General features: G+C 37.1%; 2 pseudogenes; one reads left to right on the forward strand and one right to left on the reverse strand.

The window, feature by feature from the left end:
- Positions 1 to 25,698: 25,698 nt before the first annotated feature.
- LOC117074161 lies at positions 25,699 to 43,295 on the reverse strand (annotated as a pseudogene).
- LOC117074162 lies at positions 43,229 to 44,279 on the forward strand (annotated as a pseudogene).
- The last annotated feature ends 27,810 nt before the right edge of the window (positions 44,280 to 72,089 follow it).

A 72,089-nucleotide genomic window follows, 5' to 3' on the forward strand; every position in this document is an offset into this window, starting at 1 on the left:
TTCTTGACTTCTGTGCACTTACAGGCCTAATACCACATGGAAGTTGCCAAGGCTTGGGGCTTGCACCCTTAAAAGCATGGCCTGAGATCTGTGTTTGCCCTTTTTAGCCATGACTGGAGTGGCTGGGATGCAGAGCATCAAGTCCCTAGGCTGCACACCTCACCAGGACCCTTGACCTGTTCCAGGAAAACATTTTCTTTTTTCTCCAAGGCCTTCAGGCCTGTGATGAGAGGGGCTACCTTGAAGACCTCTGACATGCCCTGGAAACATTTTCCCCATTGTCTTGGGGATTAACCTTTGGACCCTAATTACTTACTTAAATTTCTACAGCCAGCTTGAATTTCTCCTCAGAAAATGGGATTCTCTTTTCTATCACATTGGCAGGCTAGAAAATTTTCAAACTTTTATGCTCTGTTTCCCTTTTAAAACTGAATGCCTTTAATAGTACCCAAGTCACCTTTTGAATGCTTTGCTGGTTAGAAATTTGTTTGACACATACACTAAATCATCTCTCTCAAGTTTAAAGTTTCACAAATCTCTAGGGCAGGGGAAAAATTCCGCCAGTCTCTCTGCTAAAACATAACAAGATCACATTTGCTGAATTTCCCAACAAATTCCTCATCTCTATCTGATACCACGTTAGGCTAGATTTCACTGTCCATTATCACTATTAGCATTGTGGGCAAAGCCATTCAACAAGTCTCTGGGAAGTTTCAAACTTTCCCATTTTCTTGTCTTCTTCTGAACCCCTCCAAACTGTTCCAACCTTTGCCTGCTACCCAGTTCCAAAGTCACTACCACATTTTCGGGTATCTACAGCAGCACCCTACTGTACTGGTAAATATTTACTGTATTAGTCCATTTTCATGCTGCTGATAATGACATACCCAAGACTGGGAGACTGGGCAATTTATAAAAGAAAGAGAGGTTTAATGGACTTATAGTTCCATTTGCCTGAGGAGGCCTCAAAATCATGGCAGAAGGCAAGGAGGAGCAAGTCACATCTTACATAGATAGCGGCAGGCAAAACGAGAGCTTGTGCAGGGAAGCTTGTTTTTAAAACCATCAGATCTCATGAGACGTATTTACTATCACAAGAACAGCATGGGAAAGACCTGCCATGATGATTCAGTTACCTCCCACTCAGTCCCTCCTACAACACATGGAAATTCAAGATGAGATTTGGGTGGGAACACAGCCAAACCATATTAGCTATCAAGTAGAAAAGTAAAAATGGCATCATTTGTCGTAGGTTATCAATATGCAATTGATTGATCTATCTTTTTTAGCAAATTTAAATATATGTGTAAATAAATAGATAATGCATTGGAAGGAGTAGATAAGAAGTGTTAAAAGTAGAAACAGCCACAGACAAGGGAAGAAAAAGTCATTAGTGGGGGTTACTAGATCAAAATATAATAAACATCTAATTCAAAGGCAATGGCAAAATTACTAGTATACTGTGTCTATTGTCTGGGTCATTAAAGTTGCTTATGGGTCACTAGAGATACTTTTATGTTCTGAATGGTGATAAATGATTTTCCAGTGCTCTTTGATATCTTGCCCTTTTTATAGAGGGTTGATTTTTTCTTTTCCTGACTTCTCTGTGTTCTCTAAAAATAAACACTACCACCTGAGCAACATGAGAATACCTGTGTCCCTTGAAATCTAAAAGCACAAATACAGAGGCATGATATGATTTATGATTACAATTATTACACAAATTATTCATTCAATGAATATGTATTGATTTCTCATTAGATGCCTAATATTGTATTTGTCTCTGGTGATAAGGGGTAAATTACAAAGCCTTTGCATCCAAAGAAGTTAATGCAACTATAGGAGAAAGACAATATGCAGGAATACATATAAATAAATAAAATACTCTTCTGGTAGTGTCAGAGGCATTTGAACCACAGCAACTCCATTTTGAGTGAAGAAAAGGAAAAGGAGGCTGAGATTTGCGGGGCTGCATTCCCAGAAAATTAGGCATTCCTAGCTTCTAGATGTTTATGGTTAAGGGAACAAATGAATAATGTGTACTAAGACCCAGACTGAGAGTGTTCAGATATCCTGATATCTAGAGAACAAAGTCATTCCAATTTTGCTTTAAAGAAAATAATAATATTGATTTTTGCAAAACATAGTAATTAAGAAAATGAATTCTTTTTTTTTTTTTTTGAGACGGAGTCTGGCTCTGACGCCCGGGCTGGAGTGTGGTGGCCGGATCTCAGCTCACTGCAAGCTCCGCCTCCCGGGTTTACGCCATTCTCCTGCCTCAGCCTCCCGAGTAGCTGGGACTACAGGCGCCCGCCACCTCGCCCGGCTAGTTTTTTTTTGTATTCTTTAGTAGAGACGGGATTCTTTATCACAAAACCTTATAGCAGAACACATCTCCTGTATATACAAACCTTGTACCTAGGGTGAATCTGTTGCTTCTCTTACTTTCAGGAACATACTACTCTGTCTATGGAGTAGCTGTCCTTTGACCACTTTACTTTCTTAATAAGCTTGCTTTTTCTTTGCACTGTGGACACTAAATTCTTTCTTGCATAAGATCAAAGAACCCTTTCTTGGGGTCCAGACTGGAAACACTTTCCAGTAACAGTAGGAGTGATGTTGGTGATGGCAAGGATAATGCACATTATCATGTAGTGAGAAAGTTCTTAAGCACTTTTATGTTATCAATACATTAATCTCCATTTTATCATAGGTGCAATGTGTTCAATGTACAGATGAGAAAATGAGACACTGATAAAACTTTAAAAAAAATAAATAAACATGGTAAGGGAATTTTCAGTGAATGCTGGAATATCCACTGATATACAATTGTGTGAAAGAGAAAAAAGCAATAAAAATAAAAATAAAAAAAGACTAGTGAATAAAAAGAAGAATGTAAGAGGATAGGTCCCACAGTTATGCAGTGATAGATTATGTAAAACTTTTTAGGCCATGATAAGAGGTTTAATTTTATACTAAAGTCAGTGGGAAGTTATAAATGCATTTAGAACTAGGACTACTGTGATTAAACTTAAAAAAAAAAATCAATCTGCACTGCTTTGTGGAAAATAGAGCTTAAAGGTATCAAATTGGAAGCAAGAAAATCAGTTAAATATTATGGTAGTGCTACCAATCCATGGTGTGGGTAGGTGGCAAAAATAAATAAATAAATAAATATATAAATGGAAGTAATCAAATTCAGAATGTATTTTGAAGACAGTCTTAAAGGTACTGAAAGTTGACCAACCTGAGCCTTTTATATAAGGGGCTACAGTTCAGACATGCACAATTGGCTGTAATTACACCATCCAGAGCTAAAAAGACTAAAGAGACTTCTGAAAAGGCATGGCAATCCTTAGAAAATATCATGCCCCTTTTATAACTGCATCTGCTAAGGGATTAGAATGTAGGCTGAAGCTGCTGGAAGCTAAATATACAATATAAAGAAAGAACCTGCCTGAGAATGGAGCACGAAGGAAATTAGCATCAAGACAGAGAGAGACACTGTGGTGCAATTTTTTTTTTTTTGACTAACTGAATCCAACTCTATGTGAAATCAATTCTGCTTTTCAGATGTTTTAAATGGGTTAGAACAGGGATTTTTGTCACTTGCAAGTGAAATCTTCCACACTATTTTGTAGCAGGTTAGAAAATACTGATAATTTATGATCTAGCTTCTATTATTAAACAAATGAAGTAAGTGGTATAAACTTGCTATGCCAAAGTTTCCTTCTGTGTAAAATGGGAATGATGATACTATCAACATCCTATGGTTGGTTTAAGAACTAAAGGGTATAATATGCCCTTCAATCCATAACTGGCACAAAGACAGGAGAGTACAAAATGACAATGAGTCTTATTTCTCCTTTCATGTTTTAATCATTAGCCTACATAGAACAACAACTCAATTTTGGGGAGTTACTTTGTATATTCCTGACTCTATGCCTTTATTATGCTCTACCTAACAGCATTACTTCATGCAAGAAACATTTAATATGCTTATGTGTATTGAGTATTGCATATTGTTAAGCATACAAAAATGAAAATATGTAATTCTTGCTCTTGACATATCCAAATTAAGTTGAAATGCATTATGAAATTTATTGAATAGTATTTGTATAAGTGTGTGTGTGTGTACGTGTGTATGTGTAAATTATAAATGTCAATAAAAAGGAAGAACGAACAAATATAACATGAAAGCAAAGCAGAGGAAAATGAGGGACTGGGCAATGAAAGGGAGGGGAGTGGATGGAGAGTGAAGTTGAGGTACCCAGATTTCTTGAATTCGCCCTGATTATCTCTATTCCTCTTGTGCAACTATTAAAATACTTTTGGCAACAATTATGCCATAAACCATTTGTTAAAATTTATCCTAATAATTATGAAGACAAAAATATACTTACATGTTACAAAGAAGGAAGAAGGCAACTGTGAGGAATTTGGGAGGCCGAGGCAGGTGGATCACGAGGTCAGGAGATCGAGGCCATCCTGGCTAACACAGTGAAACCCTGTCTCTCCTAAAAAACATACAAGAAATTAGCCGGGTGTGGTGGTGGGCGCCTGTAGTCCCAGCTACTCAGGAGGCTGAGGCAAGAGAATGGTGTGAACCCAGGAGGCGGAGCTTACAGTGAGCCAAGGTGGTGCCACTGCACTCCAGCCTGGGCGACAGAGCAAGACTTCCGTCTCAAAACAACAACAACAACAAAATATATATATATATATATATAAAAATCTCCCATTTGCTATTTTATTGGTCAACATCCATCATCCTGTGATTGTGCATAATGATTTACATATTATGAAATAGTAAATAGTTCTTCTTTTTCTGTGCATATTTTTGTAATTTTTTAGATTGATCCTTAATTTGGATGTCCAAAAGCCATAGATGTAATAGAAGAATAGAACAAATTTGTACATTTTGTCAATAAAAACTTTATCTTCACCCCCAGACTTTAGACACCTATATGAAGCTTCCAGGGATTGCTTTTGCCAGTTTCTCTTCCTGAAATACTCTCCCTTGAATATTTGAAATGGTCACTCACTCTCCTAAAATATTTCTCCTCATAGATAATTTCATCATCATAACCTTCTCAAAAATGGCACCATCTGGCAATATCTGATCCTTTATCTCACTTTATTTTCTTGTAGAGCTGTTATCAAAACCTCTTTACTGACTTGTTTTCTCTCTCCTAATATGTAAGACACTTGAAAAAAGACATTTTGATTTTTTTCCACAATTTTAACACCAAAGTTCAAACACCATATTCTCATTAGATACTTGAGCCATCTGTGGGCAACATAGCTGCCAGGAAAAAAAATGATGAATAAAAATAAAGTAAAAATAATCCTTAAAATATTTTATTTTGAGACAGTTGTGGATTCACATGCAGTTTTAAGAAATAATTGAAAAGAAAATTTTAAGCTAAACACCAGATAACCCAAATGTTTTCCCATTTTATAAGGTAGTCAGTTTTCATAGTCAGCTAGTCTCTTCACCCTTTAAAACTACTGGAAAAAGAGCATTATCATTCAATCAAGCTGAATCTACTGTTTATTTGTTCTTATGTCACATTCCCCACCCTTCATGTGTTTGCTCAATCAAATCAACTTAACACAATTGTAGAAAAAATAAATCACACTCCAGATCATAAACAGAAAAATGAAGAATATCTTCTATTCTTGCACATTTACATGGACATATTTTGCAAAGATACAAAGAAAATGGTCCAGGTGAGGTGGTTCATGCTTGTAATCCCAGCACTTTGGGATGCCAAGGTGGGCGGATCACTTGAGGTCAGGAGTTTGAGACCAACCTGGTCACCATGGTGAAACCTCATCTCTACTAAAAATACAAAAATTAGCCTGATGTGGTGGCATGCACATGTAATCCTAGCTACTCAGGAGGCCCAGGCAGGATAATTGCTTGAACTCTGGAGGTGGAGGTTGCCATGAGCAGAGATCGCGCCATTGCATGCCAGTCAGGGGGACAGAGCAAGACTCCACCTCAAATTAATTAATTAATTAATTAATAAAGCCACGAATGTTACATGATGTCAGTTCATTTTCAGATTTCTTTCTCAGTAGATGACTATCATAGACATTTTATTACAGTGAAAAGAACAGAAAAAGAAATGACTTATAGACATAGAAGATACATAGTATTTTTCACCAAAACTCTCAAAATATACATTATAAGGATATAATTTGTTTAAAACAAAACCTTATTGCCTAATGATTCAATTAGATTATTTTTGGAATCATTCATTTATTGACTCATTAAATATCCATGCAACATGTTTATATTGAACACTTAGAATGTGCCAAGCACTATATAGGGGTTGTATGCTTCAGAGAACAAAATATCTTGTTTTCATGAATTCTAAGCTCTAACTGGAGAATACACACACACACACACGTGTGTGTGTATACTCACAGAAAAAGCAATAAAATATGCAGTCTAGTGGTGATACATCTATGCAGGAAAATAAAGCAGTGAAGAGAGTAGAGAAGCATAGGGCACTGGGGAGTGAGCAGCTGTAATTTTAAATAGTAAAGTAGAATGGCTAGAGAAAGCCTCCTTTGAAGTGATTTTTGTTTAAAGACCTGAAGGAAGTAATCAGAGAATCACATTCTGTCCTTGGGAAAAAAACTGGCCAAGCAGTTGGAACAGAAAGAACAATGAACATGAGGCAGTTATGTGCCTACTATGAAAAGGCAGAGTGGGTAGAGAAGCAGGAGGCTTGGTCAGAGAGGAAATGGGAGCTACATAATTCAGGGCTTTGAAAGCCAGTGTGACACCTTCGGCTTTTGCCCTGAATGTGATGAAAGGGACCTGTATATTTTGAGCAGGGAGTATCATCCTTTTACTTTTGCTTCTTTGGATCACTCTAGCTGCCAATAGAGAGGCAAGGGCAAAAGCAAGACCATTAGAAGTTTTAAATTGCAAAATATTCTTAATCCATTACCAATCTGTAAGAGTTGAGAAATGAAAATATAAAAGCTTCCCACTCATATATATAGAGAGAAAGAACAGTTAATATCTCCGAAGGCTTTCAATAAGTATTAAGTAGCTGAAAAAATTTCCCTGGAAGAAAGCTCCTGGCTGCCCCTTCATCATTGCCCTAACTCATTCACTATACAAAACTTCACACACACTCTCCTTATCTATGTGTAAAACACTGATATTTCTTTCTCTCCATTGTGTTCACCTTTTTGGTTTAAGGAAATGTAAGTGTTAAGCTTCAGTTATCCTTTTTTCATCTTTTAAGGCTTTGTGCATTAAGCATAACCCATACTTTGAATCACACATCAAAACAATTAATGTACAGTACTGAATTATAGAGTTGAATATAAAAAGGAACTTCATCTCCACTTGATGTACAATATATGTGAAATTTCCATTTGAATTAATGGAATTCACACACAGGCTCTGTGAAGAAATAGTTTTTAGGAGCTTTTAGAAGATTTATCAGAATATGTGTATAGCTCAATTTTTTCCATATATCTATTGACTTTTTTTTGCTTAATTGGTTAATAAGAGTGCTTAAAAATTGACCTGACCACAAAACTCTTAATATTTTAATATAAAACAGAGTATCTTCAAAATCGTATCTGTAAGACTAATTGCTAAATGGCTGACTTATGCATACATGAATTCTGTTCCTGTGAAATTATTTTTCTAATCTCCCACTTAGTGATCACCATCCTCAAATGCTTACTTTTTCTAATGCTGTTTAATTTCAATGCCCTCTTTCTAATGCCAGCCAATTTTAGATGGTTGTCTGCATATAAGGAAACTTACCAGCTATTATGGAGCCATAAAAAGTGATAGAGAATCCCTACCCTGAAGGAATTTGTAATTGGTTATTTTAATGCAAATTTGAGTATAATAACTGTTATACTCAAGGTGTGAGTTTAGAATTTTTTCTATACCAGATAACAACTGAACTAGACCAGAAGAAAGAATAAGAGTTCAATAATCAGAGATGAGATACACTAATCACCTGCACCTTAAAGATAACCTATCACTTTTGTGGCTTTGTTTGAAATAGTTTTTAAACAATCACTAGCATTTTTATATTTGTAATTCTGAAAACACCTCAGCATAAACCAATATTATGTATTTAACATATATTTTTGGAATGCTAAGTATATACCAGGTGCTACTTAAGAATATAACATATATCCACTCATTAAATACTTACAACGATTTTCTGAAGTAGGTACTATCTTTATCCAACTTTACAAATTAGTATCTTGTACACTTATTCCCCTACAGTCCTTTATTTCACACAGCAGCAAGCCACTCAGAGCACACACCTCCCTGCTCTAAACTCTCCAATAGATGCCCAAACTACCTAAAGAAAGATCAGAATTTCTCATTGAAGTCTATAAAATATTACATAATCTGGCCCCTGTCTAATTCTCTGTCTGTTAGTTTCTTCTACAATTCTCTCTATCACCGTTCCCCAGCCACACAGGCCTTCTTCTGGTTCCTGCATACAGTTAACCGATCTCATTCCCCTCTTAGGTTTTGTGTTTATTCTTTCCTCTGCTTGCAATGTTGTGTCCACAAATCATCCTATAGCTTGTTTTTCTTTCTCATAACCAAGATCTTAATAAAATATCAAATTACCAGAGAGACACAGCTCACATATTCTAAGTATTTGTCACTTTCTATTTTACTATTTTTCTATTTTACTCTCCTACATCAAATTCTTTATGCTCTTAACAAAATAAGTGTTTTCCATTTCAATTTTTGTTTCTAAGATCCTAGTCTGCGTCCCCTACTTTTGAGATTTAAGCTTATCGAAGGCAGAGAGACCTTGTTTATTTTACAACACAGAATTCTTACGGCTATAAAAGCACTATGGCCAAAAGTACTCTTGGTAAATAGCTGCTCAATGAATAAATGGTTACATAAAGTAACTTCACATCTATTTTTAAAACTTTAGGCTTCTATACAACTTTTCATACTTCCCAATCCATGCTCTTAATTGGAAAATGTTCAAATTAGCAGACAACGCATCTGCCAGTGACTTAATCTTAAATTTCCAAGCTTTCAGAACTGTGAGAGATATAAAATTTGGTTGTTTGTAAGCCATCCAGCCTATAGTACTTAGTTATAGATGCCTGAACAAATTGAGACAAAGAGCTAAAGTATTCTCTAATAGAACATAGTCAAATAAACTGAACTGATGGTATTTTAGCACATTCCATCTGGTTTTTGAGCTAATAATCTAGATGACCCTGATATACCTTTTTTATGTGTAAATATTTACTATTGAGGTTTCCCATAATTATTTGCTTTTATATTTGGCCTTCGTATTGTAGGGAAAGAGCCTTAAATATAAAGCATGTCATTGGGTGGAGGTGATATATATCGCCACACCGAGGGCATTACCAGGAGGGGTTTCCCGTCATATCTCCCTTACTTTCCTATTAGGGCCTACGAGGTCATATGTTTCAGATGGAATAGCTTCCAGAGGGAGGACAGCTATAAAGCTACATCTGGCTTTATACTAGGAAGAAATATAAGCCTACATTTTGTTGTGTGTCTGTAATCTGTAAGTTAATTTTTTTTTTTTTTTTTTTTTTGAGACGGAGTCTCGCTCTGTCTCCCGGGCTGGAGTGCTGTGGCCGGATCTCAACTCACTGCAAGCTCCGCCTCCCGGGTTCACGCCATTCTCCTGCCTCAGCCTCCCGAGTAGCTGGGACTACAGGCGCCGCCACCTCGCCCGGCTAGTTTTTGTATTTTTAGTAGAGACGGGGTTTCACCGTGTTAGCCAGGATGGTCTCGATCTTCTGACCTCGTGATCCACCCGTCTCGGCCTCCCAAAGTGCTGGGATTACAGGCTTGAGCCACCGCGCCCGGCCTGTAAGTTAATTTTTCATAAAAACGCAGCATAGTCTAGTTTATCTGAATAACATGAGCAAATTATAGTTTTGAAAACTATGCAAGTATTTTCTAAAATTTGTAATGTCTGTCTAATAAAACTGCATGACAATATAAAGACTATAGTTTTTGAAAATATGTTATTATTTTCTGAAAACTATGTAATGCCTGCCTAATAGAGTCACATATGAGTGGACAAATTAATTAGCAAGCAATGTGATACATTTCCATTCCTTCCACTCACAGTCTCTTGGCCAAAATTGGTGACAAGGGAACAACCTACTTGCAAGTAAAATATAAGGAGCACACTGAATATGTGATGGTGAGCTCTCACTGTCTAAACCAGCGTGTTATATTTTCAGAGGAGATACTACGACACGAACATTGACCCTAATCATATTTAAGTAGGTATAAAAGATTCAAGTATAAATTCTAAAATATTTTTTAAATTAGCTGCTACAAAAAGGATTTCAGGTAATAATCCACTTTGATTTTTTTCTAGCTAGAAATTATCCTTAGACCAACAGATATTTTAACTCTCAGAAATAAAAATACACAAGACCCGGATAATGAATGAAATGTTAACATATATACTTAAGTTATACCTTTGCTGCTAGAACTCACTGGAAATTTGCAGTGCAATGGTATTTATAATTACACAGTAGCCATTATAAAGTCAACTTGCCATGGAATCTACACATCTAAAAATGTAATTCTCTGAATGTAATGATTACTAAATGAAGGGATTCTAAATTGTCATGCCTTGTTGAAATGACGTTTATACCAATGTAAATCAGTTTATCTAAATTTTGGTATTTTTGTGGCTATTTAATATATATTATGTGGCTACAATGTGCAGGTCTTAAAAACTGAACATTCTAAACTTCTTTGATGGTATTGCAGATTCCTTTTGTTAAAATTAAGAAATTGTTCAAGGGAGTTAGACAAGTTAGAAGACATTTAAAAAGAATATACATGATTCAGCACTATGGCATTTATTCTTCCATTTTCAAAATAATTATTTTCGAGAACAATTTTTAAAAATAGTTATCAGTCAGTCAGAGGTAAGACAATACGCCTTTCTTGTTCTGACTCTAGTCAGGCTCCTCTAAGACCTCTAGACCTGGACCTTTGTGTCAGTCATTGTAATGCCTACATTTCTTAATTTTGGTAAGGAATTTACTAAGTTGGTTTAGGGAGAATCTCTCATCCTTCATATATGATCCTCTAAATATCTGATCAAGTTCCACAACCTCACATTTCCCCACGTGATATCTGATCACCCTGATTTAAGTTCAGCAAGAATCCTGTTAGGTCTTTATAACCAGAATCTCCCCCAATGCCTGATATTTCTTCTTAGTAATTTTTCCATCCGCTGATCCACACCCTGATTCTTGGCTATAAATCCTCACTTGCCCATCCTATATTGGGAATTCATCCCAACTCTATACTGAGATCTCTTTCCCTCCACTGCAATAGTTCCTGAATAAAATCTGTTGTTTGTTTGTTTGTTTGTTTAATTTGTTTGTTTCTTTGTTTGTTTCTTAACTGTCCAACTGTGGTTTCCTTCAACAGTTAGCAACCATAAATACAGAAATCCTTTCACCCATAAAAAATGATAATTAAAATGCCAAGTGGGTAATATAAAAATAAGTGCTAATTTGGTGAATTAAAGCTAATTTATTTAGATACAAGAAGCTAAATATGAAATTGTAGCAGTAGAGAAAATAATTGTTTTTCAGGACACAGAGTGTACAACATCAATATAAATGTGGAGATAAAACAGAAATGATATATTCAGGTGAACATTAAAGGACTGATTTAGCTGATACTGCAGTTTTCATAATAGGCACAATCCTATTAGTTTTAATACAAGTTACAATGTATTGAGCGTACTGTTCTCAGTGCTTTGCAGGTGCTTTGTCTTTTAATCCTTATAAGCACTTTATGAGGTAGGGACTATTGTTATCCCCATTTTAGATGTAATTTTAAAAAGTAAAACTCACACCAAAATGGAAAATAAAACATGAATGCTTATAAACCAAGTACCTTGTGAAAGTCAGGATTGGGAGGAGGCCTGGAGAGAAAAAGAAACCATGGTTTTAGGAGGCAAGCGTGTGCAGAGGCGATGCATGCCAATAGAGTTATAACTTCTGTGATCAAATCCCTTTCAAAACCTCTCATTATTAGCTGGTCTAGCTTGCTTAAGTCAGTTCTTTTTAAATAATCAGTGTTCACCTGTTGTTTTTCATCTCGTTATTTAATCTTATTTCCTGTAACCACACTTCCCTGTGGCCCTAGTGGTGGTAACAGCCTCTTTGTTACTACCAGCAAGATAGTCATATCCTTCGGTATTTCAAAGAATGTTTCAATAGTTTTCCTGCACCCTAAAAATAGTTTTATAAATAGCCCCTCTGTAGTCTGGTAGGGAGACCACGTTAAGGTTAGGAAGAGGGACATCCCATTTCCTGAGACTTTGGACAATATTCTACAGTGTGCCAGGAAAGTTCCAAATTTTACCTCATTCAACCATAGGCCATATTGAGTCTAGGCCTTAATTAACTAACACAGCACATGAATTACTCCTCTCCAAGGTGTTCAATGCAATTCACTAAATTTTAAATACTGTTGCAAGAAATGTGTCCCATTAAGCCTTCTACTTTGTCCAACTTGCTCAATCATTCTTCTGCTCTCCACATATGCACCACATGCTCCTGCAGAAATGGCTTTGTGAGACTTTATCTTTTCTCAATGGTTGTCTCCTCTTACAGGCCTTTACATCTTATGAGAGATGGTGCTGGGGTGAACCTCTTTAATGACTTGCAGCAATAAGAATGTCAATGGTAGTTCTGAGGTAACTAAGCTTCAACTTTTTAGGCAATTTCTCCAGATGAAGTTACAGAAAGACTTCCATGCAGAGGAGGAACTGGCTTCTTCAAAAAAGGGAAGGAAGTCTGCTTCCAGTGGCAAGTGAGGTTTAGGGAAACTTGGAAATTTGAAATTCTTGGCCTTATCTATACCTGCCAAAATGTCCTTGTGTTCTAAGATCCTATTTATTCCTTACCAGTGTGCTTACTTTAACATAAGAGTTGTAGAGTGTGAAATATTTGACAATCTATGTATCTCTTAATCTTAGATTCAGTCTGAAACTCCCAATTATTACAGGAGACAAGGGACATTTAAAAATTTCCATGGAAGTGCTTAATTGTATGTCAATCACTTTTAATTTCTCTTTTCTTCATATGAAAGAAACACCTTTCTAAGAAGCCAGATGACTCTATAAATGTAATAAATACTATTTCTAACACAATAGTGGCATAGTCACTTGCACTCTCAGTATATTGATCTGAACCTATACCATATTCCATACAACCAGTTGATTGATTAGTCATGATCATATTGCTTACCATGGATATCTCGTGTTCCATTTCCCCCCAGCTTGGTGGTTATCTCTGAGCTCCTTTAATAGGTGAACCGCCCAATCCAAGAATTCTATTGGGAGGGTTTGTTTCCTAGAGACAATTTCAGTACCAAGTACTGTATTAAATGAGTTAAATCACAGATCAGATGCATTCTGTCAAATTAGGATAATTTGAGGGTTTAATGAAGTATGAGCAGAAAATAGAGAAAACATAGAAAATTATGCAGCATACTGAGATTAAAAACTATAGAATTACAAACACTCAAGACCCAAAATGTTTAGGAAAGGAAGCACTATCCAAAACTTGAAAAACAATAATAATATAAAAGTGTTGTACTGGGAGGCAGAGATTACAATGAGCCAAGATCACACCAGTGCACTCCAGCCTGGGAGAGAGAGCGAGACCCCATCTCACAAAAAAAAAAAAAAAAAAAAAAAAAAAAAAAAAAAAAAAAGAAAAGAAAAGAAAAAGAAAAAAAGGTTATCCTGAGAACAGGAGAGGCCTTCATTTAATGAGCACCTACAGCTGGATATGACCCCAGTGGGAGTAGAAATAATAAGTACCCATAATTACTCTACTTGTTCCCTCTCTTTTCCCTCTGGGTCTTCCAACTGGCTAAACCAAAAGAAAAACAGAATTCCATTGTATATGTACACTACATCTTAAAAAAATCCATTTGGCCACAAAAGAAGAATGAAATCATACCATTTACAGCAACGTGGATGGAACTGGAGGTCATTATTTTAAATTAAATGGGCCAGGAACAGAATGACAAGAATCATATGTTCTCACTCATATGTGGGAGCTAAAAAATTTGTTCACATGGATGTAGAGTGGAAAAATAGAGAACAGAGACTAGGAAGAGTGAGTAAGGAGAAGTGGGAGGATGAAGAGAAGTTTCTTAATGAGTACAAACATACAATTCAATAGAAGGAATAAATCCTCTGTTTGATAGCAGAGTAGGGTGACTGTAGTTGACAAAATTGTATTGTACTTGAGTGATGGACACCTTAAGTACTCTGACTTGATCACTATCCATTATATACATGTAGCAAGATTCCACATGTACCATGTATTTGTACAAATATACAGTGGAAAAGAGAAAGAAAAAAAAAGGAAGATTGGGCACAGAACAAATTGGAAAAGCATGGAAAGCCAATCTGGAGGGGCAAGTGAGTGATATCTCACAAATAATACATATGATGACCTTTCTCTCCTTAATATCTCTGCTCAGGTATCTAACGGGTTTTTCAAGCTTATCAGGCCGAAGCCTAAAATCTGCCCCTCCTGGGTTCTTTCTAAACCAGAAAAAATATCCTCATTGACTCATGTGTTTAGACAAGCAAACTCAATGTCATCTTTGACTCTTCAAACTAGCAAATATTGTATCAGCAAAATATACTCAATCTACCATTTGAATGCAGAAATACAGGCTGACTCTGACTAGTTCGTGCTTTCTCTGCTGTGACTACTGTAGTCAAAATGACCACTGAAATAACCTTCTTGATATTCTTTCTGCTTTCAACCTTAAACATTTGTAGAATATTTTATAATTACTGTAATCCTATAAAAATAGGTCATTTCATCTTTCCCATGTTTAAAACATTAAGAAGACTTCCCATTGTGTTTAAAATAAAATCCAAAGTCCATTTTATGGCTGATAAGGCTCTAAAATCTATAAAATTTAGATATCTTTATATCCATATTTTCTATATCTTTTTGTCTCAGGCGTTCTACTTCAGTCACCCTGACCTGCTTCAATTTCCTTGACCACTACCAAGCAAATTCTTGCTACAGGGCCCTTGCCAATCCTCTACCTGGAATTCTTTCATTCCACGTATTCAAAGGCTTTCTAAATTCATATGTATCTCTGCCGAAATATCACTTTCTCAGAGAGCTCATCCCGAATTACCCTATATAAAAGTATATGTACGTATATGTGTATGTGTATATATGTCAATAGATACTAAGATAGTATGATGTGGCCAAATGATCTCAATAGTGATTCTCAAATGTTTATTTGTTTATTACAATGTAATTAAGTTATAAAATATAGATTTATAAAAATACTTTAATTGAAACATGTAAATATAAAGCACATCCTTCTCTTACAGCAAATTTTAAAACTATTAACATAAATGAAGGTGTGTATAGACTATAAGGTACTGACAGATTGAAAAGAACTTTATAAAACATATTTTACTTATATCCTAAAGACTTTTTCTTTAATACTAACTCACCCCTAATTTTGAGGTGGAATTTCAGCCATTTCTGTTTCTTTAAAACTTTATTAGTAGCTAAAATTTACACTGGAGCGGAGGTGGAAGGACTTGTTCAATGGCATTAAATTATGTCCAGTATTTTTCTTTGGCTAAATGCTTCCTATGACATCTTAAAGTTATGTGAGAACATTAAAGAGAGAACCTTGCTTTATGCTCTCAACTTTCCTGTTTTAGGGTTTACAGCTTGTTTGTTTTGACATGCAGAAAATAAACAAAAGGAAATACAATAATAATTCTGCATATCATTATTTACAGGAGTACATATTGTGACTTAACTTTCTAGATGTTTTAAAAATATGTATACTCTCAATTACTATGAACTTTGATTCTGCATATAAATTCTATCATAAAATATGTAATACCTAGAGAAGGTTTTCTGAGACATATACTTTTACAATTGGTCAGGAGCGGTGGGTCACGCCTGTAATCCCAGCACTTTGTGGGGTCAAGGAGGGCGGCTCCCCTGAGGTCAGGAGTTTGAGACCAGCCTGGCCAACATGTTGAAACCCTGTCTCTACTAAAAATACAAAAATTATCTGGGCTTGGTGGCAGGCACCTGTAGTCCCAGCTACTCAGGAGGCCGAGGCTGGAAAAATCACTTGAACACAGGAGGTGGAGGTTGCAGTGAGCCGAGATTGTGCCACTGCACCCCAGCCTGGGTGACAGAGCGATACTCCATCTCAAAAAAAATAATAATAATACAATTTAGGAATCTGTCAGTTCAAGACTGCTTTAGAAATAAAATATGTTCTAAAAAATCTCTTTTTTGTGAGCATGCATTGTTTTAAAATAAAGGGGGGATGGCAAATTATATATAATCGAGATTTCTTAAAACAGAAGCTTTAATTTGTTTCATCATAGTTGCAAACTTACTTTTCCTATGTAGTGATCATTAGAGAAAATAATGGCATTTTTCTCAGTGGAAAATTAATTTCCGAATTTAGAAACTAGGTGTAATTTGACATTTTACTAACATCGTTGCTATTTACATGACGGTGATATAGATATTGAATTATATTTTACCCTGAAGGCAGCAAATGGAAACTAACAGTTTCAGGTAAAAAGTTAGCGGAAGCTCGCAGTTTCACAGATGCCCATGTCTTCTTTCTCTTGCTCTCATTATGGGACAACAAATATCAAGTAGAACTGAGATTTTGCCTGAGTGGTCGTGGTGCCTCAGCCTTGACTTGTTAATGTGAAAGACGCTTCAGTTCAGAGACTTTTCTACATTACATTGTGTGCTATTTGGTGCTCTGACTCACAATTTCTTTTTGTAAGAGTGAAAAAAAGGCAGTTGTACTTACAGTTCCCATCATCTCTAATTTCACAAGCCTTCATAGTATTTACTTTGTTCCTCACTAGATGAAATATCAGGACTCCATACTATTTACAAAGACAAAAATAGAAATGTAGACAGGTGAATTCAGAAAGAGGTTGATTTAGCAAAAATTTGCAATGGGAGATAATTCAAATAGAAAACAATATTCTTACCTCTGTTCCTTTAGTGATTTGCAAACAAGTTGGGAGACTTGAAAGACCTGTTACCTATGTAAAAAGCAATTTTCACATGACTATTTTATTCATTAACTGCCTCACTTCTGGTTGTTTCCTTTTGTAGATGAAACAGAAAATATTCTCTTAGATTGATAGGTTTATAGGTTTCTTTTTATTTTCAAACCTGAAATGTATTTAAAAGAAAACTTTCAAATTATAAATTTTAATGCTTAGAATGTATTTAATGTAGTATATAAGAACCTCTTATGTATAATGTTCATAATATTCTTCAAATTTAAACTTTTTAACATTGCATTCATTGCACTTGTCAAAAACTATTTTGCCTAAAATCTTAATGGGTTTTAATTTTTAAGTTAATATTTGATAGAGTTTGGATATTTGTCCCTGCTCACATCTCATGTTGAATTGTAATTCCCAATGCTGGAGGTGGGGCCTGGTTGTGAAGCAGGATTTTTCCCTGACCCCTACGTGGGACTCCAATAGGGTGCCTTTGTTGCTCAGCCCACTGCTCTCAATTTCTTGTAGGAGGCAGCATATAAGCAAGGACTGGAGTGCTGGAGTGCTGGAATCAGCTGGCTGCTTCAGTGCCAGCGTGATCAAGCTCCACTCATTCAGATCTGCTGCATTCCACCCTTCTCAGGAGGGAGCACACAGGTGAGTGGATGCAGTAGCCATAGCAAGTGCTTTTGAGTGCTGGTGGGAGTGAACTCCACACAGGCCCTGAGGCAGTGTCCAGGCAGGGTGCCTGAGACTCACAAAGCCCTGGGGTTCATGTTACAGTGCTCTCTCAGCTCTGCCACCCACGGATGGCTTAAGTGTTTACACCATTTCCAAGAGGCAGCTGTCCTTCACCAGCAAGGGCAAAGAGACAGCATAACAGCCTTTTGTATTTGTACTCATGGCTCCTGAGCTCTTGTGCGGTGTCCAGGAAAAATGAGGTCATAAGCACGAATTAAAGAATGATAAACGCAGAATATTTTGTTGCCTCTGAAAGTGGCTCTCAGTGGGTAGAAGAGCTAAAACAGGGATGAGATAGGTAAATAATCTTCACCTGGAGTCTGGCCATCTCAGGCCAGATTTGTCTCTGAAGTTACGCCATCAAGCTGTTCCTCTGAAGTCAAGCTGCTCCTCTAAAGTCAGCTGCTTCTCTGAGACATCCAGCCATAGTCTCTGACATCCAGCTGCTTCTCTCCTCTCTGTTGGCTGACTCTGGGGTCTTTATAGGCACAGAATGGGGGTGGGATGGGCCATGAGTAGTTTAGAGAAAGGCAACATTCTAGCTGGAAAACAGGGATAGAATTTCTCACTTTGGGCCACGGTTTCAGGCCTTTCTGCTTGACAGTGGGGTTGTGTCAGGGACTTGCCCTTTTCTGCCTAAAATTTCTCTGCCCTCTGTCCCTATCATTTTCCCACTCTGAAGAGGCACATCCAACTGCCATTAGAATATGGATAATGAATGATCTTAGCTACTTTCTGCTGACAGGGAGGCATTGTTTTGGGGAGAATGACATTCAGATTTCTTCCAGAAGTCTACCTAAGAGTCCCTGGCAAAAGAGAGCCATCATTTGAGGCTCCAGTTGTCTGACTCTTTGGAGTTTGATGGCCTCTAGGCAAGAAGAAACAAGCTTTACAAGTTTCAGTATGCATGGGTTAAATATGTGTATTGCACAATAAGGGGTTAAAAAGAGAGACTGTAGTACGAAAGATTTTAGAAAGAAGAAATGAAATATGATAATCGTTCTGAAAATGACATAGAACAGAACAAAGGTAAGAACAGCAAGCATAGACAAGACTATAAAGAGGAAACTCATGGGAAGTTAATTATTAATACTTCCTTTTGTGATTTTTAGCTTGAGGTCCCTGATGTCTTCACATTGGTACTTTGGGTGTTCTTCCGGGTTGACAGAGGTAACTCTGTCAGCTTCCCAGGCCTTTATTCAGTTACGATAAATCCAACAATCTATTATAGTGACTTTCACTGCCATAAGAGTAGAAGGAAGTAGAGTATAAGGTCCCTCCCAATCTGGACTTATAGAGGGAGAAAGGGAAGAAAGTACCTTTACCATTACTAGGTCTCCTGGGTTAAATGGAGGTGGCCCTAGTTCAAGGGATTGGGCCTTTGGCAGTTGTTTCAGTTCCTGTTGGAAATGGGCCAAATAAGTTATATATTTAATAAAATCAGAGGTTTCTTGATCTAACAATAAGTCATTTTGGAGAGGCCATCCATACATTATTTCAAAGGGACTCAAACCTATCTTTAAGGGTTGTTTCTAATATGTAGTCAGGCTATGGGGAGAAGGGTTGTCCAGGGGAGATGAGACTCCTGAGACAGTTTTCTGATGTGCTTTTTGATAATATCATCTGTGTTTTCTACCCTTCCTGAGGATTGTGGTCTCCAAGCTCAATGACAATGATACTGTATCCTTAGTGCTTTTGAGCCCCCCCCTGGGTGACAGCCACCTTGAAAGAGAGACCATTAATGCTCTGGAGGTACTTAGGGGGTGCAAAGCAAGGGCTCATCTCATTAATTAGTACCTTTATCACCTCAGAGGATTTCTCTGTCTGACATGGAAATGCTTCTACCCTGGTAGTGAAAGTATTCATCCATACTTAGAGGTACTGGATGTCCCTTGCCTTTGGCATATGGGTAAAATCCTCTTGCCAGTCTTTCACTGAGTAGCCTCCTGTCCTTTCAGTTCTGGGGAAAGAAGCTGTCACTTAAGAGGATTATTTTTAAGGCAAATCTTATAAGCATTAACTACCTGTTTAACCATTTGTATCAGGTTTTTTACCTGCGGACAATCTCTGGGCCACTTGATAGGTTTTATTTTTACCTGGGTAGAAGACCTGATGAAGGCTTTTAAGAACTTTCTATTGCTTGGTAGTCAGTAGATGAAGCTTGCTGTCTTCCGATTATAGCCATCCTAAGGACTGAAAGATGTATCCTCAAGAGGTGGCCCATTCTGTTTCCTCAGGAGAATTTTGAGGTTTTATTTCTCTTACGGGGCCCTCCCAGGTCAGCAGGGCTTTGAGTGGATCAGAAATCTGGGATCTTCTCATTGTTGATTTAGCTACTTGGTTCACCAATCTATTTCCCTCAGCTGCTTCATCCATCCTTTTTTGATGGCCTTTACAATGTATTACTGCCATTTCCTGTGGAAAGAAAACCAAGGATAATAATCAATTAATTTCCTGATGGTATTTAATGAGAAATCCATTAGCTGTAAGGAAGTTTCTTTCTTTCCAAAGAGTGGCATGGACATAGAGGACTAGGAAAGCGTACTCAGAATCAATTTAAATGTTAACTGCTTTCCCTTTGCTTAATTCAAGCACCCTTGTGAGGGCAATTTGCTCGGCTAGTTAAGCATTTGTACCTGAGGAGAGAGATATGCTCTCAACAATATCATTTATAGTAACTATCACATACCCTGCTTTGTGGATCCCTTGTTCTACGAAAGACCTTCTGTGTGTAAAGAGAATCCAGTCTGGGTTCTCTAGGGGGGTTTCCTGGAGGCCCTCTCTGACCCCATAGGTTTGTACTACTACTGGTTCACTGTAACGTTCAAGCTCCCCACTTTCCTCTGGGAGGAAGGTGGCTGGATTAAAGAAGAGACAGGTTCTTAATTGGACTGAAGATCCCTCTAATAGCAGAGCTTGATACTTGAGGAGGTAGCTGTCCATTAGCCAGAGACCACCCTCTAAGAAGACAGCAGTCCTGCCACATTATGTGTGGTTCAGGTGGGTTCCTCATGATGCCTGGGCAATCCTTCCTAAAATGCTCTGGCTTACCGCATCTGTAGCAGTGAATAGGTGCACCTTGGGAATTGTGAAGTTTGTGGGCTTGCATGATGGCCATTAAAGCCTTTGCCTCTTTCCTGTATTGCCTTTTTCTCTTCTGGGCCTCCTTATTTCTATTATAAAAGACCAAGGTGACCACTTTCAGCAGGTACTGTAAAATACTGTCTGGTCCCAGGGCCTATTTCTGCAGGTTCTTCCTGATATCAGGGGCTACCTGCATAATAAATTCATCCTTTAGGATAAGTTGTCACTCTACTGAATCAGGAGATAGAAAGGTGTGTTTTACTAAGGCCCCTCTCAGCCTTTCCAGGAAGGCAGTGGGGTTCTCATCCAATCCCTGGTCTATTATGGATAGCTTGGTATATTTGAGAGGGTTAGTTCTAATCCTACATAATCCCTCCATTATGCACTCCTGAAAGTGTCTCCTCTTCCATTCTCCCATCTCATCACTGGGATCCCATTTAAGGTCATCCAGGTGTACTGTTTCTCTTCCAGTTGGATAAAATTCAGGCCCTTTCTTGACACTATATGTAATACAAATCTCATCCCCAAATCTCTCTGCCACCTGCAGGGTGGCCTGCTTCTCGGTGTTAGTCAGGATTTGATTCAAAAGTAACGTAACATTTTTCCAGGAGATTTCAATACTTGGGTTAAATTCTGGAATGCCTCTATATATCTGTCAAGATCATCTGAAAACTTGTCAAGATCCCCCTTAATTTGCCTTAAGTCCTGTAGAGAGAATGGGACCTGGACCTTACTGGAGCCAAGTTCACCAGGCACCTGTTGGAGGGGTAAGAGTAAGACTGGGGCTTGTCTTCGGTGAGGATTTCTAGGAGTGGGCAAGTGAGAGAGAGAAACTGGATAGGGAGGACAGGGTGGACCTGGAGGGGCAGGACCAGAGGGAGTTGGCTCCCCTGCTGGAGGTGCCACTCAGTTTCATTTCTTTAGTTTCTTGGAATTGTCCCTTGCAGCCTCTCCTGAGGTGGCAAACAGGAGGGCTGGATCAATCCTACACTGTGAGCAAAGGTCTGGACTACCCTTCAAGGTAAAGAAATGCTGCACATATGGGGCCTCAGACCATTTGCCCTCAGGTTTACAGAAAACGTCTAACTGCAGGATGCTATCAAACTTAATGGTTCCTTCCTGAGGCCAAGACACTCCTTCCTGCAGATCATTATTTGGCCAAATCTTTTTACAAAGGGCTAAAGGCATTTTTTTTTTCTTTAGAGTCTGAGGGCCAAAGGAGTCCCAGTGATCCAGGATACACTCCAGATGAATATAGACTGAAGATGATGAAGACAGTTGATTGCCCATTCTGAAAGAAAGGGAATCATGTCCCTTCCCTCTTTCAGCAAAAACTTGGGATGTGAGGAGAAAGAAAATGGGCTTCCCATTTATCTCTTTTGTCTTTTTTTTCCCCGAGCCCTGGTACTCTTAGATGGATGCCAACCAAGGGTGCCATTGTGGCCTGCACCCGTGAAGCAGGGAGGGTCTAGAGAATAGGAATTATCCACACTCACCTACACCTCTATGTTCCCTACTGTTGGCAATGTTTGGGTTCCCTGGCCATTATCTATGCCATGAAACATGGCCTCCTTCCATGAAGTGAGACCTTCATTGCCAGGAATTAGTCCCGCCCATTTACATTGTGCCTGTTGCCTGGATCCCTCAGATCTGACTTTCCTTTTTAGGGCTTCAACCCAAAGTTTAGAAATGAATTTGGACCAAAATTGTTTCTCAGGGAGTACATAGATTGATTGAGATTAAGTCCCAGTGGGGCCTTGCCAAATTGCAGCTCTTAGCCAGTGGGGCCATTCCTCCACTGCTTCCCTATTATAAGCAGAATGCTGAAGTAGGGAAAAAAGCCCCTTTGCATAAAAAACATAAAATTAAAAACAAACAAACAAAAAAACAGTTTAAGTGGGGGGAAAAATCACTTGCTCTATGAAAATGGGTTCCTTTAATTACTGTATCATTCCTCTGGCTCAAACCAAGCTGGATCCCTTGGTCAGGGGAGAAAAGACTTTATGAGCCCATAGGAGGAGGGGACAGTGTGCAAGAAACACTGGCCAACTGCATGGAGCCCCTGGCCCCCAGTATTTCCCTGGGGCCCTGGTGGCAACCGCAGTTCTCTCCTGCCCCATATAGCTGTTAGGCACTTGCAGGCTGCAGAACCTTCCAAACACCCCAGCTGGGATGGGAGGGGGTGAGCAGGAAAGCTGCTGTGCACCACACATGCTTGCAGCTGTCGGGGTTGGGGTGGTGGTCCTACATCTAAGGACAAATGGAAATCTTATTGTTCTGAATTGCATATCTGGTGGCTGGGCCAAACACTCATTCTAATTAGTAATATTTTTTCAGTCTGTAGCAAAACGCTTATCATTATAGGAGAAGAAATAGAAGCCATTTCAAACTGTGAAAGAAGAAAGAGAAGGATATCATAGAAAAGTCTGGGGGTCGTGACTGACACTCTAATGGGCAGTCAGGGACAGGGCCAGTCTAGGGGCCTTCTGGCAGCACCAAGGAGTGGCCTCATCCAGATGCTTGTAGTTGCCCCAGGACTTTATTCTGGTCCCACACAATGGCTAGGCATCTGTGTAGGGAAACAGAGCCAAAATTCCTTCTACCCAAAGAAAGAGATAGGTGGCAGGGTTGTAACTTGTCCTCTGCAAATGGCACAGCTCAGGGAAAAGTCTGAGGACAAGAAGTCTTGAAAAAGTGTGAAGAGTCTGATCCAGCAGATCCACATTTACTCACCCTTCTTACAAATTCCAGATGAGCTCCCTTATGAAGCAGGATATTTCCCTGACCCCTTCATGGGACTTGCAACAAGGGTGCCTCAGTTAGTCAGTCTGCCACTCTCAATGCCTCATGGGAGTGAGTACATGAGTGAATGAGGTGGAAAGTGGAGTGCATGAGCTCGAGAATCACCCAGACACTTCAGCGCTGGTGGGATCAAACTCCGTTCACTCAGACCTGGTGCATTACACTGCTCACAGGAGGGAGCACACAGGGGAGTGGGTGCAGTAGCTGGAGAGAGTGGTTTTTGGTACTGGCAGGGGTAAACTCCATGCAGTCCCCAAGGTAGCATCCAGGCAGGGTGCTGGAGACTTCTGAAGCCCCAGGGCACATGTTACAGTGTTCTTTTAGCTCTGTTGTCTGTGGAAGGCTTAAGTGATAACAGCTCAGTGAGTCCTCCACCCTCTCACATGAGGCAGCTGCCCTTGGCCAGTCAGAGCAAAAGGTCAGTGTGACAGCCTTTTGCATCCACACTTGTGGTTCCTGAGCTCTTGTCCAGTATCCAGGAATAATGAGATTACATGAATAAATTGAAGGATGCTAAATGCAGAGGATTTTATTGACGATGAAAGTGGCTCTCAGCCAGAAGAGGATCTAAAAAGGGGATTGGGTAGGTAGGTAATTTTCCCCTGGAGTTTAACCCTCTCCAGCCAGATTACTCTCCACAGTTACACTGTCAAACTGTCCCTCTAAAGTCAAGCCACAAGTACATTTTATGCTTCTCTCAACATCCAGCCATAGTCTCTGACATTCTCCTGATTCTCTCCTTTCTTCTGGCTGAGGGTAGGGTCTTTATAAGCACAGGATGGGGGAAGGTGTGGGCCATGGATAGTTCAGGAAAAGGCAACATTTGTGTAGAAAAACAGGGACAAAATTTCTCACTTTGGGCCACAGTATCCGGTCTTTTGTCTTGAGGGTAGGGTTTTGTCCTTTTTTGCCCAGAATTTCTTTGCTCCCAAGCTTATCACTTCGAGGTGATTGGATCATGGGTGTGAATCTCTCAGGAATGGCTTGGGCCATCCCCTTGGTGATAAGTGAGCTCTTACTCTGAGCTCACAGAAGATTTGGTGGTTTAAAAATGCGCGGCACCTCCTCACTCACTCTCTCTCTTTTGCTGTCTCTCTTTTGCTTGCTCATGCTTCGTCTATGTGAACTGCCTGCTCCTGCTTTGTCTTCCAACTTGATTGTAAGCTTCCTGAGACCTCCCTGCAACCTGGTGCCAGAACCATGAGCCAATTAAATCTCTATTTTTTAAAATAAATTACTCACTGTCAGGTATTTCTTTATAGCAATGAAAGAAAGGCCTAATAAAATAATGTTAATAATCTGAGTCACCCATATTTTTTGGTAAATTGGTTAAAAGACTGTATAGTTTTAGAAAGTAATAATTCAGTGTTTTTTATACTATAATCTCATAGTGTCTGTTTAAACATCAGACCATCCTTTAAACTAGTCTTCTGAAAGTCCTTTTTTGCAGCTATTTCAGTAGTTGTTCATATTTATTACTTGTATATGAAATAACAGAATGATATTTAAATGATACTCTGGGCCATGAATGCATTTCTCAGAAAGTTTTTTTTTGTTGAAATTTAACATAGTCAAATTACATTGATTAAATTATTTATGGTAAAAATTCCATCTACCACTAGGAAAAACTTAACTCTGCATTTTTCCAAGTGTAGTTATTTCCCAAATAAATACAATATGGCAAAAAACTGTGCATTTTGTGGGTCAACATATATGCTATGTCTTCTACAGCTGTTGTCTTCTGAATTACTTTAGGATGAACCATCCTGTTTCATACATAAATATCTAAAATATGTATATTTTTTCTCTGAATACGTGATTAGTTTCTTTCTAGTCAAAGGAGATTTCCCCCATGATCAAATTCAATCATCTTTCTATATTTTGGAATTCTGCTTGAAATATGCTTATTTTTATTTATGAAAAATGTGCCAGAATATCTGCAAGTGCAATTTTGTAACACTTATTGTAGCATATTTTCCAATTTAAAATCGAGTTTACAGCTAGAAATAGCAGAACAAATGAAAGAAATATCATTATGAATTTTTAAATGCTGTGAATTCAATAGCATGGCTAAGAAAACTAATAACAGTGCTTTGGCAATATTTTTATTTTAAGATCATAGTAAGAGTGGACAGAACATGTTTAATAAATGAAACTGATATAAATCTAGAATATATCATTTTAAAGGTTTTTCACTCAGCACACAAGAGTTCATATTTAAAAAAACATTTAAAACTGAATTTGGATAAACTGCACATATTGATATGGTCCCATGGTCTTTCATTTTTAGATGTTTTCAATGCTGTGCCAGTTATTGATTTATTGTCTCTAATGTATAAATTTCCCCTTTTTACCTGCTCTGTGAAAATAAATCAACCTTTCTAAACATTTTTCTGTTAACATTTTACACTGAAGCTTTGTCAATAAGCAGTGGTGAAGAAACATTGAAGAATATGAAGTTTTGTTTTCTGCTCTTCTTGCGTTCATTTGGTATGTCCCTGCACTGTACCTGGCTTTTCCGGGCACTAGGCTCCTATAGTGCCCACAGCTTCACCACTGCCTGCCTCCTGCTATGCATGGAGGCCAGCAGCATTTAGCAACCAGTTGCTCTCTTCTGGTACCACTTTTGGCTGGTTTTGTAGAAAACTGCCCCTGGTGAGACACACCCCCATGAATTACTTTCGCCACACCTTGGAGAATATTTTTCTGGCAAGTCCACTATAGCCATTTCTCTGCTCTTCAGTGAGTCACAGCTGTGTACCCTCCAAGGATATCTTGTAAGACACATATGTGTCTTTGGAGAAGGGGGTGTTATTTCTTGTATGTCCTATCTCAGCCAGGGAGTAATAATTCTTATTTTGAACCTTTTTTCTATAGTCAGTTAATTTACTAGAGATTCTAAGGTATGTTAGCTTATGCAGGTGGATGTATCTCCATTCACAAATTGTTTGGTTGACTGAAACTTGGACTCAGCCGTAGACTCAAGTTAATGAGACTGAATTGCTAGATCATCTGTGGCATAATTCAGAGCAGGAGATGTAAAGGATTAGGGAGGTAGAGCAAATGAACTGAATTTATTACCCAATTTTCTTTTGCAGTTTTGATATTTTTATTGGAACAAATCACTATAACCACTGTTTTAAGTTTCTTGTGCTTTAAATTTACCAAAAACTTTGTGACTGGAAACTTCATACATGTATCATTTTACAGTTCTGGCAATCAGAAATCCAAAATAAACCTTAGTAAGCTAACATCAAGGTATTTGAAGTGCTCAGGTCTTCCTACAAATTTTAGTGGAGAATTTGTTTTGTTAGTTTTTCAGCTTTTAGTGGTCACTTATACTTCTTGGTTTGTGGTCTCTTTCCATGTTCAAAGCTAGTAGTATTGAAGCTTCTCTCCTAATTGAATTCTACATCTGACAGCACATCTTTTCTTTATGATTCTGACCCTTCTTCCTCTCTCATACAAATACCTTTGTGTTTATATTGGGAGTCACTGGATAATTCAGGATAATCTTCCATTGTGAAGATCCTTAATTTAATGAATGTACAATGTCTCTTTTGCCATGTAAGGTAACATGCTCATAGGTTCCGACATTAAGACATGGGCATCTTAGGGAGACTGTATTTAGTTTATCACACTCTCTGTTACTGGTATGAAGCTGTTGATCTAATTCCTTCTTCTCCATACTAATCTGCAAGTGGTTTGCTTTTACCTGGCAGGCCCAACAGTGTAGTTCTAGAATGTTGTTTCAGGGCTTTTCCAATTCTTTTCCCTGTCATAATATAGTCAATAGGGAGATTGATCATCTTGACAATTCGAAAAACATCTAAGTGGTCTACTAAGCTAATGACATTCTACTGATTAAACCTGATAAGGAGGAAGTCACAAGTACATTTTATGGAAAATTAAGTGGAAAATGTACCCAACACAGTTTCATAAACCTGCCTTCCCAGTGTAGATTTTGTTATTTCAGTGGTCTGGAGCATGTCAAGATAGCTTCTCCAAAGAGAGATGCAAGTTGTCATACCTCTCATTATCTACTATGAGCAAAGTATGTAATACTTAGTAGTCTATTTTGGAATTTTCAAGTATTGTTTACTACATTTTAGTGTGCTACTTTGGCTCATCTACAGAATTGTACACAAGATGGCCATTTATAAGTGAGTACGAGAGCAAAAGAAGATGACTCCACAGCAAATTCAGATTCAGTCTGTAGTATAAGGCATTATAATACTGGGGCCTTGTAATTCAACAGATTTATTAATATTTACAATGTATGCAGCATATAGGAATGCTATATGAGTCTCTAGTGAGCAGAAATAGAAAAATTGCAGAGAAAATCTACAGGATTTTGAATAAAATCTGTGCCATGTTTAGCATATGATACTATTCTCTTTCTGAGAAACAGAATCTGACTTGCTACTGGGTCTTGGTAGAGAATGAAAGCCGAACCATGGTGGAACCTCAGATGATCAACGTACCTTAGCTTTGTGTCACTTTTCACAACATTAGGCATGATCAGGAATTCATTTCAGAGCAAATAAATGCTGAAATAAACTTGTATTCGTGTAATGAATTTGTTTTATCACATATTTCATCACCTGAAGAAGCTGGTCTACTTGAAAGATACACTGGCATATTGAAGACTCATTTTGACACCGGTTGAGAGAGAGATGCCTAAAAGGATAAAATGTATTCAGAATACAATATGTTTTAAATAAAAATTCCTTATATAGTATGGTTTTCCACACAGCCAGAATGCTTGAGTCTGAAAAAAATAAATGTGAAAATGGGAATACCTCCTACCATAATATACCTAAAAACCTACCCAATTGCAGAATAATTGTTTCCTACATGGTAAGCTTGAGCTCAGTTTTTTTGGAGATATTAATTCTCAAAGTGGAATGAATCTAGAAAGAAAACTGAATTAATGGTTTCACTAAATTGAAAGAGGAGACTACCTCCTGGACTTTTGGGGCTCCCTATGCCATTAAACTAACGGGAAAAAAGGAAGATTAATCTACTGGATGGAGTAATTCCCTCTAAGTTTTAAGTGAAAATGTATTCCTTCTACATAATGAAGTCAAAGTAGACTATATGTACATCCCAAGAGATTCTCTGGTGCACTTTCCAAGTATATTCACGCCCAACTGTAAACATTGATAGAAAATCACAGCAATCAGAAAAAACAAACAAACAAACAAACAAAAAACATCCTGAGGGGTTCAGACTTTCTGAGAATGAAGATTTAGGTTAGTACAGAAAATAATCTTGACCAGAGGAGGTGAACTCAAGGGCAGGGAAATGCTGAAATGGTAGTTAAAGAATGAAGCCGTAGATGTCACTTAAGGCCTTGAGAACAATTACAGAAATCAAGATTGGTAACTTTGGATGTTTTCTATTTTTTTCATTACATATGTGTATTTATTTGTATATATTAATCATCGTTTCCTTTATTCTTTACATTTTCATTTTTTATACAGCAGCAGAATGTCTGCATTAGAAACCTCCACATGAAGGGCTTTCCTCAACACCATGTGGCAAATTCTAGAGGAATGATTTTTAGGAAATTTCAGCAGTGCATCTCTACAGTGACTATTCTGTCATTCAGCAAGCAGTAGCCTTGACATCTCCAAGATGAATCTTCAGTCTTATATCTTTGAACTGCAGGCAAAGGCTCTCCTGTAGCTCAATCCTATGGGAAATGACTATGACTGTTACTTCAATAATTTTTCGAAGTATGCTTACTTCTTACTAACCAACTTATTATAACTTCGACTCTTGTTGTAGTTAACAGTTTTTTTTACAGTAAACTGTTCAAATACTGCATGGTTACTATCTCTGGATTGGTCATATATTGATATATATAATAAATTACATTGGTTCTATAATATTAAACTGATCTTAAATGGTCTGGTGTTAACCTCACTTGATTATTTTGCATGTATTTATTATACTATTCAATTTTCTAAATTTATGTTACCTATTTTTGCATCTACATTTATTTTGGATATTGGTTGGGGTTTTTAATCAATCAATGTTAGTTAACACACGTTATGTCTACCACATTGGCTTACAAATAAAAGAGCACTCATAAATTAAGTAAAAAAGTCCAAGAATTATCACGTTCACATGACTTAAGCAAACCTTTAATAAGTAAGCTGGCTTTAAAATTATTGATAAAATAAAAACGAAATATCCTCAGAATTATCAGCATACATTTTTGTCTGGGTGTTATATTTGTCTTTGCTAGATATTTTGAGATATCAGTGTTTGTCACAGAAAGTTTTGGAATCATAAATCTAGTCACAACAAAATAATTTTTGAGTGAATTTTTTGATAAGTAAAACTGATTTAATATTGTTGGCTTAATGAAAACTGCTGAATATTCTGGTGAAATAATTTCACTGGTGAAAATGTCCATGTAGTAAACCTTAATTTTCACAGAAAATAAACTGGATAACAAGAAAACACGTAAATATTCTAGATAAACTCTTAAAAATATGAATGTATAAGCACTGTAGGTGAAGCTTTTGTGCTTTTTAAAATATTCTTATTAAAAGGTTAAGTCATTTCTAATTCAGAAAACATTGGAAACGTGTTCTAAAAACTGTGGAATTCTTCTCATTCATAAAATGCTAATACCTGGTAGGCAGCTTAGAATTCCTTGCTTCCTTAGTTTTCACTAAAACTTACTTCCTTGGTTTTCACTAAAATTTAAGGTTACTAAGATAAGAATCATAGTTTATATATATATATGTATGTGTATATATATATATATATAATATACCTAAAGATGTGTTATTAGTGAGACAAAGAATATTTTCTAATTCAGGAGTTATATTAAAGTTAATTTAAATTATAGACTTTAAAAGGCTATTTATGAAACATAGTAGTAAGAAACTTGTAAGTAGGGGAGAGATATGTGACAAAAGTAATGTATATGAAAATGTATTTTTAGTAAGAAAAGTTATAAAAAAAGATAATTTTGTATGAGAAAAGATGTAATATGGTTAATTTTTTGGCCTAGGATAAAATGACTGGTTATTTAAAGAAGAAGGAGAAAATCTGGGATTGAATGGAAAGTCGAGACATGTTGTAGATAGTCTGTGTAAGTCATATGTAGTTTTTCCTGTTTCTCTGTGTATCTATCTTCAAGCACATATGGAGAAAACAGAAAGTTGAAAAAGTTTAGATAACAAAACATTATTTAAAATCTGATAGACAACTGGAGAAATTTCATTGAACTTTTCATAGTTAAAGCTCTTAGTCTTGATTAAGTTAAAATAAGAAATATTGTAAGGAAATGTACTTGCAGTTTAGCAATTCTTTTTTAATATAGTTAAGCATGAAGCCAGATTTAGTGTGGAGCCAAATCTCACATACATGCTTGCACTACTTCATATTATGTTTGCTGTTTTGCATGGATAGTTCTAGCACTGTAGTAATTACTGGTCACGTGCCTAGAGGGAACTTCTTGATTGCATGGGATGTGTGGTAATATTGGTGCACTTAAGAACACTGAATTGTGTATTAGGAATAAAATACTAATCATGTGACTTTTAGGCTCTAAGAAACATTTCAGCCTCCAAGGTAAACTGAGTTGGAAACATTTAGAGTTAGTTTCTTGTTTATTTGTTTTTGCTTCTGATTTTCATTTCTTTGCTCTTTTTTCTTCTTTGGGTTTGTGACTTGTGTAAGCATAAATATAAGACCATTGATGATTTTTATTTTCTAGTGGAAGAATTTTATTTGGTTCTGTGAAGAGTTACTTTGTTTCCTGTGGATTTCTAGCAAGTCATCATTTGCTTTATTTATTTATTTATTTTTTGAGACAAAGTCTCACTCTCTCACCAAGGCTGGAATACAATAGCATGATCTTGGCTGACTGCAACCTCTGCCTCCTGGGTACAAGTGATTTGCCTGCTAGAGTCTCCCAAGTAGCTGGGGTTACAGGCACCTGCCACAACATCCAGCTAATTTTTGTATTTTTAGTACAGATGGGGTTTCACAACGTTGTCCACGCTGGTCTCTTACTCCTGACCTCAGGTGATCCACCTGCCTCAGCTTACCAAAGTACTGGGATTACAGGCATGAGCCACCGAGCCCAGCCCATTTGTTCTATTCATCTAAAATTCCTAGGCTACCTTTGTTGGGCCTGCAGAAATTGATGGAGCACATCAACCACTTGGAATTTGGCTGGTTTTGTTTGCTTCTGATTATCTAGAGAGCTATGAGAGCTTTAAGCTTACTGGCCAACAAAAACAACAACAACAAATACATAAAAGACTTTTAAATAAGTTCTGAACAGAAATAGTACATTACTTTTTATTTGAAAAAGTAGATGAGAACAAAAATGTTTAAATGATGTTTATTTCGTAGGCAATTCAATTCAATTAATAACAGATCTTTTCCTGTAGGTAATGAAAAAAATCTGTGATATGGGTGCAAAGTTTTAATGTTCAGGAGATTGGCCTTGTCATTTAGAAAATATATTGATTGGAGTTTTTCTCAAACTTATTAAGTTGTGTTGACCATTATTAAAAAAAGTGACATTCACTTGAATGAAGTAGTAATAAAAATGTGAGACTTTCTAGTGAATTTTGATCCCAACCATTTTATTACTTATGGGCCTTCATGTGTATACTCAAAAACAAAATATGTGCAAGTATTGCACTGGTTTGAAGATTTTGGTGGTAAAAGTTAGCAAATCAGTTGTCAGTACTGTATCTAGAAACCAATCTTGGAAGTATGCAATGATGCTCTTTTTAAATAGTTGAAAATAAATTATTTTGGTTTTTTCTTACTTTTTCCTTGTTTTGTTGTGTAGTATTTAAGTGAAAGAAGATAATTTATTATTATTTCACTTACCAGGTTTTAATGATGGAGAGAAAAAAGTGAGTTGTCTTACTTTGATATGCTTGACATGGGATCTATGACATTTTTTATGCTTTTGATCACAATTCTGTCATTAGAATGCTAGTAATTAGATGCATGCAGTGAATAACCTAACTACTTTTATACAGTAGTTTGAAATTCTGCAGGTGCTAACTCCTAAACACCAAATAACAGTGTTTCAATTTGTAACACATCAGAGGAAATGACAGGACTTTCAGTAGTTAAAATATCTTTTTAACTAATTTTGTCCTGTTAAGTTACAGGACTTTGACTCCTGGGTCTGAAAAAGGCACTGAGTCCTGCTAAATTTTGAGCATTGACATCAGTTGAAGCATCATCGTTGGATTTGAGAGAAAGGAACAATCAAAATCAACTGCTTTTGCGAGACACAGGGCCATAAATTAAAACTATTCAATTCCTCTAGGACCAGGAACTATTGGGGAAGAGGTGGGTGAGTGATATTGTAAGGGCTGATTTTGAGAGATAAGATTAGTTCAGAGTTTTTTTTTATAAATTAATGTTAAAAATACACTGATGCAAGGCCAACCTCTGGGCCCAGGTGTTGGGATAACAAGTCTTTCTTGGAGCATTAATCCACTTTTTACTTAAAAATTGGAAAAGATTCTAAAATGCTATGGAAATCTTACTTTGCAGCCAAACTGATTAAAATTAGATAGATTTGTTTATAAGGTTATATTGAAATTGCTTTAATATTAGCAACACATCATACAAAGGTAAGCTTTAGTTTTCTCTTTTTAGAAAAGTGTAATACTAACAGACAAAATAATTTGTTTATCTTTGAGAAAACTGCAGGGAGAAAATGGAGGGGGAACAGACAGATTTAGTTGGCCTCATGCTGTCTTAAGTTTTAAGTCTTATTGTTTGGGAAACTGAGTTTGCTCTGTACAAAGAGTAAACATTTTTGTTTTATCATTTTGGCTAATGAATGGCTATTTTATAATGACTTATGATCCTGCTTTGTGCCATCAAGTATCTTCAAACTTGACAGATTTTCCAACAGCAAACTTTTAAGTTCTAACTTCAGTCTTTTTGTCCTCAAAATAACTTTTTTTGATATTAGTTTCTTTGAAGTCAGAGAGAGAAACATAGTAGTAGGTTTATTAGGATTATTTGTTATGTTAGTATTAGGCAGGATGCATTGTCAAACATGAGGTGGTGCTTAGCTTCCTTTGGGTTATATTTATATAGATGTGTTGTTAATATGTGTTCCAGGATTGTATGAGATTAGTAAAATTTTAATATGTTTTGATATTTATGTTGTCGGTAATAATTATGATTATGTCAAATTGTTATATGTTGCAAAAAAACCCCACATTTTCTTGTCAACTGTGTCTTTAACTATGGTTGTTTAAAGACTTTTGTCATCTACAATTGATGGTTTGCTTTGATCTTTCTAAAAAAAAAAAGTGACTTATAATCAGCTACAGTCCAAGCCTGCTTCCTTGGAAGAGTTCATGAAAAGTACTCTTGAATGCAAGTTTCTGATAACTTTGGAGATTTTTCCATTGGATTAGAGTGAAAACTTTCAAGGCACTAATTGAAAGGCTGATGTGTTTGTGAAGATTGCTAACCCAATATGAAACAAAGCAAGAGTTGATTGCATGGGCTAAACTAATGGAGGACAGAAATAATTTTTATGGCTTTTGTTGTTTGAAATATTGCTGATTCTTTTTCTTTTGTTTTTCAAAATTGGGAGAATCTTTTTCTTTTGGGCTATTTATAGCCTTGGAATATACTTTAAGTGTATTGTGTATACTTTTGTAAGCATAATTTGAGTCATATTTCTCTTTCTTTGACCAATTTCTCCAGAATTTGTAAACTATTTATGAAACTTCCTAATTCATGGCATTGTGTTTGTTTGCATACAGTTAATAACCACAAGTTTTCTTTTGTAACTGGACACATTTGAAGGAACTGACTATTTTCTCAGAGCTCTGACCAAAATGACCTTGTGAGATGTTTCAGTTAAGCCAGTTAGGGAGAGTCTATATGGACAATGATTCCTGTCACATTTTTTGTGCGTAATCAAGCCAAGTACCTGGGACTAAAGCTAATTTTTCAAGTAGATTGGTCCCTCATTGATTTGCCTTTGGTGGAAGCGGTGGACTGAAGAGAGAACTATTGTATGTCAGAAGAAAACTCTATATTAGATTCACCTTTGATTCCTGGGTGGCTACATGGTCAACCATGGTATGGAGCTGCTGACAGCACCCCTCCTCAACATGAAGCGGCCAGAAGGATTGACAACTGGATTCCTCATGATTGAGGAATTGATAAATAGAAAGGGAGGACTGAAACCAGCCCAAGAGTCCCATAAACAGTTGTTGTTGGATAGACATAGAAATTGATCTCTGGTGTTTCTGTAACAACCCCAAAGAGTGAAAAAAGAAAATGTGGTACATATATACCATGGAATATTATACAGCCATAAAAAGGAATGAGTTCATATCTTTTACAGGGACATGAATAGAGCTGGAAGTCATTATCCTCAGCAAACTAATGCAGGAACAGAAAACCAAGCACTGCATGTTCTCACTTTTAAGTGTAAGCTGAATGATTAAAACATATGAATACATGGTGGGGAGGCTGTTAGAGGAGGCTGGAAGAGGGAAGGAGACCATCAGGAAGAATAGCTAATGGATGCTGGGCTTAATACATAGGGAATGAGTTGATCTGTGCAGAAAACCACCATGGCACATGTTTACCTACATAATAAACCTGCACATCCTGTACGTGTACCCTGGAAGTTAGAATAAAATTTAGACAAAAAAGATAAAGAAACATTTAATATTGCTTTCAAGTTACACATATAATTTTTTCTTTCTTTTTTTTTTTTTTTTTTTGAGACCGAGATCTCCCTCTGTCACCCAGGCTGGAATGTAGTGGTATGGTCTCGGCTCACTGAAACCTCTGCCTCCTGGGTTCAAGTGATTCTTCTGCCTCAGCCTCCCAAGTAGCTGGGATTACAGGCACCTGCCACCATGTCTGGCTAATTTTGTTGTATTTTTAGTAGAAACGTGTTTTCATCATATTGGTTAGGTTGGTCTTGAACCCTTGACCTCAAGCAATCCATCAGTCTTGGCCTTTCAAAGTGCTGGAATTACAGGCACATAATTTATTACTATAATTATTATTCATAAATTATTATTGGCTTTTACAAATTGAAAATAAAACATCAAAAGATAAAGCAATAAGGGTCTAAAATATACATTTGTGGTATATAAAAAAATGAAAAGTAATTAAATAGACCTTCAATGCATATTAATTACATGCAATTTAAAGTAGTTTGTAGTTAATAATAAGCATAAAATATGTAACAGAAGAGATTAACTATTTAAATACAATCAATGATTAATATTGTATTTATTTTATATTGCCATACCTTTTATTATAATACAACTTTACTTAGATTATAATTGTAATGAAAGTATGCTATTACATTCAACACATATCATTACCTCTCATGGCTAATAACTTATTCTATAATCAGAAACATTTTAGGGTATTGTTCAGATTTCCATGTCTATGCATATTGACATTGTTAAAATAAAAACAACTTCTCAGATTAATAGTTTACCTTTAGTAGTGACAGATATATTTGAGGTTGACTTTAAGTTTCACTGTTCAACTCAAATTGTCTATCAGAAATTTGCTAATTTAATTCTGAATAAATAAAATAATTATTAGCATTTTTGTGAATAATCATAAAATAAAGTATTTTAGCTAAATTAAACTTAAGTCAAAAATGTAAGCTTCTTTATATCAACAAATATACAGGTTTCAAAAATGGTATAGATTGGGATGTACCTCATATAATAAAATGTTAATATTCAATTTAAGAAATATTAGTTTTATAAATAAAATTTTATTTTAACACAGTCTCACTCATATCGATCGTATGTCTACAGCTGATTTCACACTACAACAACAGTTACCATATTGCTTGCAAAGCTTAAAGTATTTTCTGTTCGGCCCTTTAAAGAAATTTTCTTAGGTTCTGGCCTAGAGCAATGCTTGGCCAAATAATTTACTTGGCAGCTCCCAAGTTGTTAATATTTATTTCATTTTCTTTCATTTGCTCAACCAATTCTCACTGTGCCTCTAATATCTGGGTTTCATAGTTTGTAATTGGGTAGCCCAGTGTCTGACTTTGGATTTACTTATATCTGTGAACATCAGCAGGGTTATGGGCCTTACTAGGTCTCATTAAAGCTGATTAATGGTAAGCCTACTAAATAAGCAGACACAGATAAAATCCTTGGTGTGTGATTTGTAGTTTGTCTGGGAATGTAGTTCATGAAAACTGAAGAAAATTCAATAACACAGAGGTGAAATATTTCAATAGTAATGGCAATATACATAAGAAAGGCAGATTGTTTTCTTTACCATAGCTGCCTTCTCTTATCATTAGTTTTGCAGAGAATATAATAAAAAATGAAAGCATTTTATGTGAGTTTTTATTTGACCTTTCAAAAGAAGTATGAGAAAGCTGTATTTTTTAAAGGTATGTTGATCAGAATAAGCTAAATTTTGCTTTGATCACAAATGGCTCCCAATTCTCTTACAATTAGCTTGTAAGAACTAATGTGTGTCACTTAAATTAACTGTTCATTGAGGGTCAGCTTTTGCTCTATACCACATTGCCTTAATTCCATATCTGTAATAGGAAGAGCAGCTCATATCTAGAATATTGTTGGTGTTGTGGAAAAAGAAACATGGCAAACCAATGAGTTCTTAAAACATCAGCTCTGAAGTAACCAAAAAAGTTATCTGGCCACTCCTAGGTTCAAGAGCATAAGGAAGTAAAATCCTCCTGCAGGTAGAGACACTAACAAGTCTGCGATAATTTCTTTTTCAGGGACAGAAAGCAAATACTGAAATGTTTTGATCAGTAATTTTAAAACACTTTGTTTGGCATATAATCTTGGATTCTTAGTAGATACATGTGTGTATAGGATTCTGTAAATATGTGGGTAACAATATGATAGCAAATCTAATTGGGGGTGGGAGAGGGATATAAGAAACAATGAACAAATCACCTAGGTCAGAATATGGTTGCTTCTAATAACAGGTTTTTGAAAAAAGTCAGAATAACTTGCAAATAGTTATATAGAATAACTTGCACATAGTTATATAGAATAACTTGCAAATGTTATGGTAAACAAAAGAGAGAGATTCAAAGAAAATTCTGAGCTCAAAAGTTAACATTTTAAATGTATGATATGCTATCACTGTCTTTCAACTCTAATGTCTCAAATTATTTGGATTTTTGATAATACTATATCAAATATTAAAAATGATCAGATTCTTTAAATTTTATGGATGAACAAAAAATATGGCCTTGGTATATAATTTAAACTCTTTTCTCCAACTTTCTCCTTGGAGAAATTAAATTTCAGCATATTGAGGGAATCACAATTGCAATTCTGAAACAGCAAGTTTTCGAAGATATTTTTGTCAGAGAGTGGGTGCCCTTGTATCTCTTAGCAGCAGGCTAAAATAAATGGCCATACAAAATATATAACCTGTCTTTCTTTTCTTGAAACTGAATCCAGGAAGATATCATTGGATCTCTTCAAAAGAAACTCAAATAGAACATTTGCTGAATGTGATCATTAGAGGAGAGGCAAATTCTCTTGAGTTTCAAATATATATAAAAAAGATTCCATGAGTTGAACTTTAGTGTAGCTGCTAAACTCCAGGGATAATGAATATATGCTACAAAGTTTCAGAGGGGAAATTTGAAGATTTTTAAAAGAAAAAAAAGAATCATACAATCATTGAATCTATCACTAATGACACAATGTAAAAAACTGTAAAAGACAATCTATAGATACTTGAGGGGAAGAAAACAAAACTGTAATGTCAGAATCTTGCACTCATCAGAAATAACATACATCTGTTGAAAGGAGCAAAGAAAGACATTTCAATGAGCTTTATGTCAGGATGGGATGAGTTTATCATCAGATCTTCCCTAAAAGCAATGATCAAACTAGATATATTTAAATATATATATATATATATATATATATATATAGAGAGAGAGAGAGAGAGAGAGAGAGAGAGAGAGAGAGAAATCCAAGCAGCTCTGGTAAAGATATACAAAGACATACAACAAATTTAAAAATATTTATACATGAAAACTACTAAATCTTGGTCCAAAATAATGTGAGAGTATGGCATTCTTATCTGAGTCTTCCTTCATTCCCTTAAGTCAGCCTCAGTTACTCAGTTATTCTACCAAAGAGCAGTCATGAAAAATAAAACACCTCATCACTAAAGAGAGCCCATAGTGACCCTGGATCTCCAGATTCAGAGAGGAATATATTGTGAGATTTACAGTAACATAAGCAAGTTTAGAGAAAGTGAATGACAAAGGCCAGCAGATCCATTAGCCAGAGGTTGTGATTATGTATGAGAAACAATGGACCAGATTTAAAGTTTGGCAGATTAGCCAACAATTTAAAAGAAAGATCCAAGAAATGAATAACCCTAAGGGGTTATAATAAACACACCATACATTCCTATGGTTGACTGTAAGGCTATGCATTTGTAGGAGAAACTAAAGTGGGCCTCATCTATCCATACATTCCTGGCTAACTGTGGGAATGTGCCCAACTTCAGAAAAGATACAAGATGGTCAGCCAAAGTGAGAGTGAAACATACTTGTGAAACACCTTGAATCCATTATTTCAACACACACATGACCACTAGTAAAGGGTGGTAGCCTTTAGACTCAAGATGTATAAGTACAACTTTTGCCTAATGATGACATGAACACTAAGCTATATAAACACAGAAGCAATCCCTAGGGACTCAGGCTTAAAAATTTAGATTTAAATTCCAAAAATTGATTAGAAATATCTGTGAACTAATGTCATGAGATTGCTCAGATTTAATCCAGGCAAGGTGCTAACCAATAACAACAACAAAAAAGAGCAACAAAACAACCCTTGGAAGAAAACTTAGAATTCACTAAAAATATAGTATCGAAAATGACAATTTTTCAATGAAAAGTTAAGAGACAACAGTACACACGACACACACACCAGTATGTTGCAGGAAGTCAGGGACCCCAAACAGAGGGACCAGCTGAAGCCATGGCAGAAGAACATAAATTGTGCAGATTTCATGGACATTTACTGGTTCCCCCAATTAATACTTTTATAATTTCTTATGCCTGTCTTTACTGCACTCTCTGAACATAAATTGTGAAGATTTTGTGGACATTTATCACTTCCCTAATCAATACCCTTGTAATTTCCCATGTCTGTCTTTAATCTCTTAATCCCGTCATCTTCGTAAGCTAAGGATGTATGTCTCCTCAGGACTCTGTGATGATTGCGTTAACTGCACAAATTGTTCATAAAGCATGTGTGTTAAACAATATGAAATCTGGGCACCTTAAAAAAAGAACAGGATAGCAGTGATGTTCAGGGAACAAGGGAGATAACTATTAGGTCTGACTGCCTGAGAACTGGGTGGAACAGAGTCGTATTTCTCTTCTTACAAAAGTGAATAGGAGAAATATCACTGAATTCTTTTTCTCAGCAAGAAACAGACCTGTAAAAGAGAATGCATTCCCAGGGGCAGGTCTCTAAAATAGCCGCTCTGGGAATGTCTGTCTTATATGCTTGCAGATAAGGGATGAAATAAGCCCCAGTCTCCTGTAGTGCTCCCAGGCCTATTAGGACAAGGAAATTCCTGTCTAGTAAATTTTAGACCAGTTGTCTGCTCTCAAACCCTGTCTCTTGATAAGATGTTATCAATGACAATGCATGCCCGAAACTTCATTAGCAATTTTAATTTCCCCCCGTTCCTGTGATCTTTCTCTGCCCCCATTTGACTTGTGATATTTTATTGCCTTGTGAAGTATGTGATCTCTGTGACCCACACCCTATTCATACACTCCCTCCTCTTTGAAAATCACTAATAAAAACTTGCTGGTTTTGCGGCTTGGGGGGCATGACAGAACCTGCTGACATGTGATGTCTCCCCCAGACACCCAGCTTTAAAATTTCTCTCTTTTGTACTCTTTCCCTTTATTTCTCAGACTGGTTGACACTTAGGGAAATAGAAAAGAACCTATGTTGAATTATTGGGGATGGTTCCCCTGATGCCATTAAAATGCTGCCAATAGAAAGTGTTTGATATTAAAACTAGCAGACAAAGCTTTTAAAGCAGCTATTATAAATACGTTTAAAAAATGAAAATCATCTTCAAAGAATTAAAAAAAAAATGATGACAGTGATTCATCATAGACAGAATGCCCATAGAGAAACTAAACACTAAGATAAACAAATGGAAATTCTGGAGTTGAAAAGTAAAAATACTAAAATAGAAGATTTTCTAGAGGTTTTCAGTAGGTGATTTGAAATGACAGAAGAAAGCATCCATATACTTTAAGATACAGAGACAGAAATCTGAAGAACATAAAGAATATAATACATATTATCTTTTTTCAGTAAATCAATGCCTCTCTTTGGAATCCTCAGTACCAGTTTTTTATATTTCTCAGACAGGTCAGCCTTCACACATCTCCCCTGAAACCAAAGGGCTTTTTTCAAACAATGGTCAACGATTGCCATTACATCTTCTCTTGTCTCCATCTCAATAAAAGCCTGAATTTTCGTCATCATCAATATGTAATTCTTTATTTTCCAATAAGGCTCAGCAAGCTTGAGGATAGCACTATTAGAATAGCCAGAATGGGGCAAATTGCTGAGATGTATCACATGTCCAAGATACTGCTTTTGAGATCTGGCTCTCCTTCAGGTTTCTTTATTCTTTTATACTTCTGGGATAAATGAACTGTCAATGGCTTGCCAAATACTAATGCTGGTGTGGTTGTATAATAATCCACTGTAACCTGAGCATCCTCTGTGGTTGTCATTTCAATAAATGCCTCATTGATTTTATTGAGAATCATATGATTTGAAATGACTCCAAATGGTTCTACTAGGTATCTCAAGTTTTTCCCTTATTGAAAATCCATGATGTGAACAACTCTGCTAGTTTCCACTCTGACTTTTTGCATGTGTCGAGGTCCTTGCAGGTTTCCATTTCCAGCACCCAGATTTCCTCTTGCTCCAACTGTTGGTCCCCCAAGATGAAATGAGGGAGGTGGAGGGTCCTAGAATTCCTGGCGCTGGATTTGTAGACTACTACAACATGAATAGATCACCCATTGTGTGTCCTGTATCATTGTTAGGATTCCATTCTGGGTAGATTTCAAGAAGAAGCTGGCATTGACGACTGTGACTTGCTCCATTGATATGCTGACTCCACTCCGTATTAGAATGACCTAGCAAATCACATATAGAGCACAGATGGGGATAACCTTTTGGTAAGAGTCCATGGAAGTCTTCAATATTGCTACTTGGAGGAGTGCCCCTCTTTTTCTCAAAGAGAGATCTCTCTTGTAAGGGGCCAGGACCACATCCCATTCTCTCATACTTACTGTCAAATTTCTGATAATTATGTGAGATCTCACCAGAAAAAGAATCATCCCTACACCTTTCTCCATCTCTTAATTTGTCATCTTCATAATTCTTTCTCTCATAATAACCAGATTCTTGAGAATGACTTCTATGGTCATAATCAATCACTGGGTTAAGACTAGGAACACGATCATCAAAAGTCTTCTTTTTTTTTTTTTGAGACAGAGTCTCACTCTGTTGCCGGGGCTGGAGTGCAGTGGCCGGATCTCAGCTCACTGCAAGCTCCGCCTCCCGGGTTCACGCCATTCTCCTGCCTCAGCCTCCCCGATAGCTAGGACTACAGGTGCCCGCCACCTCGCCCAGCTAGTTTTTTGTATTTTTTAGTAGAGATGGGGTTTCACCATGTTAGCCAGGATGGTCTCGATCTCCTGACCTCGTGATCCGCCCGTCTCTGCCTCCCAAAACTCTTCTAAAGTGCCTTTTTTTCTTCCCAATCATCCTTAGGTACTGTGTATGGAGGCTCCCGTGTAGCAGACCTGCCATCTCTACCACAACTCAAGGTAAGGCCTTCTTCATTTCTCCTCTTTTCAAGCTGTAGAAGGATTTGGGGCAAATTCTCAGGAGTAATCTTGTCCTCTGGATAATGACCAGTTCATCTAAATCTCTAGCAAACAGACCAAAGCTGGCCAAAATGTTACTGGTCTGGTCTGCATCTCCACAGTGTTGAGAAGATAAAGGGAGTGGACCTCTACTTCCAATGTTAAATATAGACTGCAAATGATGGGAAGAAGTACTAGCAGAAGACAGTGCACTATGAGCTCCTTGTTGATTCAATGAAGAACCCATTCCAAGATTCATTAAACTAGCAAGGCATGCAGTACCCTGGTCCATCCTTTCAAGAGATGCTGGCATACTTAAAATACTGGGTAGCAGCAGCAGGAAGGCCTATTTCTGCCGCAGACAGGTCATGCCCATGACCCTGTGAGTCCCTACTGAGAGATGACTGCTGGAATGACTTGGACATTGTAGAACTAGCTTTTGTCTATTTTATAGATTAAAAAACATTTTTTTTAAGACGGCCAAAAAGAAATCTCAAACTAGAAAGCTAGGTTAACTTTGCTTCAAAAAATGGTAACGCCAAGAAAAAGGATCAATAAGGACTGCAGAATCTTCTTCAAGTGGAGCACCAGCAGACAACTTTCCCAGCGATCGGATCGCGGAGGCTCCTACAATCTGCTGCAGCAACGGGTGCTGGCGAGAGGTGGCAGCAGCGGCTGCAGCCCAAGAACTCTCCAGATGGCAAAGAATCTCCAAGTGACAAGAAATCCAAGATAGTTCCCAGAAGACTGAAAGTTCAACCGAAGGTAAAGAACAAGAAGAGAAGTCCGGTGAAGACGGTGAGAAAGACACAAAGAGTGACCAGACAGAGCAGGAACCTAATACGCTTCTTGAATTTGAAGATGAGCTACTTGTAGATGAAGAAGCAGCAGCTGCACTGCTAGAAAGTGGCAGTTCAGTTGGAGACGAGACCGATCTTGCTAATTTAGGTGATGTGGCTTCTGATGGGAAAAGGAACCTTCAGATGCTGTGAAAAAAGATGCAAGTGCTTCAGCAGCAGCAAAGAAAAAAACTTAAAAAGTGTCGTTTCCCAGGGAGTATGGAAGGATTTGTCACTCTGGATGAGGTTGGTGATGAGAAAGATTCGAAACTTCAGAAACTTCGTAAATAGGTCATGGCATTTAAATCTGGTGACAGAAGTGATGATGTGTTGGTTGAAATTAAGGTGGACAAGATAGAGGCACTTGATCAAGAAAATGAAGCAGCGTTGGAAAATGGAATTAAAAATGAGGAAAACACAGAATCAGGTGCTGAATCTTCTGAGAACGCTGATAATCCCAACAAAGATACAAGTGAAAACGCAGATGGTCAGAGTGGTGAGAACAAAGAGGACTATACAATCCTAGATAAGTATAGAATTGGACTGTATCAGCCCAGTGTTCCTGTTGGTATAGACTATGTGATACCTAAAACAGGGTTATACTGTAAGCTGTGTTCACTCTTTTATACAAATTAAGAAGTTGCAAAGAATACTCATTGGAGCAGCCTTCCTCATTATAAGAAATCAAAGAAATTTCTGAATAAATTGGCAGACAAACGCAGACAGAAGAAGGAAATTTAAGATGTGCAAGAAGATTTGATGATTTCAATGAAAATAATGGTTCTTTGTTTTTAATGTTAACCTTTTTTGTTTGTTTGTTTGTTTTGTTTTTTTGAGACCGAGTCTCGCTCTGTCACAGGGGCTGGAGTGCAGTGGCCGGATCTCAGCTCACTGCAAGCTCTGCCTCCCGGGTTTCCACCATTCTCCTGCCTCAGCCTCCCGAGTAGCTGGGACTACAGGCGCTCGCCACCTCGCTCGGCTAGATTTTTGTATTTTTTAGTAGAGACGGGGTTTCACCGTGTTAGCCAGGATGGTCTCGATCTCCTGACCTCGTGATCCGCCCATCTCGGCCTCCCAAAGTGCTGGGATTACAGACTTGAGCCACCGCGCCCGGCTAATGTTAACCTTTTTAAAATACAATACTGATAGAAGAAAACTATTGTACTCTTTTGTTTTAGTGGAGAAATAATAGATGTCTGTTCATGTGTTAAGTGTCATGGCAAAAAAAAAAAATATACACATATGGTTAAGTTAATGAATATTTTTTGTTTTATCAGAATGACAACAGACAGAAGTACTTTGTAGAGATTGACTTCCTAAGCTACTTAAGACAACTTGCACCACTAAGAAAAAAATGTAGAACCATTTGGAAAAATGAAATTCAGTAGTTCCAAGTTTCAAAGAAATGTCAACATTTTATTCCATTCAATAAAGAACAAAACCAATAGTATTTTTGTTACTTTCATCTGAAACATTCTATGTTTTAATCTGAGCCTTGCAGACTTTCATTTGGAGTTTGAACGTGTTTTGATTGCATTTCATTTTTGGAGAACTTCATTAACATGAGATTGGCAATTCAAATGCAGGTGCAGTTTTCTGTTAATGTCATGCTATTGTTTGGGTAATAAGAAATATTAAGTAATTGCCTTTAGACTTTGTAATCTTTCCCTTGAGTTCCTGCTAGATTTCGTATTCTAGTAGCCAATGTATTTTCAGTGAAATGTAAAAATATTCCCGTTCTCTTTGACCAGTATTAATTTTTGAGATCTTATTGCTTGTCACTTGATTCCTGTAATTGTCATACATCTCTGGTATAAGCAACATTTGTTTTTTGAAGTGTGTAACCATCTTTTCATATTTTCAAGATGTAATTTTACATTTATGCATTTTAAAAACAGTTTGGCCATAATCCTAGATGCACACTTCTAATTCATGTACCTGCACATGTGACCACTGTGAACTGAAATTTGCATGTAAAATTTGTGTTTACTTGTAATTTTCTGGTTATATATTGTTTATATTTGTGGATTCAAGTTACTGAAGTGAATACCAATAAAAAGAAAATCCCTGGGAACCTGTGAGACAAAGAATCTGATTTTAAAAATGGGCAAAGGATATGAACACTTCACTGGAGAAGGTATCTCAGTTTTAATAAGTACATGAGAAGATGCTCAAAATAATTAATCATTAAGAAAATGCAAATTTGAACTATAATGAGCTAGCATTAAATACCTATGAGAATGAGACACAAGATATCTCTTCTCATATGCTTAATAGAAAAGACAAATATAATAAGTGTGAATAATGTGGAGAAACTACAACCTTCACTCATTGCTTTTGGGAATATTCAGTGATTCAGTCATCTTAAAAAGTGTTTCACATTTGTCCAAAAAATTAAACATAAATTTACCATATATCCCTTAGTAAATGCCCCTTTATTCAGTTTTTGGGATTTCCACAAAAGAAATAAAAATATATGTCCATAGAACAACCTTGTATGTCACTGTTTGTATTAGGGTCCTCTAGAGGGACAGAACTAATAAGATATGTATGTATATGATAGGGAGTTTATTAAGGAAGATTGACTTACACAACCACAGGTAAAGTCCCACGATAGTCTGCTTGCAAGTTGAGGAGCAAGGAAGCCTGTAGTGGCTCAGTCTGAATCCCAAAACCTCGTAAGTACTGAAGCCAACATTGGAGCCTCCAGTCTGTAGGCAAAGGACCGAGAGCCCCTGTTGGTGTAAGTACAGGAGCCCAAACGCCGAAGGACTTGGAGTCTGATGTTTGAGGGCAGGAAGCATTTGACAGGGGAGAAATAGGAAGGCCAGAAGACTCAGCAAGTCTGCTATTCCATCTTCTCCTGCTTGCTTTATTCTAGCCATGCTGGCAGCTGATTAGATGGTGCCCATCCAAATTGACGGTGTGTCTGCCTCTCTCAGTCCACTGACTCAAATGTTAATCTCTTTGGAAATATCTCACAGACACACCCAGGAACAGTACTTTGCATCTTTCAATACAATCAAGTTGATACTCAGTATTAACCATCACGGTATCCAAAATAGTATTGTTTCTTACAGCTCCAAAAAAGGCATTATCCAAATTATCAATATTCATTTCAAATATTTCATTCATGAAATACTCATCTACTTAACTCAATTAAACTCAAAAATATACAATTGTTTATAAGGAGATCTGTTTTCACTATGATGAAAAGCATTTGACATGAAAAAATAGTCCAAAAAACTTCAGTAAAGTAAAATATTTTTAAATTAGGTACTTACATTTTTTATACTTACCATAATCCTTAAATTGCTAGAACTTTTAATTAAAGTGGGAGTGGTGACTTACACCTTAATTCCAGCACTTTGGAAGGTAAGTGGATGAACTGGTAAGTGGATGAACAAAACATGGCATAACTAAATGATGGTGTATTATTAAGCAATAACAAGAATAAATTATGCATACATTGTGTTATATGAATGAATCTCAGAAACATTAAGTGAAAGGGGCCAGGTGCAAAGGACTCTTATATGATAACTTTTTAATAAAATGTCCAGAAAGGCGGATTTATATAAACAAAAAGCAGAGAGAAGAATCAAATAGACATAATAAAAAATGATAAAGGGGATATCACCACCGATCCCACAGAAATACAAACTACCATCAGATAATACTATAAACACCTCTACTCAAATAGACTAGAAAATATAGAAGAAATGGATAAATTCCTGGACACATACACCCTCCCAAGACTAAACCAGGAAGAAATTGAACACGTATGTTTATTGCTGCACTATTCACAATAGCAAAGATTTGGAATCAACCCAAATGTCCCTCAATGATAGACTGAAGTAAAAAAATGTGGCAGATATACACCATAGAGTACTATGCAGCCATAAAAAAGGATGAGTTCACATCCTTTGTAGGGATATGGATGAAGCTGGAAACCATCATTCTCAGCAAACTACCGCAAGAACAGAAAACCAGACACCGCATGTTCTCTCTCATAGGTGGGAACTGAACAATGAGAACACTTGGACACAGGATGGGGAACATCACACACCGGGGCCTGTTGTGGGGTGGGGGAAGAGGGGAAGGATAGCATTAGGAGATATACCTAATGTAAATGACAAGTTAATGGGTGCAGCACACCAACATGGCACATGTATACATATGTAACAAACCTGCACGTGGTGCACATGTACCCTAGAACTTGAAGTATAATTACAAAAAAAAAAAAAAGCAGATTAGGGGTTGCCTCTGGTTGACGATAGAACAGGAACTGACTAAAAAGGCACAGAAATGAACTTTTTTGTGTGATGTAAATCTTCTAAAACTGGACTGTGGAGATCATTTTTTCAATCTATAAATTCTCTAAATGTCACTGATTTTCAATGAGTGAATTTTATGGTATGTAAATTATACCTCAATCAAGATATATAAAAATGAAAACATCCAAATAAAAGGAAAACAATTTGAACATGCCATGACTCAGAATATAGCTATTTACATACTTTCTCTGAGAAAAATCATTAAATATGTATATACATGAAATGAAAATTCAGTCAGAAGAGAAATCCTGTGGGAAGGAAGAATAAATGATACAGGAGATTATGTAAAATACTCCCCTCTGTTTTTTGTATCTTTTCTTTTATCTGTCTCTAGCCTTCTGTCCACTCATCCATCCACCTTTCCATCTATATCACTATATTGAACTCTGTAGAGTACTTTCAATAATACTACATTTTTCTCCTATGACTACCTTCAAAAATGCAATTTCATATCTTTCCTTACTCATTAGAGAAAACTTCAGCAGATCCTCTAGCTGTTGAATTACTTTCAACTACATAAGTAGTCTAATAGGTATTAAAAAGTATAAAATCTCAATAAAAACCTAAGTCTCAAATCCACTCATAAATTCTTTATTTTATTTACTTCTTTTGAGTTGGGGTCTTGCTCTGTAACTCAGTCTGGAGTGGAGTGGCAAGATTAGGGCTCACTGCAGCCTCCAACTCCCAAGCACGTGACAATCTTCCCACCTAAATTTGTGGAGTTTTGGTGGAGATGTGATTTGGCCATATAACTCAAACTGATCTCAATCAGATTGAGGTTGAGCCAGATCTGATCTTAGCCAGATTGAGACTCCTGGGCTCAAAAAATCCACCTGCCTTGGCCTCCCAAAGTGCTGGAATTAAGGTGTAAGTCACCACTCCCACTTTACTTAAAAGTTATAGCAATTTAAGGATTATGGTAAGTATACAAAATATAAGTACCTAATTTAAAAATATTTTACGGCCGGGCGCGGTGGCTCAAGCCTGTAATCCCAGCACTTTGGGAGGCCGAGACGGGCGGATCACGAGGTCAGGAGATCGAGACCATCCTGGCTAATACGGTGAAACCCCGTCTCTACTAAAAAATACAAAAAACTAGCCGGGCGACGAGGCGGGCGCCTGTAGTCCCAGCTACTCGGGAGGCTGAGACAGGAGAATGGCGTGAACCGGGAGGCGGAGCTTGCAGTGAGCTGAGAGCGGGCCACTGCACTCCAGCCTGGGTGGCAGAGCAAGACTCCGTCTCAAAAAAAAAAAAAAAAAAAAAAAAAAAAAATTTTACTTTACTGAAGTTGTTTGGACTATTTTTGCATGTCAAATGCTTTTCATCATAGTGAGAACAGATCTCCTTATAAGCAATTGTATATTTTTGCGTTTAATTGAGTTAAGTAGATGAGAATTTCATGATCAAATTTAGATTTTCTAGAAGGGATAGACTTAATATTAGAAATTCAAACACATAATTCATTCCATCAAATTATTATTTTTAAAATAGAACAATTAGAGCTGTCTGTATTCCATATATAGTAAAGAGTTAATGGTTTTTTAGAAATAACCTGTTTGTTTTAACCAGAGAGCAAATGAATCATCATGGTATGAAAAAAGCTAATAGCCTCTTTAGAATTTAGGGAAAACATGTACTGAATGAATCTCTTTGACATTCACTAACTCTGTATCTAAGACCACTAGACACTGGTAATAACATAACCTAATTTTGTTCAAAGCTTCAGCCTAAGAAAAAAGTCATACTGAATTATAGCAAAAGAGAAGAATGTGATCTACTGAAATATTTTCCTCCAGACTAAACTCTTAGTCTTAGCCTCAGACCTACAATTTTATTATAGATTTTACTGGATTTAATGGAGAAAACAAAGTTAAAGGAGCATTGTTTTTGTTTTCTACTTTTGCATAACAAATGTACCCAAGACATAGAGGCTTAAAAAATCACATTTATTATCTCCCAATTTCTATGATCAGGAATCCAGACATGATTTAGTTGGATACTCTGTTGTAGGGTTTCTCACAAGGATACAAATATAACATTGGCTGGGCTATGATCTCATTAAAAGACACAGTAAGCTCACTCATATGGTTGTTATTCCTCAAGGATTATTGTATTTAAGGACACAAATTCCTTGCTGGCTGTTGGCCGGAGGCCACCTTAAGTTCCTTGTGACATGGATCTCTCCATACAACACAGTGTGATATAGAAAGTGTGAGCAAACAGAGGCACAGTTTTTATAGACGTGTTTCAGAAGTGAAATGACAAATTTGTCACATCTTATTTTTAAAAGCAAGTTACAAGGTCTGGCCCACACATGAGTGGAGTGGATTGTATGAATGCACTGGATACCAAAAAGCAAGTAAGAATTATTGGGAGTCATTTTGAAGCTGATTAGCATAAACCCCTGTGATAATAAAATTTAGTACCTATTTCCTAGGCATTCTTGGTACCCTGTATCTAGATAGAATGTCTTCATCCATGTAGACTGCTATAGTAAAAATACCATAGACTGGGTGGCTTATAAACAGAAACTTATATCTCATAGTTCTGTAGGACAGGGAGTCTAAGAACAAGGTTTCAGCAGGTTTGATGTTTGGTGAGGGTGTGCTTCCTGGTTCACACATGAGTACCTTCTCACTATGTCCTCACTTTACAGAAGGGGCAAGCCAGATTTTAACTCAACTTATAGAAGTTAATTTTCATATTTATTAAAATATTAATTTCATTATATGTATTTATACTCATATCCAATTAATAGTTTAAAATTTTATCATGAATTGATTTTTTGAAATTATTTCAAATACTATATTTCTATCATGATTTTCCCAAATTGTTTTCTTCTCTTTGATTTGATCTATCTAAAAGACTCATTATTATTTTTTGAAATCTATAATTTTTCAATCTCCTATTAATTCATTTTTATGATATAGGACTTGTATTTACAAATGATTGTGTTTGATCAGAAAAGTTATACTTCTGTGTACTATAATGTACCCAGTGGGCTGGCAAGATGGGTGAATACGAACAGCTCCAGTCTGCAGCTCTCAGCAAGATCAATGCGGAAGGCAGATGATTTCTACATTTATAACTGAGGTACCTGGATCATCTCATTGGGACAGTGGGTGTAGCCCATGGAGGGGGAGGTGAAGCAGGGTGGGGCATCGCCTCACCCAGGAAGCACAAGGGGTTGGAGAATTTTCCTCCCCTAGACAAGGGAAGCCATAAGAGACTGTACTGGGAGGAATGGTGCACTCTGACACAGATGCTGCACTCTTCCCACAGTTTTCACAACCAGAAATCTAGGAGATTCCCTCCAGTGACTACATCACCAGGGCCCTGGGTTTCAAGCACAAAACTGGACAGTCATTTGGACAGACACTGAGCTAGCTGCAGGATATTTTTTTTTTTTTTTTTTTTTCCGTACCACAGTGGCACCTGGAATGCCAGCAAAACAGAACCATCCACTCCCCTGGAAAGGGGGCTGAAGTCGGGGAGCCAAGTGTTCTGGCTCGGTGGGTCCCACCCCCATGGAGCTCAGCAAGCTAAGATCCACTGGCTTGAAATTCTTGCTGCCAGCACAGCAGTCTGAGGTTGACCTGGGACACTCAAGCTTGGTAGGGGGGGTGGGGGTTCACCATTGCTGAGGCTTGAGTAGGCGGTTTTAACCTCACAGTATAAATAAAGTTGCCAGGAAGTTCAAACTGGGTGTAGCCCACTGCAGCTCAACAAGGTTGCTGTGGCCAGACAGCCTCTCCAGATTCCTCCTCTTTGGGCAGGGCATCTCTGAAAAAAAAAAGGCAACAGCCTCAGTCAGGGACATGCAGATAAAACCCCATCTCCCTGGGACAGAGCACTTGGGGGAAGGGGTGGTTGTGAGCACAGCTTCAGCAAACTTAAACTTCCCTGCCTGAGAACTCTAAAGACAGCAGCAGATCTATTAGCAACAGCTCTGATAAGGGACAGACTGCCTCCTCAAGTGGGTCCCTGAACCCCATGTATTCTAAGAGACACCTCCCAGTAGGGGCCCACAGACATCTCATACAGGAGAGCTCTGGCTGGCACCTGGTGGGTGGCCTGCTGTAAAGAAGCTTCCAGAGCAAGAAACAGGCAACAATCTTTGCTGTTCTGCAGCCTCTGCTGGTGATACCCAGGCAAATAGGGTCTGGAATGGGCCTCCAGCAAAACCCAGCAGACCTACAGCAGAGGGCCCTGAGCATTAGAAGGAAAACTAACAAACAGAAATGAATAGTATCAACATCAACAAAAAGGACATCCACTCAGAGACCCCATCCAAGGGTAACCAACATTAAAGACCAAAGGTAGATAAAACCACGAAGATGAGGTGAAATCAGTGCAAAATGGCTGAAAATTCTAAAAAAAAATAGAATGCCTCTTCCTCTCCAAAGGATCAAAACTCCTCACCAGCAAGTACGCAAAACTGGACAGAGAATGAGTTTGTCAAATTGACAGAAGTAGGCTTCAAAAGATGGGTAATAACAAAGTCCTCTGAGCTAAAGAAGCATGTCTCAACCCAATGCAAGGAAGCTAAGAGCCTTGAGAAAAGGTTAGCTGAATTGCAAACTAGAATCACCAATTTAAAGAATAACATAAATGACATGATGGAGCTGAGAAACACAGCACGAGAGCTTCATGAAGCATACACAAGTATCAAAGTATCAATAGCTGAATTGATCAAGTGGAAGAAAGGATATGAGACATTGAAGATCAACTCAATGAAATAAAATGAGAAAACAAGATTAGAGAAAAAAGAGTGAAAAGAAATGAACAAAGCCTCCAAGAAATATGGAACTGTATGAAAAGACCAAATCTATGTTGGGTGTAGCTGAGAGTAACAGGGAGAATGGAACCAAGTTGGAAAACACTCTTCAGGATATTATCCAGACAATTTCCCAAACCTAGCAAGGCAGGCCAACATTCAAATTCAGGAAATACAGAGAACACCACAAAGATACTCCTCGAGAAGAGCAACCCCAATACACATAATTGCCAGATTCACCAAGGTTGAAATGAAGGAAAAAATGTTAAGGGCAGCCAGAGACAAAGGTTGGGTTACCCACAAAGGGAAGCCCATCAGACTAACAGAGGATCTCCCTGCAAAAACCCTACAAGCCAGAAGAGAGTGGGGGCCAATATTTAACATTCTTAAAGAAAAGAATTTTCAACCCAAAATTTCATATCCATCCAAACTAAGCTTCATAAGCAAAGGAGAAATCAAATTCTTCATAGAAAAGCAAATGCTGAGAGAATTGTCAACACCAAGCCTGCCTTACAAGAGCTTCTGAAGGAAACACTGAACATGGAAAGGAATAACCAGTACCAGCCACTGCAAAAACATACCAAATTGTAAAGACCATCGACACTATGAAAAAACTTCATCAATTAACAGGCAAAATAACCAGCTAGCATCATAATGACAGGATCCAATTCACACATAACAATATTAACCTTAAATGTAAACTGGCTTAATGCCCCAGTTGAAAGACACAGACTGGTAAATTGGATAGAGTCGAGACCCATCAGTGTGCTATATTCAGGAGACCTGTCTCACATGCAAAGACATCCATAGGCTCAAAATAAAGGGATGGAGGGACATTTACCAAGCAAATGGAAAGAAAGAAAAAAAAAAAAAAAAGAAGGATTACAATCCTAGTATCTGATAAAACAAACTTTAAACCAACAAAGACCAAAAGAGACAAAGAAGGCCATTACATAACAGTAAAGGAAACAATGCAACAAGAAGAGCTAACTATCCTAAATATATATGCACCCAAGACAGGAGCACCCATATTCATAAAACAAGTTCTTAGAGACCTACAAAGACAGTGAGACTCACACACAATAATAACAGGAGACTTTAACACCCCACTCTCTATATTAGACACACCAATGAGACAGAAAATTAACATGAATATCCAGGACTTGAACTTAGCTCTGGACCAAGCAGACCTCATAGACATCTACAGAACTCTCCACCCCAAATCGACAGAATATACATTCTTCTCAGCATCACATTGTACTTATTCTAAACTCGACCACATAATTGGAAGTAAAACACTCTTCAGCAAATGTAAAAGAAAGGAAATCATAAAAAAGTCATCTCTCAGACCACAGCACAATCAAATTAGAACTCAGATTAAGAAACTCACTCAAAAACACACAACTATATGAAAATGGAACAACGTGCTCCTGAATTACTACTGGGTAAATAATGAAATTAAGACAGAAATAAAGACGCTCTTTGAAACCAATGAGAACAAAGACACAACATACCAGAATCTCTGGGACACATTTCAAGCAGTGTGTAGAGGGAAATTATAGCACTAAATGCCCACAAGAGAAAGTAGGAAAGATCTAAAACTGACACCCTAATATCACATTTAAAAGAACAAGAGAAGGAGGGCAAACAAATTCAAAAGTTAGCAGAGGCAAGAAATAACTAAGGTTAGAGCAGAACTTAAGGCCACAGAGATCAAAAAAAAAAAAGCACTTCAAAAAAATCAATGAATCCGGAGCTGGTTTTTTGAAAAGACCATCAAAATAGATACACCACCAGCCAAACAAATAAAAAAGAAAAGAGAAAAAATCAAATAGATGCAATAAAAATGATAAAGGGGATATCCCCACTGATCCCACAGAAATACAAACTATCATCAGAGAATACTATAAACACCTCTATGCAAATAAACTAAAAAATCTAGAAGAAATGGATAAGATCCTGGACACATACACCCTCCCAAGACTAAACCAAGAATAAGTTGAATACCTTAATAGACCAATAACAAGCTCTGAAACTGAGGCAACAATTAATAGCCTACCAACCAAAAACGTCCAGAACCTGAGGCAACATCTAATAGCCTACCAACCAAAAAAAAAGTCCAGAACCAGGTGGATTCATAGCCAAATTCTACCAGAGATACAAAGAGGGGCTGGTACCATTCCTTCTGAAACTATTCCAAGCAATAGAAAAAGAAGAAATCCTCCCTAACTCATTTTATGAGACCAGCATCATCCTAATACCAAAACCTGACAGAGACACAACAAAAAGATAAAATTTCAGGCCAATATCTCTGATGAACATTGATGTTAAAATCCTCAATAAAATACTGGTAAACTGAATCCAGTAGCACATCAAAAATCTTGCTCACCATGATCAAGTCGGCTTCATCCCAGCAGTGAAAGACTTGTTCAACATATGCAAAGCAATAAAATAATCCATCACACAAACAGAACCAATGACAAAAACCACACAATCATCTCAACAGATGCAGCAAAGGCCTTCCACAAAATTCAACAGCCCTTCATGCTAAAAACTCTCAATAAACTAGGTATTGATGGAACTTATATCAAAATAATAAGAGCTATTTATGACAAATCCACAGCCAATATCATACTGAAAGGGTAAAAACAGGAAGCATTCCCTTTGAAAACCAGCACAAGACAAGGATGTCCTCTCACCACTCCTATTCAACATAGTATTGGAAGTTCTGGCCAGTGCAATCAGGCAAGAGAAAGAAATAAAAGGTAATAAACTAGGAAAAGTGTAAGTCAAATTGTCTCTGTTTGCAGATGACATGATTGCATATTTAGAAAACCCCATCATCTCAGCCCAAAATCTCCTTAAGCTGATAGGTAACTTCAGCCATCTCAGGATGCAAAATCAATGTGCCAAAATCACAAGCATTCCTATAGACCAATAACAGACAAAGAGCCAAATCATGAGTGAACTCCCGTTTATAACTGCTGCAAAGAGAATAAAATACCTAGAAATACAACTTACAAGAGGTGTGAAGGATCTCTCAAAGGAGAACTACAAACCACTGCTCAAGGAAATAAGAGAGGACACAAACAAATGGAAAATCATTCCTTACTCATGGATAGGAGGAGTCAATATCGTGAAAATGGCCATACTGCCCAAAATAATTTATAGATTCATTGCTATCCCCATCAAGCTACCACTGACTTTCTTCACAGAATTGGAAAAAATGACTTTAAATTTCATATGGAATCAAAAAAGAGCCCATGTAGCCAAGATAATCCTAAGCACAAAGAACAAAGCTGGAGGCATCATGCTACTTGACTTCAAGCTATACTACAAGGCTATAGTAAAAACAAAAACAAACAAACAAAAAAAAAGCATGGTCCTGGTACTAAAACAAATATATAGACCAATGGAACAGAACAGAGCCCTCAGAAATAACACCACACATCTACAACCATCTGACCTTTGACAAATCTGACAAAAACAAGCAATGAGGAAAGGATTCCCTATTTAATAATATGCAGAAAACTGAAACTAGACCCCTCCCTTACACTTTATACAAAAATTTACTCAAGATGGATTAATGACTAACACAAGAACAGTAAGACTTAAAACCATAAAAACTCTAGAGGAAAACTTAGGCAATACCATTCAGGACATAGGCATGGGCAAAGACTTCATGACTAAAACACCAAAGCAATGGCAACAAAAGCCAAAATTGACAAATGGGATCTAATTAAACTAAGGAGCTTCTGCACAGCAAAATAAACTATTATAAGAGTGAATGGGCAACCTATAAAATGGGAGAAAAATTTTGCAATCTATCTATCTGACAAAAGGTTAATATTCAGAATCTACAAAGAACTTAAATTTAAACGAAAAAATCAAATGACCCCATCAAAAAGTGGGTGAAGGATATGAACAGACACTTCTCAAAAGAAGACATTTATGCAGCCAACAAACATATAAAAAAAAGCTCATCGTCACTGGTCATTAGAGAAATGCAAATCAAAACCACAATGGGATACCAACTCATGCCAGTTAGAATGGCGATCATTAAAAAGTCAGGAAACAACAGATGATGGAGAGGATGTGGAGAAATAGGAATGCTTTAACACTGCTGGTGGGAGTGTAAATTAGTTCAATCATTGTGGAAGACAATGTGGCAATTCCTCAAGGATCTAGTACTAGAAATACCATTTGACCCAGCAAGCACATTACTGGGTATATTCCCAAAGAATTATCAATCATTCTACCATAAAGACACATGCAAACGTATGTTTATTGTGGCACTGTTCACAATAGCAAAGACTTGGAACCAACCCAAATACCCACCAATGATAGACTGGGTAAAGAAAGTGTGGCACATATATACCATGGAATACTATGTAGCCATAAAAAAGGATGAGTCCATGTCCTTTGCAGGGACGTGGATGAAGCTGGAAACCATCTTTCTCAGCAAACTAACACAAGAACAGAAAATCAAATATCGCATGTTCTTTCTCATAAGTGGGAGTTAAACAATGAGAACACATGGATACAGGGAAGGGAACATCACATAACAGGACCTGTTTGGGGGCTGTGGGGCTAGGAGAGGGATAGCATTAGGAGGAATATCTAACGTAGATGAAGGGTTAATGGGTGCAACAAACCACCATACCACGTGTATACATAGGTAACAAGCCTGCACATTCTGCACCTATACCCCAGAACTTAAAGTATAATAAAATAATGATAATAATAATAATAATAATAATAATGTACCCAATGACTGTATGCTGTATACTTTTACAAAACAATTAGGGATTTGAAAATTCAAAATGGAAAAAAGAATGTTGCATATGTGGAGTTCTTTCGATTTCAGGAAATTAGGTGGACTGTAAGTATAATTTAAAGACACTGGCTATATGCATTGATGCTTTATTTCTTAATATTTTTTTTTTAAAAAAGAACACACATACACATTTAACGGATCATCTCCTAAACACATATAGTTGTGTTATTCCCATAAGATCACCCAATAATACATTATCAGTTTCCTATCATATCCAAGGGACACTGTAATTTCCACTTTTAGCACTCTAGTAAAAACGACTTATTGTAAAATCTTATTAAGCATTTGTGGAGTATATTATGCTCTGCAATGAATGATTTTACCAAGTAATAATGGAGAGAAACCTTTTAAAAAGAAAAGGTAGATTAGTAATATGCATTTAACTCCTGACAAACCAATGATCATAAAGTATCCTTTTTAACTTTTCAAATAAGTTCAAAAGAATCCTTTACATATCTTCCAAGAAAACAAGTACTTAGTCAACAGATATATGCAGTGATAAACAAGAAATCTATAGCCCTATGTATATAATAGGATTTTTTAAATGCTTGTATATGTACTTCCTTTCAAATACAAAATGAAGAAAGTTCAAATTACAAATCAGAAGGAAGTCTTTGAGATTTTTTCAGGAGTCTTAGGGTTTATACTTTGGCAATGTTGTCTTACCTGCTTGGTAAAGATTTTTTAAACAATATTTCATTTATTTAAATATATATTTTGAAATTAGAAAAGATGCATTTTAGTAATATGTTAAATAGGAGAAAACAAGGTTTGGAATTGTGTTCTTATATTTAAATTATAGCTTTAACATATTTTTCATTTTAATTTGAAAAAATTAAAATAAAAACATTAATTTATTATTTAATTTAATGAAATCCATGCTCTAATTTTTAAAATGTATTTCCGTACTTTAAAAAATGTTATTTTTAATTTTTATGGATATATAGTAGATGTAAATATGTGGCATGTGAGCTACTTTGATACAAGCAATCATTCAAATTAAATTGTATGTTAATACCTTTTGTTTTCTTCAGTGGATATTTAGATGCTTCTCATCTGTAAAATTACATCAATAGACATCTGCATATATCATCAATATAACTATGTAAACATTATTAAATTTTAGTCTTCTTGCTTACAAATGGAAACAATATCTAACTGAATAATAAAAATATTTGATTATAATCTACCAAGTTTATGTCTGAATCCACTTACAAAAATATGTCTAGATTACCAATTTCAAAGGCATTGCTTATTATGGTCCTAGATCTAGATTAAATTTGGTCTTTAAATTGATAACTGAGTTATCATTAATATATGTAATATTGATAACATAATATACAAAGATTACCAGGTAGAAGAGAGACAAAAATTAGGCCAAGACACAGAACAAGTGGTATTTGAGGAGGCATATGATAAATGTGTAAGAAAGTTTATTTTGCTCAAAATTTAGAAAAATATAAGATAAAATTATTTAGAAATCAGAAAAGACAATGAGATAAATTTTAAAAAGAAACAAGAGGTAAATATCTGATATGAATAAAATCAAAATGGGGAAAATATTCAAAATTTGATCCTTTGAATGATTGGATCAACAAGCTTAAAGAGAGAGAGGACCAAAAATATAATGAAAAATATAAAGAAAATTAATTATAATAAGAAAGACATCAAATATTGTGGTAATAAATTTGTAAAACTAAAGGAAATTGATGCCTTAGTAAAATATATGTAACCAAATTTGACCCAAGACAAACCAGTATCCTTAAATTGGTAATTAGATTTGGAAATGTAAATAGTCAAACTCAATATTTTAAAATAGGCATTTTGAATAGATATTTACAAAGCTGAGTTCATATGGTCTGGTAAAGAATAGATAATGCAACATGATTTCAATGATCCAGAACAGCAAAATATGCTTAACTCTCCATTCAATATTTTCCATTTTGAAAAACTAATATATAAAGTTGGTAGCATGACTGATAACAATGCTAAATGAGAGAAATGGCTATATTTTGCTTATGCCTACAAATACAAATATTTTAGTTAAATATTATCAAGTAATTTATAATCATAATAGTCTATTGTTTTACTAAGACGATTCGCTTCTTCATAGGACATCCCAAATATAGCAGCTCAACAACAATAAATGTGTACTTTTGTTAAATCATGCAGCTCAAGTAGGTCCTTTAGTGAAACAGACAAGCAGGACAGCTATGCCCTCCGTAACACACAGCTTGTAGAGCTTACCAGATATTGTTATTTCTAGCCAGTGGGACAGGGAAAGAGAAAACTGAGGACAAGAAGCTTGTTTTTTAATGAAATCAACTAAAAATAGAATATACCATTCTACTCATTGTCCATTAGCCTGTATTCTGTCCTAAAAACACAGTTAGCTGAAGGAAAGATTAAATAAATGTAGTATTTGGCCAGATGGCCAATTTCACAGTTTTAACTCTATGGGTTCCATTACCAAAAATAAAGAAGTGAAGACTTGATAACAATGAAAATTATTTTTTTGTCACAAAAACTGAATGGATTTTATTCTAGGAATGCAAAGGTGGTTCAAATTTCGTTTAAATATTTAATTACACCCTCAAAGAGTAACTAGTAAAAATAACTTATCATATTGACTAATTTAATGTTGAATTCATAACCGTGTACCTTATTAAACCCTTAGTGTCAGAAGAGATCTTACTATATTTTACTAACCATTTACTCTCTACTCTCATATATAACTATTTTTTAGTTTGTACTGTCTTCCAAAACTTTCAAGAGTTCACCCCATTTCAAATATCAATAACTTTGCTATGTATTTCATGCAGAAAATACATTAACAGAAAACTTTCTCGTCCTTTTCCAGCAACCTTTCAATTATGTGTAACTATACAACATGTACTTCCCTGGTTTCCCATTACACTACGTGATCCTCAATGTAAAGTAGTTTTCTTTTTAGTTCCAGGTAATGCTATCTTTTTCTACCTGTATTCACTCCTTGAATTATTTCATTTAAGCTCATGGCTTTAAAAATTATCTCTACGGGCTGGGCGTGGTGGCTCACGCCTGTAATCCCAGGCATGAGGCCTGGGACTTTGGGAGGCCGAGACGGGCGAATCATGAGGTCAGGAGATCCAGACCATCCTGGCTAACACGGTGAAACCCCGTCTCTACTAAAAAAATACAAAAAAAAAAAAAAAAAAAAAAACTAGCCGGACGAGGTGACGGACGCCTGTAGTCCCAGCTACTCCGGAGGCTGAGGCAGGAGAATGGCGTAAACCCGGGAGGTGGAGCTTGCAGTGAGCTGAGATCCGGCCACTGCACTCCAGACTGGGCGACAGAGCGAGACTCCGTCTCAAACAAACAAACAAACAAAAATTATCTCTACGGGGAAAACCAATGCACCTGTGTAAACAACTAGAAAAAATGCAGGCAAAATACAAAAGAAAAAACCCACAAACGTGATTGAGGAGCATCAAAATATCCGGAAGTAAGGAAGGGTACACAACCTAAAATTCCAGAGAGGGGAAATTCCGTCAATAAGTTACATCCACCTACTCGAGGGAAACATTTTTGTGTCCCGGGCATGAGCAAACTGTTTAAGATGAGGGCCATTTCTGGGAAACAGAGATACAAGCAGAAATTGAGGATGTAATGTGAAAACGAAGAGATAAATTTAGAGATCCAATGAGATGCAGATATAAACAGATAATTAATAGAAGATATTCAAACTAAAGAATATAGAGAAAATACAGGAAAGTATATGAGAGACAATTATGTCACATTGAAAAAAATGTAAATCATATTCATAGTTTTTCTCCTTCTGACACAATAATATTTTGCTTTTCTTAAAAATTGCCAGGTCCCTCACCATAATTTAAAACTTTTCTATGATATTTACTTTTTTTCTTTGAAATCAAGAAAATTACCAGAATATTATTTTATTATCTCTGTTTAGGATGTACAACTAAATGCAGTAAGTCAAAAACAGCAAATTTGTACACATATTGGCACATACCAAAAAAAGTCCATTTAGTGATTGCACACCTAGAAAATCTTACAACAGACAAAAAAAAAAAAAAGTCTATGATTTTTAAGAGAATTAGTCAAGGGACTAAGTATAAAATAAATCTCAAAAAAGTCAATAGATAGGCCGGGCGCGGTGGCTCACGCCTGTAATCCCAGCAATTTGGGAGGCCAAGGCGGGGGGATCACGAGGTCAGGAGATCGAGACCATCCTGGCTAACATGGTGAAACCCTGTCTCTACTAAAAATACAAAAAATTACCCGGGTGTGGTGGCGGGCGCCTGTAGTCCCAGGTACTCGGAAGGCTGAGGCAGAATAATAGCGTGAACCTGGGAGGCGGAGCTTGCAGGAGCGGAGACAGTGCCATTGCACTCTAGCCTGCGTGACAGAGAAATAATTCGTCTCAAAAAAAAAAAAAAATCAGTAGTCAATATTCCAAAGTAACACAATGCATATTTTTAGAAAAAATATTAAAAGATTGCCCACCCTATACCAGGTACTTTTCTAGGTACTTGCAAAATATCAGTAAAGATCCCAGCCCCCTGGTAATTTAGCATTTGAGAAGAGGTAGTCAAAAGAAATAATAAACAGATAAATTACAATATATGTCACTCTGTAGCCCAGGCTGTAGTACAGTGGCATAATATTGTGCTCCAGCACACCAAGCTAATTCTTGCTTTTTTTTTTTTTTTTTTTTTTTTTTTTTAAGAGATGGGCTTTTGTCGTGTTTCCCAGGATGGTCTCAAAACTCCTGAGCCTAAACAATCCACCTATCTCAGCCTCCCAAAGTGCCGGGAATATAGGCATGGGTCACCACACCCAGGCAGAAAAGAAAATTTAGAATCGGCTTAAGATAAATGGGGTTCAATGCATTGTTACAAGTAGAAGCATAATAGCATTACATCCCTATTATTCATCCTCTGCATTCAAATATTAAGAGAACTTTCTAAAATTAAACTTGACTATGCTAATCATTTGCTTAAAACCCTTCCTCAGTGCCCAAAGTATTAGCATAAAATAAATGCTGCCTCATGATTTGGTTTCACTCTACTTATCAAAGTCATCTCCATGTTCTATCCACATTTGAGAGATGCTTTGAAACACTGAAATGATTTTCTTTCATTTGTAAAGTATCCTGCCACCTTTAAGACTGGATAGTCCATGTCTAAACTACAAGACCAAGCTGAAGTGTTTATATTACTATATGGAACCTGTTGTGATGTATCCCAGATGAAGTTAATCAATCTATATTTCACCTACGATATGAAGATATATATATAAAATATATATATACTTAATTCATGTAACAGTAATTATATTAATGTATTGACATAACATATAATTATAATGATGTTAGCATTACTATACACACATTATGGGATTATTCCCTTCTTCCTCTTCTTGAGGACTGGAACATTATAGCTTTATATCTCACACCAGCAGAAAACTCTTTGATATATTGCAATTATTCAACATATGTTTAATAAATAAGAAATAAGCAAAGATGGCATAAAAATAATTTTAATTGTGGATTTTTATTATTAAAATATGTTTAATTATTATTTAATTAACAATTGTAATTATGACATCTGCAGTCAAAGAGTCATCTGTATTTATTCAGAGAACATCAAGAATATGCTAGGAATGAAAAATTAAAAAGTGAATCGAATTTCTTTGTTTTTTTTTTTGTCCCCAATATGGTGGATTCGGTGTTTGTAGCCTCTCATTAAACCTTTGTGCATTCTTTTGCTATTTCCAAGTGCCACAAACTAGCAAAATAGTGCACAAAAATCAACTCTTTGAGCTTTAATTCAAAAAGTAAAATGGGAATCCACCCAAGTTATGATGATCACACCAGATCCCAGGGAGGAGAATGTGGGCAAACAGCCCCTGTAATAGCGTATAGCCGATAAAAGTGAGTGAAGTCTGAGTATGTGAGAGAGCTTCGAATGCCTGCCTGGGTGCGGAGCATAGAGTGGGCCTCTACCCCACAATCACTGTCAAGAAAAGGTGGCACAGCTCAGGCTGCCAAACAAGACATATCAGGAGAGGGAGGAGAACCCCTGCCTCTGTAACTCACCTTTCCACTGGGGATCCAAGCAACTCAGGCTAAAGGAGAGCATTTTGATTTTCCCAAGCCCTGGACCTAACTTGGGGAGAGGCTTGAAGACTCTGGGAGGGACAGACACTGGGAAAAGCTTCTGGCTTCAAGAAAAGCTTCTTGACCCAAGGCCAAGAGAAAGTTGCCATTCTTAATCCAGGTGCATACAAAGTCAATCATTCTTTGGTGACCTGGCAATGTGGCAATGCAAGCATTTAGTCTTGGGCCAGAGACTGAAACACATGCTCTGGAAGCACTGATGTGCCCTGTTTGGCAGCCTGAGCTGCCCCACCTTTTCTTGACAGTGATTGTGGTGTAGAGGCCCACCCTCTGCTCCATATCCAGGCAGGCATTCAAAGTGCCCACTCACCCAGATTGGCAGTCAGACCCACCAACCCTTCCTGTTCAGAGACTTAGGTGCCGGGGGCCCTGTCTGTTTCACACTAAGGCAGATCTCCAGGACTTCAGAGCACCTCCTCATCCAGATAGGCAGAATGAGCTGTCTCATCCTTATTTCACAGACACTGTGGTGCAGGCAGACCTTTTTTGCTCCATACCCAGGCAGTCAGAGCTGCCATTTGCCTGGTTTAACAGCCTGAGCCACCCCATCCACCCTGTGCAGACACTGGGCTGACCAAGGAGTTCAGGCAACTGTGTACTCCACAGATTCACCTATTTACAGAGGCAACAGAGAGCTTCTTTCAGGAAACAAGGATCAAGTATATACCCAGTCACATTGGCCTCAACTGGCTTTTATCCATAAGTGTCATCTACTGGTTTGCAAGTCAGACCACAAAACCAAATATAAAACCTTCTGACAGAAGTGCACTGGATCATAGAAGCAAAGCCAAAAATTCTACTCAATATTCTTTACAGTTACACCCACTAGGGAAGGGGAGAAAGAGAAAGGAAAAGACAAACACAATAATATTATAGGGAAAGAAAGAGATAGAACAAATCCTACCCACATGAAAATAAGCACAAAAATTAGAAGTGACATTGTATCAAGATGAGGAGGAACCAACCTAAAAATCATAGCACCACAGAAAAACTGAATATAGTAACACCGTGAAAGGATTATAGCCGCTCTCCAGTAATGTTCCCTAACAAAAATGGAAATTCAGAAATGACAAGGAAATAATTCCAAATATGTATTGTAAAGAAGTCCAACAAGATCCAAGGCAACATTGAAAATCAACATAAAAAAACTTTCCAAACAAACCAGGAAACAAATGAAGATTATAAACATATTTAAAAAATTAATCAGAGCTACTGGAATTGAAAAATTCATTTTAGAAATTTGAAAATACAACTAAAAGATTTATGAATAGAATGGACCAAGAAAAAGAAAAAATTAAAAAGCATCAAAAGAGGAAAATAAGTCAAAACTTATTAAAATTAAAAAGCATCAAAAGAGGAAAATAAGGAAATTTAATTTAATTTTATTAAAATTAAAAAGCATCAAAAGAGGAAAATAAGGAAAATAAGTCAAACTATCTCTCTTCACTGACAATATGATTTTATATCTAGAAAAGCCTAGACTCTACTACACCAGGTAAAAAAAGCCAGGTCTACTACACCTGATAAATGAATTTAGTAACTTTCAGGAAATAAAATCAATGTACAAAAATTAGTATCATTTCTAAACATCAGCTACATTCAAGCTGAGAGGAAAATATAGAACACATCCCATTTACTATAATCTCTCTCTCTTTCTCTTTCTCTCTCTCTCTCTCTCACACACATACACACACACGCACACACACTCACATAAACTAGAAATATATCTAATATAAAAGTGAAAGATCCCTAGAAATATAACTAGAAACACTGTTGAAAAACTCATTGATCACACAAACAAATGAAAAAATATTCCATGGTCATGTATTGGGAGAATCAATATCTTTCAAATGGCCATACTTCACAAAACATTCTATAGATTCAACGCTATTCCTATCAAAATACCAGTGCCATTTTTATATAATTTTAAAAAACTCTAAAAATCAAATGGAACTGAAAAAGAGTCCATATAGTTAAAGCAATTTTAAGCCAACATAACAAAACTGGAGGCATCACATTACCCAAATTCGAACTTGCTATATGACTCCAATAACCAAAACAGCATGACACTGATACCAAAACAGACACATAAACCAGTGTAACAAAATAAATAATCAAAAAATAAACCAGAACACCTATGGCCATCTGATCTTTGACAAAAATAAGCAATAGGGTAAGGACTCTCTATTCAATAAATGGTGCTAGGATAGCTGACTAGCAATATGCAGAAAAATGAAACTGGATCCCTACTTTTCACCATAGACAAAAATTAACTCAAGATGGAGTAAATATTTAAATTTAAGACCTAAAACTCTAATAACCTAGAAGAAAATCTACAAATGCCATTGTGGATGTTGGGACTGGGAAATAATTTATGACTAAGACCTCAAAAGCAAATGCCACAACAACAATAAAAAATTGAGAAGTGGAACCTAATTAAACTAAAGAACTTCTAGGCAGCAAAATTTACTATCATCAGAGTAAATAGATAATCTACAGAATAGGAGGAAATATTTGCAAACTATACATATCACAAAGGTCTAACATCAGAATCTACAATAACGCAAACAACACAACAACCAAGAAACAATTAGCCCCATTAAGATGTGGGCAAAATACACGAATAGACACATCTCAAAAGAAGACAAACAAGTGACTAACAAACATGTGAAAGAATTATCAACATCACACATTGGAGAAATGCGCATCAAGGCTGCAAAGACCATCTCACACCAGTCAGAATGGCTATTATTAGAATCAAAAGAAGCAACGTGCTGGTGAGACTGTGTACGAAAAGGAATGCTTATATACTTTTGGTAGGAATGTGAATTAGTTCAGTCACTGTGGAAAGCAGTTTGGAGATTTCTCAAAGAACTTAAAACGGAACTACCATTCAACTGAGCTACACCACTGCTAAGTATGTAGCCAGGAGAAAATAAATTGTTCTACCAAAAAGACTCATGCAATTGTATGTTTTCTCCAGTACTATTTACAATTGCAAAGACATGGAATCAACCTAGGTTCCCATCAGCAGTGGACCAGATTTAAAAAATGTGGTACATCTATACCACAGAATACTATACATAAATCATAAAAAACAAACAAAATCATGTCCGTCCTATTATTTTATGGTTATTATAAGTGCACTGGAACTCTAAAAAGAACTTGTTTGTATAATATTATTCTATACAAGGTATGTAGCCCAGGAAATGACCAACCTGATGTGTGTTATGACCCATCTGAGCCTCCCATGACCACAGTTCTTAAAATAAGATTAAGGACTAAGGACTAGTGGGAGCTTATAAATGATATGAGTAAAATATTATCCAAAACGGAAAAAAAGAAAAAAAAAGAAAAAAAAAGGGTGCCCAAACAAGTCACCTTAAAATTTGATGCCTGTGCTGTCATTAATAGTAATAAGTTAGGAATAAGGTGTGATTCTCTTAATTAGAAAAGAGGCTAGAGGGCAGAAAATAAGCACATCTGTCATAAATTAGGACTGTGTGGAAATAAATGTACATACTGGTCTTGCGTCATTAAGGCCACTTGGATAAAAGAAAAAAAATGATGAAAAGGATCCAATCTGATATTTAAAGTAATATCATCCTCTTCCCTCCAGGTTCATGGCAACAATATCTCTGGGGGGTGTACACTTTCTGAGATATATGTAGTAATAGCCTCCCCTCTGCCTTGCATTATTATTAAGGACCTTCTCAAACGGGGGTGTGCAACCCTTGCAATATTGGAAATATTATTATCCTCTTCCCCCCTGCATGTTTAGAAAAATATCAGGGTGAGTGTACACCTCCTGCGATATGGGGATTAATATCCTCTTCTCCCTTTCTGGATATTAGAAACAATATCACCTGGGGTTTACACTTTCTTCGATATCTGGAGTAATGTCATCCTCTCCTGTTTTGAATGGCAAGAACAATATCTCAGGGGGGATGTATGCCCCCTGCCATATTGGGAGTAATATTACGCTCTCCCCTCCTTGATATTAGGAACAAAATCCCAGCGTGGGTGTATACCTCCTACGATATAGAAAGTCATACTGTCCTCTCCCTTCCTGGATTTTAGGAACAATATCACAGGGTGGGTGTACATAGCCTGCGATATTGAACGTAATATCATCCTCTCCCCCACCGGATATTAGGCACAATATCACAGAAGAGTTGTACACTCTCTGCAATATTGGGAGTAATATCACTTTCTCCTTCCCTGAATATTAGGAGCAATATCCCTGGGTGGATGTACACCCGCTGTTAAATTGGGAGTAATGCCATACTCTACCCCCTGGATATTAGGAGCAATATCACAAAGTGGGTGTAAACCCACGGCGAGACTGCGGGTAATATCAAGTTCTCCCTCTCTGGATATTAGGAACAATATCACAGGTGGGTGTACACGCAGTGCACAAAAAAGAATAATATTATCTTCTCTTCCTTTAGCTATTGAGAACAATATCACATGGTCGGGGGTACACCCCTGCACTGTTTGGAGTAATATCGTTCTCTCTTATTCTGGATTGTAGGAAAAATATCACAGGCGGTGTGTACAGCCCCTGTGATAATGAGAGTAATATTATCCTCTCCCAACGTGGGTATTAGGAACCGTATCACAGGGGGCGTGTACACTTCTTCGATATTGGTAGCAATATCATCCTCTCCTTCCTGGATATAAGAAACTATATGACATGCGGGGTGGACATCCCTCGCGATAAGGGGAGTAATATCCTTCCCTGGATATTAGGATCCATGGTGGACACACAGCGTGTTTACGGTTTCGTGAATACTGTCATCTAACACTCTAGAGATTGCAAACAATATCAAAGACTGGTGTACACCCTTTGCGATATAGGGAGGAATATCATCCTCTCCCCTGTCCTAGATATTAGGACCAATATCAAAGGAGTGTTTACGACCCCTGCGATATTGGGAGTAATATCATCCTCTCCCACGTGGAAACTAGGAACAGTATCACTGGGGGCGTGTACAGCCCCTGTGATCTTGAAAGTAATATCTTCCCTCCTGGATCATGGGAACTCTATCACTGGGGGGTGTACACTTTCTGCGATATTGAGAGTAATATCACCTTCTCCGGCTTGGAATATTAAGGACAGTATCACAGGGGTGGGGGAGTATACACCTTCTGTAGTATTGGGAATAATATTATCCCTGCATATTAGGAAAGCTATCACAGAGTGGGTGTTCACCTCCTGCGATGTGGGGAGTAACAGCATCTTCTCCCTTTCTGGATATCAGGAACAGTATCACACAGGGGTGTACACTTCCTGAGGTATTTCGAGTAATATCAACCTCTTGGCCTTTGAATATTAAGATCAATATCACGGGGTGGTTGTACACCCCCTTGCGTATTGGGAGTAATATCAACCTCTCCCATCCACAGATATTAGGAACAATATCCCAGGGTGGGTGTGCACCTCCTTCTCTGTAGGGACTAATATCATCCTCTCCCTTCCAGGATATTAATAACAATATCACAGGGTGGGTGAACACAGCCTGCGATATTGGAATTGTTATCATCCTCTCCCCCTCCGGATACTAGGAACAATATCACAGAAGAGGTGTACACTCCCTGCGATAGTGGGCGTAATATCATAGGCTTCTTCCGAGAATATTAGGAGCAATATCACTGGGTGGCTGTACATTCATTGTTCTGTTGGGAGACATGTGATACTCTAGCCCCTGGATATTAGGATCAGTGTCACAGGGTGAGTGTACACCTGCTGTGATATTAAAACTAATATGCTCTCCGTCCCTGGATATTAGGAACAATATCACAGGTAGGTGTACACCCCCTGCGGTATTAGGAGTAATAATATTATTAATTATCAAACATCAGTTTTATTAATAATTATTAATGTTACTATTAATTAATAGTATGCTATTAATTTTAATAAATATAAATATATGATTATGCATGGTTGAATTAATTACTATTCATGTCATTTATTAATAATATTAGTTATTAATCTTAATATTAATTATTATTTTATTACCAATGTCACCTATTATTGATGTAATTAAGCAACATGAATTACTGATATGATTATTCTATTATTAATAGTGATATTACTGTTAATTATTAATAGCAATTGTCAATATTTTAATCAGTGTTAACTTTTACTCTATTGTAATTATTAATATCAATGATTACTCTTAATTGTGCTTACATTTATTAATACTAATAATTAATATAATTGTTCCTGGTATCTGAGGGGAAAAGGATATTACTCGCAATATCACAGAAAGGGTACACCCTCTATGATGTTCTTCTTAATAACCAGGGGTAGAGGATGACATTATTGAAAATATTGCAGTGGGTGTACATCCCTTCAGTCATCTTGTTCCTCATATCCTAGGTGGGAGAGGATGGTAAGACTCCCAATATCACAGGGGGTCCAGACCTTCCCCCGTGATATTGTCCCTAACATCCAAAGGTGGCGAGGATGCTATTTCTTCCAGTGTCACAAGAGGTGTACACCACCCCTGTGATATTGTTCCTAATATCCAGGGGGAGAGAGGATATTAGTCTCAATATAGCAGGGGGTGTACACCCCTTCTGTGACATTGTTCCTAATAGCTGTGAGGGGAGAGGAAGATATTACCCTCAATATTGCAGGGGGTGTACACATCCTTGTGACATTGTTGCGTATATCCTGGGAGGGAGAGGATGATACCAGTGGCAATATCGCAGGGTGTGTACATACCCACTGTGATACTATTCCGAATATCCAGAGGGGGAGAAAACGATGTTACTCTCAATATCGCAGGTGGTGTACATCCTCCTGTGATATTGCTTCTTACATTCAGGGGGAGAGGATGATATTACCCCCAATATCGCAGGGGTTGTACACACCTCCTGCGATGGTGTTCCTAATATCTAGAAGGGGAGAGCATAATATTACTCTCAATATCGCGGGGCGGGGGGACTTCCCTTGTAATATTGTTCTTAATATCCATGATGGGAGAGGATGCTATTACTCCCAATATCGCGAGAAGTGTACAGCCGCCTGTGATAGACTTCCTAAAATCTAGGTGGGGACAGGATGATATTACTGCCCATATCGCACGAGCTGTAAAACCCCTTCGATATTTTGCCTACAATCCCGAGGGGAGAGGATGATACTACTCCCAATATCGAAGAAGGTGTACACCTCCCTGTGACATTATTCCCAATATCTGTTTTGGGAGACGATGACATTACACCCAGTATCGCAGGGGATGTACACCCACCCTGGGTTATTGTTCCTTATGTCGAGAGGGGAAGAGGATGATATTACTCCCAATATCGCAGGGGCTGTACAGTCCTCCTGTGATATTGTTCTGATTATTCTGGGGAAGGGAGGATGATACTACACCCACTCAGTGATACTTTTCTTAAGGTACTCCACCTCCTCCCACCAGGGATATTGTTCCTCATATCCAGAGGAAGAGAGGATAACATTATGCCCAATATCGTAGGGGGTGTACATACCCTCTGTGATGTTGTTCCTAATATCCAAAGGTACAGACGATGACATTACTGGCCATATCGCAGGGGGTGTACACTCTGCTGTGATACTCTTTTTGATATTCAAGGGAGGGGAGAGGATAACAGTGATCCCAATATTGCAGAAGGTGTACAGACCCCTGTGATACAGTTCCTAAGGTACAGAGAAAAGAGAATAATATTATTCTCAATATCGCAGGGGGTATAACTCCCCTACCCCCCGTATATTGTTCCTCATAGGCAGCAGGGTAGAGGCTGATATTACTCCCAATATCGCAGAAGGTGCACACACACCTGTGATATAGTTCCTAATATCCAGCGGGAAAGAGGCTGATACTACTCTGGATCTCACAGTGGGTGCACACCCCCAACCCCCAGTGGTATTGTTCCTAATATCCAGGTGCACAGGGGATGACGATATTGCTGGCGATATCGAAGGGGGTGTACAACTTTTCTGTGATGTGATTCCTGATATCCAGGGGGTGAGTGGATGATATTACTCCCAATAACGAAGGAAGTGTACATCACCCTGTGATTTTGTCCTTAATAACCACATGGGGAGAGGTGATATTATGCCCAATGGAGCAAGGGATGTACACCCCACGTGTGATATGAATCGCAAAATCGAGAAGAAGAGTGAATGACATTGCTTCCAAAATACACGGGGTGTACACCCGCTCTGTGATATTGTTCCTATTGTCTAAAGGAAGAGATGATGATATTACTCCCAAACGGCAGAAGGTATACACCCCCCCGTGATATTGCTCCTCAGAACTGGTGGGGGAGAGCATGATAGTACTTGAGATATGACAGTGGCTCTACACCCCATCTGTGATGTAGCTCATAATTTTCAGTAGCTAACGTAGGATGTGCCTCCCAACAGAGCAGCAGGTGGACACCCGCCCT

This window comes from Trachypithecus francoisi, unplaced genomic scaffold, assembly GCF_009764315.1.
Source record: "Trachypithecus francoisi isolate TF-2019V2 unplaced genomic scaffold, Tfra_2.0 Lachesis_group5, whole genome shotgun sequence".
In the NCBI taxonomy this organism is placed as follows: Eukaryota; Metazoa; Chordata; class Mammalia; order Primates; family Cercopithecidae; genus Trachypithecus; species Trachypithecus francoisi.